This window comes from Eucalyptus grandis, chromosome 8, assembly GCF_016545825.1.
Source record: "Eucalyptus grandis isolate ANBG69807.140 chromosome 8, ASM1654582v1, whole genome shotgun sequence".
Taxonomy (NCBI): Eukaryota; Viridiplantae; Streptophyta; class Magnoliopsida; order Myrtales; family Myrtaceae; genus Eucalyptus; species Eucalyptus grandis.
Genome location: NC_052619.1, coordinates 21,384,960 through 21,456,890, shown reverse-complemented (window position 1 = coordinate 21,456,890; position 71,931 = coordinate 21,384,960). Strand labels below are relative to the sequence as shown.

At 38.3% G+C, this 71,931-nt stretch overlaps 4 protein-coding genes across 9 annotated transcripts; 2 read left to right on the top strand and 2 right to left on the bottom strand.

The window, feature by feature from the left end:
* Positions 1-46,866: 46,866 nt before the first annotated feature.
* LOC104456901 (hydrophobic protein LTI6A) lies at positions 46,867-48,190 on the bottom strand. The gene is made up of 3 exons (XM_039299040.1): positions 47,996-48,190; positions 47,624-47,724; positions 46,867-47,194 (listed from the first exon to the last, which is right to left on the bottom strand). Exons 1-2 carry the CDS (start codon positions 48,080-48,082, stop codon positions 47,638-47,640), a joined length of 174 nt encoding a protein of 57 aa, XP_039154974.1. The 5' UTR covers positions 48,083-48,190; the 3' UTR covers positions 46,867-47,194; positions 47,624-47,637.
* Positions 48,191-51,346: 3,156 nt separating this feature from the next.
* On the top strand, positions 51,347-56,332 carry LOC104456902 (transcription factor PIF3). Of its 6 annotated transcripts, none has more exons than XM_039300554.1 (9): positions 51,347-51,718; positions 52,113-52,354; positions 52,480-53,674; positions 53,773-53,871; positions 53,979-54,044; positions 54,333-54,392; positions 54,481-54,966; positions 55,704-55,803; positions 55,884-56,332. In XM_039300554.1, exons 2-9 carry the CDS (start codon positions 52,263-52,265, stop codon positions 55,895-55,897), a joined length of 2,112 nt encoding a protein of 703 aa, XP_039156488.1. In that variant the 5' UTR covers positions 51,347-51,718; positions 52,113-52,262; the 3' UTR covers positions 55,898-56,332. The 6 variants fall into 6 exon arrangements, with proteins under 6 accessions (XP_039156488.1, XP_018717208.2, XP_010070103.2 ...); XM_018861663.2 differs by having other exon boundaries at positions 54,333-54,398; positions 54,478-54,966; XM_010071801.3 differs by having other exon boundaries at positions 51,799-52,354; positions 54,333-54,398; positions 54,478-54,966.
* Positions 56,333-59,043: 2,711 nt separating this feature from the next.
* On the top strand, positions 59,044-61,132 carry LOC104456904 (transcription factor MYB61). The gene is made up of 3 exons (XM_010071804.3): positions 59,044-59,419; positions 59,556-59,685; positions 59,817-61,132. Exons 1-3 carry the CDS (start codon positions 59,287-59,289, stop codon positions 60,871-60,873), a joined length of 1,320 nt encoding a protein of 439 aa, XP_010070106.1. The 5' UTR covers positions 59,044-59,286; the 3' UTR covers positions 60,874-61,132.
* A 3,870-nt stretch (positions 61,133-65,002) lies between these two features.
* On the bottom strand, positions 65,003-69,148 carry LOC104456905 (pectin acetylesterase 12). The gene is given in 14 exon segments (XM_010071806.3): positions 65,003-65,333; positions 65,336-65,384; positions 65,538-65,683; positions 65,780-65,885; positions 66,009-66,086; positions 66,206-66,259; positions 66,356-66,416; positions 66,519-66,586; positions 66,588-66,644; positions 66,746-66,832; positions 67,299-67,372; positions 67,469-67,598; positions 67,868-67,950; positions 68,707-69,148. Coding segments are annotated over 14 exon segments (1,272 nt in total). The 5' UTR covers positions 68,927-69,148; the 3' UTR covers positions 65,003-65,274.
* Positions 69,149-71,931: the final 2,783 nt, after the last annotated feature.

Below are 71,931 nucleotides of genomic sequence, written 5' to 3'. Positions count from 1 at the left end.
CCCTCGTTTTACATCACTTCTCTTTCGTCTTGCGTGTTTTTTTTTTAGTCATATATGTCCACAGTCCACTGGTGCAATGAGTGAGAGAGTAATGCACGGACGCAAACACTCTGGGACAGATCTGGGCTCAAGGGTTGCTTGTGTGGTTGTGGTTTTCTTAAGAGTGCAGAAGAAAGTAAATTTGAAAACAAAATTCACCCTGTAAATATTGAGGAACGTTGTCTTTTGCGCACAAGAGGTGCACATTGTTGGCTGGGTCCACCTTCATGTGGGGCCCAGCCAGCATTAAATAAAAAAAAAACAAAAAGAAAAGAAAAGAACAAAAGAAGTGGAAGTTGGGGTCGTGCGCTGTGTGCGTCCAAAAGAGAGGAGAGAGAAAAACCAGAAAAAAAAACTGCAGCAAAGGAGAAAGAGAAGAGAGGAAGAGCGCTGAAACTTTGCGGCTTTGATTCGAAGGCCAAATATTGTCAGAATCGGCTCAAATTTCAGTATGTTGTTCGTGAGACCCGAGGGCTACGAGTTGATGGTTTTGTTCGTCGAACCGTCTCCAAACTCTCCAGTTGCGGTTAAGGTTTTCTTGCTCCAAACTTGTTTTGTCTACCTACGTGGTGAGAAGAAGATGATTGTAATGTTGATGTTGAGACTCTAGTGTGTGACTAGAGAAGAATACTTTGTGTATCCTGCTATTCTTGGTGATTAGTGGATGTTTTTGGGCGGTCCGTGGTTTTTCCCATCGGGTTTTACGTTAAATCTTAGTGTCGTTATTTCTTTGTCTACTTATCATTTCGGCGTTATATTTGCATTTTGTGAGGCTATATATTGCTGGTTGTTGCTGGGGGTTAAGAAAATTTTAGTTGATTTAGCTTCGGGGAGAAATTGATCCTGGATTGAGTTTGGCCGTGGTGAATTGTTGTACCGGGTTCTCCCAACAAGTGGTATCGAGCACGGTTGAATTTTAGTGTTAAATGGAAGAAACCAGCAGCACCATGTTTAAGTTAAATGCCTCGAATTATTCTATTTGGAAGCCTCGGATGGAAGATGTGTTATATTGCAAAGACTTATTTGATCCTATTGAGGGTGATGAAGCCAAAGGAGATAAGGAAGACAAAGAATGGGGAGAGAATGAATCGGAAAACAGTTGGGTTTATCCGACAATGGATTGATGATAGTGTTTTCATCATGTTGCTCAAGAAACGAGGGCGGACACTTTGTGGAAGAAATTACAAGATCTTTATGAGAAAAACTCCACAAATAAAGCTCTTCTAGTTAAGCGACTTGTGAATTTGAGATACAAGGAGGGGAGTAACATGGCGGAACACTTGAGTGAATTTCAAGATGTTGTAAATCAATTGACAAATCTTGAGATTGATCTTGGTGATGAATTGCAGTCATGCTTATTACTTGGTACTCTTCGATAGTTGGGACACCTTGGTTGTGGCATTAAATAACTCGGCTCCTTTTGGTGTGCTTTCTATGAGCATGGTTAAAGAAAGCTTGTTCAATGAAGAAACAAGAAGAAAAGGCTTGAATTATGCCTCTACATCAGATGCTCTTGTTATAGAAACAGGGGAGAAGTCAATCAAGAAGGTTTCAAAGAAATGATACCGAGGCAAGTCAAGAGGAAGGTCGAAATCAAGACCGAGGAGGAGTGTCAAGTGTTATAATTGCGGCAAAATGGGACATTATGCAAAAAGAGTGTTGGTTGCCAAAGAGATAGATTCCATGATAGAAATGGAGATCAAAAGAAAAAGAGAAACAAGCTACAACGGCGGTTGCATCCGATGGCGATATTGTGTTTGTATGTGATGACGGATATGTGAATTTTACATGCCAAGACTCTATGTGGGTTGTTGATTCCGCAGCTTCTTTTCATGTCACCTCACGGCGTGATTACTTTGCTTCTTATCGTAGCGGCGACTTTGGTTGCATAAGGATGGGAAATAGTGATGTTTCCAAGGTTATTGGCATGGGAGATGTTTATTTGAAAACCGATGTCGGATGTAATTTGCTTTTGAAAAATGTGAGACATGTTCCGGATATTCGACTTCATTTGATCTCTACAGGTGCCTTGGATGATGATGGTTATTGTAATTCATTCTTTGATGGCAAATGGAAGTTGACTAAAGGTTCCATGGTAGTGGCAAAAGGTAAGAAGACAGGCTCTCTCTACACCATGCAAGGCTGACTTGATTAAAGAAGAGGTAAATGCGAGTGGAGGATTCCTTGGTTGATTTATGGCATATGAGGTTGGGTCATCTTAGCAAGAAAGGACTTGAAACTCTTGCTAGAAAGAACCTTTTACCTTTGAAAAGAAAAATCTAAAGGAATGCACTCATTGTACATTGGTAAGCAACATAGATTCTCATTTGAGTTCTTCTCCACACAGGAAATTAAATGTACTTGATTTAGTTCACACTGATGTTTGTTGCATGGATGCTAGAACTCTTAGAGGTGCATTATACTTTGTGACATTTATTGATGATTGTTCTAGAAAAGTGTGGGCTATTGCTTTGAAATCTAAAGATCAGGTACTTGCGGCTTTCAAGCAATTCCCTATCAATGTGGAAAGAGAAACCGAGAAGAAGCTGAAATGTGTTCGAGCTGACAATGGTGGTGAATATAGAGGCCCATTTGAACACTATTGCAGGGATTATGGTATCAAGCTTGAGAAGACTGTTCCAAAAACACCACAGCATAATGGAGTGGCAAAGAGAATGAACCGGACAATTAATGATCGAATTCGGTGTATGCTTTCTCATGCGAAGTTGCCTAAGTCATTTTGGGGTGAAGCGATGAGAACAGCAGTAGACTTGATAAATCTTTCTCCATCGGTTCCTCTTAAGGGGATGTTCAAAAGAGTTTGGAGTGGCAAAGATGTTTCCTACAGCCATCTAAAAGTGTTCGGTTGTCGGGCATTTGTGCATGTTCCAAGAGATGAAAGATCCAAGCTTGATGACAAGTCTAAACAGTGTATCTTCTTAGGTTATGGACATGAAGAATTTGGCTACAGGTTATGGGATCCAGTTGCAAAGAAAGTCATTAGAAGTCGAGATGTGGTGTTTTGTGAGTATCAAACTATTGAAGACATTGACAAGGTGGAGAGACCAAAGAATACAGGTCAACGTTCAGTTAGTTTCAGCCCAAATCCTTCTAATGTTGATAGAAATTATGGGGGAGAAGTGCAAGGAAGTCATGAAGATGGTGAGTCCTCACATAATGTTGATTCTTCAGCTGATACAGGTGAAATAGTTGAGGAAGAGCAATCTATCCTATCTCAAGTTAGAAGATCTGAAAGAGAGCGTAGGCCTTCTCAAAAATATTTGCCACATGAGTATGTGTTACTCCGGCGATGCGGGGAGCCAGAAACTTATGAAGAGGCTATATCATGTGAAAGAAAGAATGAGTGGCATGAAGCCATGCAAGAGGAGCTTAAATCCTTGCATGAGAACCACACATTTGAATTGGTGAGGTTGCCTCGGGGTAGAGAACACTCACAAATAAGTGGGTGTACAAGTTGAAGACGGAAGAAAATAGTTTACAACCACGATACAAGGCTAGACTTGTTGTGAAAGGCTTTCGTCAAAAGAAGGGCATAGACTTTGAAGAGATTTTTCACGGTTGTAAAGATGTCTTCTATTCGAGTTGTTCTTGGGTTGGCCGCCGGTTTAAATTTAGAAATTGAACAACTTGATGTAAAGACGGCTTTTCTTCATGGAGACCTAGAAGAGGAGATATATATGGAGCAACCAGAGGGTTTTGAAGTTGAAGGCAAGGAGCACCTTGTATGTAGATTGAGGAAAAGCTTATATGGTCTCAAGCAAGCCCCTAGGCAATGGTATATGAAGTTTGAGTCATTCATGGAAGAACAAGGATACGGTAAAACAAATCCCGATTCTTGTGTTTTTATGAAAAGATTCTCAGATAATGATTTTCTTATTCTCCTACTTTATGTGGATGATATGTTGATTGTTGGGCATGATGCCAAGAAAATCAAGAGTTTGAAAATTGAGTTGAGTAAAGCTTTTGCAATGAAAGACCTAGGCCCGGCTAAGCAAATCTTAGGCATGAGAATTACTCGTGATAGGAAGAATAAGAAACTGTGGTTATCTCAAGAGAAGTATATTGAGAAGGTGCTTGAAAGATTCAACATGAGCACATGTAAACCGGTGAGTACTCCACTTGCAGGCCATTTCAAGTTGAGTAGTAATGAGTGTCCTTCAAGTGAGAAAAGAAGGTTGAGATGATGAAAATTCCTTATGCATCGGTCGTGGGTAGTTTGATGTACGCCATGGTTTGTACAAGACCGGATATTGCTCATGCGGTTGGTGTTGTGAGTAGATTTCTCTCTAATCAGGGTAAGGAACATTGGGCATTTGTTAAATGGATTTTGAGATATCTTAGAGGCACTTCTACACTTTGCTTGTGTTATGGAAATGCAAAGCCTGAGTTGAGTGGCTACTCGGATGCGGACTATGCCGGTGATGTTGATTCCCGAAAATCCACATCGGGTTTTATAATAATCTTTGCAGGGGGAGCTGTTTCATGGCAGTCGAAATTGCAAAAATGTACCGCTTTGTCTACAAGCGGGCGGAGTATATTGCTATTACCGAAGGAGGTAAAGAACTTTTGTGGATGCAAAAATTCCTACAAGAGTTGGGCTTGAAGCAAGAGAAGTTTGTTCTATATTGCGATAGCATGAGTGCCATCCATCTTAGTAAGAATCCGGTGTTTCATTCAAGATCGAAGCATGTTGATGTGAAGTATCATTGGATCCGAGAAAAGCTAGAAGAGAAGCTCTTCCTACTTGAGAAAGTTCATACCGACAACAATAAGTCCGACATGATGACCAAAGCCTTGCCCGTGATGAAGCTTGATGCTTGTAGAAGAAAAGCGAGCATGACGAATCTTCCCACATGAGGTGGAGGGGGAGATTTGTTGGCTGGGTCCACCTTCATGTGGGGCCCAGCCAGCATTAAATAAAAAAAAACAAAAAGAAAAGAAAAGAACAAAAGAAGTGGAAGTTGGGGTCGTGCGCTGTGTGCGTCCAAAAGAGAGAGAGAAAAACCAGAAAAAAACTGCAGCAAAGGAGAAAAGAAGAGAGGAAGAGCGCTGAAACTTTGCGGCTTTGATTCGAAGGCCAAATATTGTCGGAATCGGCTCAAATTTCAGTATGTTGTTCGTGAGACCGAGGGCTACAAGTTGATGGTTTTTGTTCGTCGAGAACCGTCTCCAAACTCTCCAGTTGCGGTTAAGGTTTTCTTGCTCCAAACTTGTTTGTCTACCTACGTGGTGAGAAGAAGATGATTGTAATGTTGATGTTGAGACTCTAGTGTGTGACTAGAGAAGAATACTTTGTGTATCCTGCTATTCTTGGTGATTAGTGGATGTTTTTGGGCGGTCCGTGGTTTTCCCGCATCGGGTTTTCACGTTAAATCTTGGTGTCGTTATTTGCTTTGTCTACTTATCATTTCGGCGTTATATTTGCATTTTGTGAGGCTATATATTGCTGGTTGTTGCTGGGGTTAAGAAAATTTTAGTTGATTTAGCTTGGGGGAGAAATTGATCCTGGATTGAGTTTGGCCGTGGTGAATTGTTGTACCCGGGTTCTCCCCAACACACATCACGTATCAGTTTGTCGCAATACACCACTTGTAAACTTATTCTGGAAATCAAAAGTAAGTGTCGTGGACACTATTTTGAACAAAACTGATGATAAAACGAATCCCTTTGAGCATCACCTAATCGTAAACAAAAGAGAAACAAAGGTGATGACATTAAAGCAAGGTGGCACATAAATCATGAGAATTCAACTCTTCTATTGAAGATATGTTGCTCAAGCGTTTCAAGAGCAATACTTAAGCACAATTGTCATTCAATATAGAGGACTGAATTAAGTGAACTGCATTCGCGATATAATGCCTGAGATGCAGTGGAAGCTAGTTCTTGGTGAACCTTGGCTTTTGGGAAAAGAGGAGGAGAGAGCTAATGAACTTGCCTGTCTGTCAAAATGATCTTTCACCTTGATATTATGCGAAATCTGTTAAACACAATAAATCAATTTGAGTGTAGAGAGAGAAAGTAAAACTTATTATGTAGATAAGTCTCAATATGGGTAGAATATTATTTCTATAACATGAATAATTTTGTCCATTGCTTTCTTTCCGAAAGAAATTCCATTTGGGAAAGATGAGTTTTCAAGTCAATTGGCAAGGATTGATTTAAAGGACGGCGAAATTCTAGGAGATCAAATGAAAGGACATGGTCTCATCGTTGTAACTCCTAGTCAAATCAAGTCACGAAAGAATCGTACCATATTCTTACTGTTTGGCTCTAAAGAATCATACCATGTGCTTCTCCTTTGAGGAGAAGAGATGAATTTGATTGAACCTTGACCCTTTATAATATGGGTCGTTGACGTGTCAATTATTTAGAGAAAGTAAATTTAAAAAGTAAAATTTGCATCATAAACATAGAGGACCTTAATCTTTAGCACTCCAAAAGAGTTTGTCTCATGTCATTTGATCACAATATATCACTCCTAAACTTACTCTGCAAATCATTTAGATATAAACTTGCAACTATTTTGAGTGAAACTAATGATAAACTCCTTTTAGCATCAGCTAATTGTAAACAATAGAGAAACAAAGTCATGACATTAAGCAAGGTAGCACATAAAACATGAAAATTTAACCCTTTAGAAAGAGATTTTGATAAGGTGTCTCAAGAGCGACACTTAATAGTGTCGGCTATTCAATGCACAATTGTGCAAAGTGCATTATATCTGGTGATCTACTGCCACACATATGCATATATGTAAAAAGTGAAGAAGTTTTGAAAAAAAAAAAAAATGTAATTTGATTTATATTTGGAAATAAATTTAAATTGTTGTAAAAAGCGGAGGATTTTTTTAGATTTTATGTCCATGAAAGATTCATGGAATGACACAAATGTGTTGTTCACCGATTTGAATTAATTACCATTTGTCCATTGATTAGGAATTCTCGTTTTGTAGGAAATACTGGTTTTTCATCAAATTTTTAAGTGAAATTTTGAGGATAAAATACACCCTTGAGTACGTTTTATAACAATTAAAAATTAAATGGTTCAGAGTAATGATGAGAGATATAATGATGGTGATTTGTAAAAGTAATGTTATAAATAATTCATACTTGTATTATTCTACTCTATCATATAGCATATTGATTATGTAAAAATGTAACCGTGCATGGATATGTATAGAAGTTAAACGAACGATGTGACTCAAGAAGGGAAAAGGGGCGCCCATGGACAAAACTCTTCCGCCATCAGTGCCTGTTTTGGTCAACTACAAAACGAGAGGAGGACATGTATTTGTTGAAAAGCATCCGATTTCTTCTTTTACCAGCACATACTTGGTTTTCTTTTTCTCTTTTGCTTGTTTTACACGTAGAATGACAGAATTAGTCACATTACATGCCCTATTTAAGTGGAAATAAAAAAATTTCCACTGTAATATGTGAAAAGTATGGGGAAAAAAGTTAACAAAATAACCATAATCTAATATCGCATTTGAAAAAGTCATAACTCAAATAAAAAGTTAAAGATCTTGACTAAAGTTTGAAGATGGCATTGAAAAACATAGGCACTCGAGAAGAAAAAAGTTACAAAGAATATATTGAATTTATGTGAGTTCAGTGCATCACAAGTGTCCAATTTGTGAAGGCATGCACTGTTCAGACAGGTAATCCTAAACTTGTTTTCCTTTTATTTTCTTTTTTCAAATTCTTTTCAGGTGATTAGGTCTGGACCATTCGTCTCATTCTCAAGTTGGACCTGATATTTGTCTAGAATCTCTTACCTTTGAGCCTATAAATTCACTGCCCCTCCTTCATTGGCACTTCAAAGTGCAAAAACCCAAAAAAAACATAGGGGAGAGAGATAGAGTTCATCGATACAGGCCTTCATCGATACTGCTCTTCAGTGCCTCCGCAGTAATTCAGGCACTAGGATGGGAGGCAACATAAGCATGTTCATGCCTCGGAAGGCGGGCCGGGACGATGCTCGGGATGGGGACTCCGTAAACTCGAAGAAAGTATACCCGAGCGACTATGACAAGCGCGGGTACGTTGGGGAGCACGATATCAACGAGAAATCCGCAGCCTTCATCACCAAATTCCACGAGACCCGAGTCATGGATCCGAACGTCAAGTGATTGCGATCTAGAATAGGCCGCCCCCCTGCCGAATTTGCTTCAATTTAGAGTTGAATATGTTTGTTCAGAGCCTTCTTTACTCTCTGACTATTTGTTGTATCTTGTATATATATGTAGCTTAATACAAGTGCTGTCCTTTAATTAGTAGATTTGTATAAAAATCAATCTCTCAAGTGGTACTTTGTTCATAGCTTTCTTCGAATTGCCTGCGTTGTTATTGCTGCTCTGTAATAGCTATCATTGAAACACCCTCGTTTTACATTACTTCTCTTTCGTCTTGCAGCAAAATATTCATCTTGTGTTTGTTTTTAGTCATATTTGTCCACCGGGGTAACGAGTGAGAGCGTAATGCACGGACGCAACGCACAGACAGGTCTGGGCTCAAGGGTTGCTTGCGCGAGTGTGGTATTCTTAAAAGTGCAGAAGAAAGTAAATTTGAAAAAAAAAAAAAATCACCCCTTAAAAAGGAACCTATTCTTTTGCACACAAGAGGAATACGTCACGTATTAGTTTGTCACAATATACCACTCGTAAACTTATTCTGCAAGTCAACCGTAAGTATTCTGGACAGTATTTTGAACAACTGAGGATAAAATGAATTACTTTGAGCATCACCTAACTGTAAACAAAAGAGAAACAAAGTTGATGACATTAAAGCAAGGTGGCACATAAAACATGAGAATTCAACTCTTCTACTGAAGAGACGTTGCTTAGGTGTTTCGAAAGCAATGTTTAACCACGTCCGCCATTTAATGAATAGGACCGAATTGAACGAAGGGCATTTGTGATCTAATGCCTGAGATGCAGTGGAAGCTAGATTTTGGTGAGCCTTGGCTTTTGGGAAAAGAGGAGGAGAGAGCAAATGAATTTATCTGTGTCTGGCACAATAATTTTTTATCCAGGTGTTATGCAAAACCTATTAAACATAATGGATCAATTTTGGTGTAGAGAGAGAAAGCAAAATTTATTATGCAGATGAGTCTCGATATAGGTAGATATTATCTCTACAACATGAACAATTTTGTCCATCGCTTTCTTCCCAAAATAAATTCTGTATGGAACAATACGAGTTTGCAAGGCGAGGGTTGATTTGAACACCGGCGAAATTCTAGGAGAATAAGTGCAAAAGCATGGCCTTATTGTTGTAACTCCTAGTCAAATCAAGTCACGAAAGGATCGTACTATAGTCTTACTGTTTGGCTCTAAAGAATCATACCATATGCTTCTTCCTCCTCTTTCCTTTTTTTTTTTTTTTTTTTACCTCTTTCCTTTACCCTCTCCGCTTTTTTCACGGGCAGCCAATTTTGACTTTGATGTCTGAATTTTACACAGGCTTCCAAGCTAGTCGCACTTCAGAAAAGCAGAAGGTATCGTAGGTCTTAATTAAAAGTACGAGTTTTCGTGAACTTCTGTCTACCCAATCATCCATGCAACTATTTTATGCAGGAGCAATTCGGGGCTTGATATTTGATTGCCTCGCTTCTCTCTTTCCACTACTCTAGCTTGATATTTCAAATGAGGAAAACCCCATTATTTTTCGCCACTCATCATCATTAGCCATTCTTTGCTTTTGCCTGTTGGTCGATTGGAAAAAGAAAAAATTGTGGAAGACAGCTGCAAATGTTTTGCTAAATCAAGCAAACATCTTGGAGATTCTTCCTAGTCCTTGGTCGTTCTAATTCACCCAAAGTTCCTCAAGTGGAATATAATTGTTCGCTCTGTGGGACGTTGTGTTGAGACACGGCAAGAATTATGCTAGGCTAAAGTGAGGAGAGAATAGACATGGGGTCTGTGTTTGTTTTGCCTTTCCGTAAAGGCGGATGCAAAAATATGCAATGCCCACCATTGGATTTGGGTTCTTGAGTTGTTCTCTATGTATTCACCTTCTTTCTCTTGGATACTTCTTTGAGATTCTCTTAGAGATTCAGTCATGTTCCATCTTTTCTAAAACCGATGGTTTTAAATCCTCTAATGACACATTCCACACTTTTTTTTTGTATTCATTTAATTCGCTTTCCCCACTTTGGAGTTGATTTTTTTTATAACGAAAAATTTAGTTTAAATAGGTAAATCTGAATTTTATGAAAGACTTTTACTATATGGTTCAGATCAATTACTCCATTTGAAATGTTTGCTCTTAGTATAGTGGAAAAGTGGCTCTATGCCACAAGTCCATTCCTAAATCACTAGACCAAACCAACCCTGTGATATTTGGGACGGGTTGTCCTTTTTCCCTCCTTTTCAATCATTATAAAAATAAAAATAAAAGAACATTTTCTGTTCTCCCACTTGAATATCTTAAAAAGGCAAGTTCTCTTAGAGATTCTTTGGGTCAAAATTGGTTCATTCTTTTAGCTTCCCCCTCCCCCTCTAGAACCCTTTCTTTAGTTGGAATACGGTTCAAATTCTCATATTTGAAGGACCAAAATATCTGGCATGATTAAAATAAAATTGATGTCCTTTCCTCACTCTTCTCCCCCATTAACAACGACTATAAAACCTCCTCTTTGATCAATCTTTTGTGTTTTAGTGTTGCTTCAAAGCTACAAAAAGACAGGGGTCAAATCGAACATATTTCTGTTAAATACATTAAACACCCTATCATTGCTTATATTCACACTATGCCTTTGACTTCCATCATTCGGAGATTGTACAACTAAATTCACACATATTTCGGTTAAAAAAGGTCCCAGATGCCCTAAAGAATAAAAGGGATTCAAAACCCAGTTGATTCTTGCAATAAAGTTGTAAAGCTACCTATAAGTGAATCTGAAGCAGTTAAAGTTCAATCATTGGAAGCTTTCCCAGCTTTTTAGTAAAGAGAGCATCGCGTTGAATGTGCTGTTTTGCTTTTTTTTGAATTCTAGCCCACCATTTATTCACGACAATGCAACTAGCATCAGAACGTGAATCATGGAATTTCAAGAACCCTCTCTCCACCTCACAATTCTTCTGAGAAGTATCCGCAGAATTAGTACCGCCCCATGTAGCAAAGTCAAGAAAATATTAGGTAGAGCTCTCACGCTAGCGTGTCAAAATCTCAGTCCATTCGCCTTGCGAGCCCACTCGTCAGTTATGGTCTCTCGCTCCCTCATTGTCTCACCTCTCTCTTCCCTCTCTTCACGGTCATCCTCTTTCTCACTCTCCTCCGTTTGCCTTGTTTTCCCTTCTCCAACCTCAACCTCAAGCCCGACCTCGGACTGCCGCCTGCCTCCATCTTCGCCTCCATCTTCACTCGCTCCTTCTCCGACCTCCAATGCCGCCGCCACTTGTCCAACTCCTCCCATGCCCTCTATGTCCACACCTATGTCAACCAGGAGGTCGAGGCCCTACACCACGTTGATGGACCACACTACCGCCTCCGCCTCGTCTGTTACCTAAGCTGATCTTGGTCGACCTCAAATCAAAATTGATTCGAGGTCAAGCTGAGTTCTAGATCATAAAAATAGGGCTCGCTCAACCTTAGATCCAAAATCTAAGGCCCAAGTTCATCGACGAAGCTCGAGCTCAATGACAAAGAATTAAAACGGTCGCGAGGTGGTGGACTAAAATAGCAGTGAGGTGGTGGTGGTAGTGAAAGGGGACGAACATCTATTGTTGTTCCTATCGAAATGAAAGGAGAGAAGAACAAAATAAAAAATAAAAAAATAAAATAAAAAAAGGAAAACATAAGAGAGGAGAGAGGTGAGACGGTGAGCGAGGAGAGAGGTTCTAACGTGGTGGGCCCGGCCAACACGTATCTCCTAGTGAATGGGCTAGGACTAAGCAAGATAGCACATAAAAGATGAGAATCCAACTCTTTTGTTGAAAAGATGCTGCTCAGGTGTTTCCAGACCAATGCTTTAAAATTGTTAGTTATTCATTGTATGCGACTAAGTTACGCAAAGTGCATTATATTCTGTGATGTAAGATGTCCAAGATGCAATAGCAGCATTGCTTTTGGGGAGCCTTGAACTTTCGGGAAAAGCCAAGGAGATTGCTAACGAACTTCCTAGTGTCTATCAAAATGATTTTTCTTTTATACGTAGATGTGATTGCGATGCATGTTGAACATAAAATACTAAGTGTAAAGAGATAAAGTAAATCTTGTTATGTGGATGAGTTTCAATATAGACTCAACCTAATTTTCTACGTAAATTATCCTAGTATTGTCCTCATAACCACCCTAGATTTTTTTATGCACAGGGACATGTTTATGTATAAAAAAATTTCTCCAACTAAAATAATGTAATATTTGTTGATTTTTAATAAAATTAGACATTTTGTGTCTTATTGCCTGCTCAAATTGATATCACACAATTATGTCTTTAACATATTGCACGGTGGCTTATTTGATCCTACACTTTTCATATTTGGTCAATTTAATCCTAATTTTTTATGCTTTTTTAATATAGTCATCTGACCAATTTAGGCTAAGAAATGCTGACATGGAGATCTATCATTGTCAGCTATCTTATGTAGCACAACTAATATCTCACATCGACACTTTTAAGTAAAACAAAACAATGTCTTTTGCTAATTTTCAAATATTTTTTTTCCTTTTGTTTTGCTTTCTCCACTATTCATCTTCCTCCAAAGCCATTCCTGTGTGATGTTGACCTCGCACTTGTTGGAGAAATCCTCGTGAAGAGTTTTGAAGTTGACAAAACGTTTCCATCGGTCCAGTCCCGCGAAGGTGCAGACTACGTTAGTTAAAGTCGAAGACTTAGGACAGCCAGACTCAAGACTCAAAGTCTATCCTCATTGTGCCTCTAATCCCAGTTGAAGAAAGGTTATCCGAGCTGGATGTTTTGTTCGAGGATTTAACCTTATCATACTGGAGAAGATCTCGTGGCTGAAGAAGACGTATCAGAATCCTTTGATTGATCAAGTTTGTTTCAATGACTGAAGATTCGATGATTGTCTAAATATTATTGGAAGGTTCTACTTATGGAAACCGAGATCCTAATTGTATGGGCGAACAGATTGATGGCTATCAACACGTTCCTTTAATAGCTCGAACAATCTTCCTAATTGATTCCGTCCAACGGGTAGATTGGAGGAATTCCTTTGGTAAGTGCCAACGGGTATGATGGCATAAATGAGTATATAAGGAAGACGTTCTTAGTTGTTCGAGGCGTGCGCGCGATAGAAGAATTATAATTTATTTAGATAAATTTTTATTTTCAAAATAGAGTCTATATTTGTGAGAGACCTTGAGGAGGTTGGTAGAACATCCTTGGAATCAAAGCTTTTGCTTTCTCCACGGTATCGGTCGGAAGATAGGCTTCGAACCACCCTGTGTTCAAATTTCTCTCTCTCTCCTCGTATTTCAATTTGTTGATTGCTTGTATTTGGGAAAAATTGTTTGTGCACCTATTCACCCCCCCCCTCTAGGTGTTTATACTAGCAATATCAGCACTCCCCTGAGCAAGCATCGATCTCCTCCTACCGTTGCCACGCTGGGTCGACGAGGCCGCAGTTGGTCATGGTCTTCAAGAGAGTCTGACCGAGGAGGCCGATGACCTCATGCTTGTAGCCATTGACATCGATAGCGAAGAGCTTGACGATGTGGTTGGACACTTCGACAGAGGAAGACGAGGAGGAGTGGACAATATGGCGGATGACTCAGCTAGGGTGGACCTGAAGGGGGGAGAGAGACAAAAGGCGGTGGATGGTGGTGAAGAGCTTTCGAAGAGCTGAAATCACCATTATTGCATGGCTTGAAAGGTTTAAATTGGCTAAATTAGAAAGTTAATAATTGAATTAATTCTCATATAACAAATTTATGACTGATTGTGTAATTTTATTAAAACATAGACATGGACACAATTTATCATGTTGATTAAGTGATGAGGGCTTGGTTTCAAATTTACTAGATTTGAACCATAAAATCTCTCACTTGGAGTACCTTTAAAGACCATGATTGCCAACTCATAGTCTCATCCAAACGTATTTGACAGGCAATTTGCATACATGCATTTGTAGTTAGAGATTAGTCGAGTCAAAAATTTGAGCAATCTTATGTTATTAAAAGAAGCATTATATACTTGACTTAGCTGCACATGCTTTCTAATGCTTATCATGGGTACAGCTGGCCGAATCCTCTCCGAAAACAAACTTGAAAAATTGGGTAGCAAGCCTCACATCAGCACTCATTTGTGTCCTCCCTAATCGAGTAATACTTAGCAGAGATTGTGGACGAATCTAGGCAATGATTGTGATTACAGCATTACAGCTGTATATTTTTAGTAAGTCTGTACAAAAAGAAGATAAGTGCCCATAGGAAATCATACATCTTTTTGTCATTATTTTTTTTTATGGTTGATACTCAAAAGATACCTTTTAGAAATGAGAGGGCCTCGAATAATACCTTCCGTGATTTGCAGTACAAGCTGGGCTTACCAAATTAAGAACTCCCCCCTCCTTCTGTTGTATAACGAAGGACCCCATAGTACATGGGTAAATACTAAAAATGGTGCCCGCATATTGCTGAAGATTTTTTAAACTTTTAATGAAGGTGTTATTGTAATTTTAAATCCAAGAGAAATATATACATGAGATCGATTGATTAACATTCACTCATGGGTTTACAATGGATCTGCCGGTGTAGACTACGTACACAATACAGGTTTGATTCTTTGTACTGTCGGATGCAAATAATTCAATAAAGATTCGGATGGAAAAATAATAAATCTAACGCGTCAAGAGAAAAAAAAAACAATTTAAGTAACTTTTCAAAAAAAAAAAAAAAAACAAGCAGTGAAAGGAGGGCTTGATGGAGCGACACGTGTCCTCCCCAAAACCTTTCTTTAGGATGTCTTTTAGGGTGGAGAACATCTGGACCGCAAAAGGGTTTAACAAAGGCTTACTGACTTTCGGAGGAATAATTAGAACTCACGTGGTTTTAAAAAAATAAAATACCAAATAATTAAAAGCCTCAATTAATTAATGAGTGCACTAGCTAATCCGTTCAAAGATGAGATTCCTAGCGCTTCTTTTTGACCACCTTCTCTACGGATCTTTTCTCTACCACTACCAATTATTCTAAACACTTAAGTTATTAGGTGCATTATTGATTTGTTATTGAAATATTATAACATTCTCCTTTACGCTTAGTTTGGTCTTTTTGCCCAATACTAGATGTGAAAACATTTAATTAGGGGAGGCAATTGAGGCCCAAAGATATTCGAATTTAGGATTTCTAATTCTGATGTCATATGAGATTTTGTAAAATCATTAGTAATTATTATAAAAAATTAAGTTATTAAATGAATGTGTCGTTTGTTATTTAAATATTATAACATAGAGAAAAAAAATACTCCGCCATAACTTTTATCAACGCTCACTTGAATGTTATAATATTTTTTTTCGATCACTTCAATGATATAACTTATGTGCGGAGCTCACTTGAGAGCCATATAATCTTCTAATCGATCTATTAAGTGCCATAACTTTTTAAAACGTTTACAACAAGTGCTATGCCACACTTAAGTGATTAATTGAAAGTTTTAACAGTCAAATGAATGTTTTTTTTACAAGTTATGACACTCAAGTAGTTGAAAAGAAAAGATTATGACACTAAGTGAGTGTTGTATGAAAATTATAACACTTATAGTGTTCTTTTCCCAAATGTTGATATAATATTCTGCAAATTATTATATCATGAAGCTGTTAGCTAGGTGGAAAATCTCTGTGAATGGTTTAATTCTCTCATATAGCTGAAACAAAAGAAAATCAGATTAATTTGTGGTAGACTACTCCAAAGGGTTAACGTAAAAGACAACAGTAGATATATGGAGAGCGATCTGCAAAGGCTAACGTATTAAATGATTAATACTTGTATTGTTCTATTCAGTCATTTTGTACACAGATTATGGACCTCCACACAGCCACAATAATGCATGGATAATAAATTAGAACTGAATTTGCGAAAAAAGAAATTAAAAATTTAGAGGTTTTAACAGATAATATGACTCGAGAATGGAAAAGGGGGGATTCCATGGATGAGAAGAAGGTCGCGGGACGCTTCCCCAGGATTAATTGGTCACTAAGTCTTCAACTACACAAAAGAGGGGAGAAGACATCTTTCTTGAAAAGCATCCTTTATCCGCGTTGTAGTGGAATATTAATCTTTTTGCTCGTTTCACATGTAATTTATAGAATTTCTCACACAGCATGCCTTACTTAGGCGGAGTGAAAAAAAAAAAAATGCCTCTGCAAAATGTGAAAAGTAAGGGGAAAAAAGGTTCACAAAATAATCATAATTGGAGCACTTACATCTTCTGAAAATCAAATTTGAGAAAGTCATAATTCGACCCAAAACTTAAAAATCGTGACTAAATTTCAGAAAAGTGATTACAGTAAAATTTAGGAAACTGAGAAGGAAAAAATTATAAAAGAATATATTGAATTTATGCAATTTCAGTGTATTATGACGGATTCTTGATTCCAATTTGTGGAGACAAGCATTGTTCCACGTATATAATTGCATATTATATTAGTAAGTTTGGATATGTAATTCTAATTTTTTTTCTGCCGTCTGTATCGAACCTTTTTCAGGTCATTAGCTCTGGACCGTGGCCTCATTTTGGACCTGATATTTGTCCAGATTCTCTACTCCTTGAACCTACTATAAATTGACTTGCCCTCCTTCATTGGTATTTCAAACTGCAAAAACCAAGAAAACATAGAGAGAGAGAGCCAGCAAGAGAGAGAGAGAGAGAGAGAGTTAATTTCTACTGCCGTTCAGTGCCTTGGCGATAATTTCCGCCAGCTTTGCCCAAACAACAGCAGTTTCAAAGAAGTCCTATGGGTAGCAACAACAGGCAGAAGAAATCTTCATCTTCCTTCTCTCTCAAGAGCTTGTTCAAGCCTCAGAGGGCACGACGGGACACCGCTTCGGAGGTGGACTCCAGTAGCTCCAAGAAAATATATCCAAGCGACTATGACAAGGGCCGATATATCGCGGAGCCCGGCATTGACAAGAAAGCCACGGTCTTCATCGCCAACTTCCACAAGACCCGAGTCTTGGAGCCCGAGCACCAAGTGATCGTGGTGACTCGGGGCCCGAGCACCAAGTGATCGTGGTCTAGCATAGGCCGCCCTATGCAGAATTGGCTTCTATTTAGAGTTTCATATGCTTGTTCAGTGTCTTCCTAACTCTTTGGACTATCTCTTCTCTATCTTGTACATATAAGTAGCTCTGCACAAGTGCTATCCTTAAATTCATAAATTTGTATAAAAGTCAATTTCTCAATAGTTTATCCGCTAAATTTGGCGGTTGCGTTTATGGGTACATTCTCCTAAATATGTATAAAAGATTTGGATGTGTTTGAGCATCATCTGTTATTACAAAAAGCATTATGTACTTGAGTAAGCTTCCCAAGCTTTCTCATGCTTCTCATTGGCACAGCAGCCCGAATTCTCTCCAAAAACAAACTCGGAAATTGAGAAGCAAAACTTACATCAGCACTCATCTGTCCGCCTCCTAATCGAGTAATACTTAGTAGAGTGTTGGCGAATCTAGCCAATGAATGTGATTACAGCAATATAACCACATATTTTCAGCAAGTTAATGCAAAAAGAAGAAAGAAAGGCAAAGTATTTCACCCCCTCCCCCCTTTCGGCTTATAATCGAAAGATAGAAAGGCGAGGACGTTGAATGAAACCTTCCTTGCTTTGCAGTACAAGTTGAAGTTGGGTTTACCAATTAGCAGGACGCAAATTCGTTGTTTTTAACCAATTTAAATGTAATTGCCATTTGTCCATTGCTTGGTAATTATTCATTGCATAGGAAGTATTGGCCTATCATGGAATTTTATCCGAAAATTTAAGGTGGAAGTATGCCTTTGAGTTCATTTTATAAAAGCCCATCACTTTTTTTTCTTTTTATAGCTGAAACAAAAGAAAATCAGATTCTTTTGGCAATGGACTATTACCGAATGGTTCACGTAAAAGACGACTGTAGATATAGTGAGAGCAAAATGCAAAACTCGATATGCTAAATGATTCTTACTTGTGTTATTCTACTCTATCATTTAGTACACTGATTACGTATTTTAATTTTATTATACTTGACATTATGTAAATTCAAACTGAATTTGTAATATAAATAGAAGTGAAAAACGAATAATGTGACTCAAGAGAGTCCATGGATATGAAGAAAGCGGATGGACACTTCCCCAGCTTTAATTAGTTGTTAAGTCTTCCACCACTGATGGCTGTCTTGGCAACTACACAAAAGAGAGGACGCATATTTGCCCAAAAGCATCCCTAGTGCCGCGTTTTAGTGGAATATTTTTACTTTTCTTTTGCTTGTTTTACACGAAATTGACAGAATTCTCAAAGAAGATGCTAGGGGTGATCGGTTCTAGGTCTAGTCTAATTCCACTTGGGAACTAGGAATCAATCTAGAAGGACTGGTTCCCATTTTTTGGGACCAAGGACCAAACCGGACGGTCCTAAGACTAGGAATTGGATCGAATTGACCAATCCAGTCCAATGGAACTGCCACTTAGAAAAAAAATAAAAATTAAAAAAAAAATACATAAGCTTTTACAATTTTAGGATTTATTGCTATTTTTAAGAAGTTAAAAAAAATATATATTTTTTTAAAAAGTGTTCGTTTAGTCTATCAATCCAGTCTAGTCCGGTTCCTCCTTGGAATGGGGAACGGAACTGAAAATCACCAATTCTATTTTTATGGAATAGGGAACCACACCAATGCCCTCACGAATCGAACCAAACCAACTGGTCCGATCCAATCCGGGTGGTTCCCAGTCCGAGCACTCCAATATTCTCACCCCTAGTAGATGCCCTATTAAGTGGAAGAGATGAAAAAAAAAATGCCTCTACAACATGTGAAAGGTAAGGGGGAAACTTGTTCAAAGAATAACCATTGCATTTTTTTTTTTTAAATGAGATTTGAAAAAGTCATAACTCAAACCAAAAATAAATGATCATAACTAAATTTTGGAAAAAAAAAATCCCATAAAATTTAGGCGTGCCAAGAAGGAAAAAGTTATCAATATAATACATTGAATTCATGCGAGTGCATCACGACTAATTCTTGAATTTCGATCTATGGATGCGTATACTATTCAGCATATATAATTGTATGGAATGCTGTTAAGTCTAGACTAGTAATTCTCAACTTTTTTTTCCTATTTATTTTTAACCCTTTCAGGTCATTAGGTATGGACTTTGGTCCCATTTTCATGTGGACCGAATATTGGTCGGGATCCTCTACCCTTGAATCTACTCGAAATTGGCTTGCCCTCCTTCATTGGCATTTCAAACAGCATAAACCAAGAAAACACGATGAGAGGGAAAGAGAGTTCATTTCTACTGCTTTTTAAGTGTCTTCACAGCAATTTAGCCACTAGCTTTGACTAAACAAAAGCACTTTAAAAGAAGTCCTACGGTGAGTTCCTTCTCAAGCCGCGCTAGGACGATGCTTGGGAGATAGACTTTGTAAGCTTGAGGAAAATTTATCCGAGCAACTACAAGAAGGGCCAATATTGACCTATTTGGTAACCGGATAATTCTTGGCTATTTCTGCTTTTCTACTCCCCCTAAAAAAAAAAATAAAAACAGAGAGAGAGAAATGAAATCCATTTGGTAATATCAACTTATTTTTCTACTCCTGATAACAATTATTCTCGGAAATAGATTTGAAATAGAATTAAAAAATGGAAAAAAGTTATTTCTGTGAGGGAAATCCCTTATGATATTTTGAAGATGACAAAATAAATCAAAAGCTACTAATATGTTTAATAATTAAGTAACTAGGTGAGAGACACATAAGCCGCTATGCAGATGATAGAACATGATATATCCATAATGTGACAAGTTCATAACGAAGTAAGTTCAGCACGAGATAACTTGACAAAATGTGACACAAGCCTAAAACGTATAATGGCTAGTGAATTGATTTGGATTCTACACCAAGATAGATTTGATTAACTCAATCTAATTGATTGGCAATTGAATTCCAAAGATAAGAACTTTCCAAATGAAGAATCTCTACTTACGGAAACCAAGATTTTGATTGTAAAAGAGACCATAATAAAGTGGAGATTCTATCTTTTTCACTCAACGATTATCAAATCTTCTTAATACAGATCTATTCAATGGGTAAATTGAAGACAATCCTCTAGATAATGTCCAATGGCTAGTTTGGAAGTAGAGAAGTATTTAAGGAGGCCAAGGAGCTAAGGAACATGTAAGAGATGAGGCCAAGAGTGACTTAGTGAGGTAATGTGATCTACCGCTAAGTGTTTTCACTCAAAATTGTAACCTCTTGTCGATCATATAGTGGAATCCAACTAGTAGGTTGTCAGCGTGGAAAAGTGGACATAGGCTTTGACTTAGGCCGAATCACTATGAAATCTTGTGTACAATTTCTCTAATCCTTACTCTCTGATTATTATTGTCAAGTCTATTGCAAACTTGTGGGTTGTTCTTAAAGTTTGTTCTATAGCATTACAGATTCTAAACCTTGTCCTAGAATCTAGACCTCGTGCAAACAATGATCTTGATTTATTCTATTCCATTTTAATTTGTCCTGATTTTATATTATCACCTATTCACATCCCTCAAATCTAAGCTAGCAACATTAATTGGTATTAGAGCAGGTTCTTGTTTGATTAAAGTGTTTTTACTTTTGAGTTGACAATTCTATATGGCTAACTAGGACTCGTAGAAGGACAAAGCAACACTAAACCACCATACTTTGCCGAAAAAGAGTACAATATCTGGAAAAATAGGATGAAAGCTTTTCTCATATCCAAAGATCATTTGGAATTGGATGGTGTTGAAAAGGGAATTAATCCAAGTGGCACATTTGCATCTAATGTGAAAAAGGATGACAAACAAGTTGATCCTTCTGACACCCTGCCTCAAAAGAAGATATCCGAAAGAAAAGGTTTAGACGCAAAAGCCATCTACTGTCTTTATTGTGCTTTATCACTTAATGAGTATAACATAATCTCTTCCTATGAAACAGCCAAAGAAGTATGGGATAAATTGCATGTCACCTATGAAAGGACAGATCATGTGAAGGAAACAAAAGTCAACATACTTCTTGGGCAATATGAATCTTTCAAAATGAAGCTCAGAAAATTATTGGCAATTCATTAGAGTGTAAGTTTTTTTTAAGCCAGTTCTTTGTACTTTTGATCTCCCCTTATAATACTTACCTTTTCACCAAAAAAAAAATTTATTGGCAATATATTTTTATTCACTAATATAGTGAATGGACTTGCATACAAAGGACAACCAATCTTAGGATCAATGAAAGTCAACAAACTTCTATGTGGACTCTCAAAAGATTGAAATTGCATCCAAACATCAATTTGAGAAACCAAGATAATTACACCATTATCCATTGATGAATTTATTGGAATTCTTCAGTCATACGAAGCAGAACGACTTCTTGAAGAATACAACTCAAAAGATAAAAAGTCCATTTCTTTAAAATGCAATGCTAATTTTTATGATACAAATTCAGAAGATAACATGGACGATGAAGAGTTGGCAAACCTGATAAAGAAATTTCAAAAGCTGAATAGAAATGGTAGAAGATTAAGTCGAAGAAGAAAACTCAAGCAAGCAGGACACAAAAATCTTATGGAAGAAGAACGAGAAAGGGACGTGATATGCTTCAAATGTAGGAAAAATGACATATAAAGCCAAACTGTCCATTATTGAAGAAAAAGAAAGGAAAATACGAGAAATAAAGAAGGCCTTGAAAGCTAACACTCGGAGTGATACAGAGTGCAAAAAAAGTGACGATGAAAGTGCAAATATATGCTTGATAGCACAATCAGATTTTGACTCAAATTCAGATTCAGAATCAAATTTTGAAAAGGAAACTGAGGTAGGATATCTTGAAAGGTATCTAAATATATTGATGAACTGTGCTTGAATCTCAAGTCTACTCTTAAGAAGATCTCCAAACTAAAAACAAAGAATTTGTTACTTAGGCAACAGGATTTGGCTCAAAAAGAAAAGCTTGAGATTTTACAAAAAGATTTTGTACAATCAAATGAAAGTCGAGATTTACTTGTTGAAGAAAATGATTCTTTGAAGAAAGAATTTTCAAATATTCCGACAAAATTTCCAAAAGGTTCAAAAACATTAGAGCATATCATTTCCATACAAGAACTCTACTATAATAAGTTGGGACTTGATTTCAATAAGGAAAGTGAACATCTAATAGATTTTCCTAAAATCAAGAACAGACTCAGATAAAGACTTCCTAGACTAGCTTATAAACAATATTTTTAAAAATTCTTTGTGAAACTTTTTGGCCAAAATGCTCTCAAGTGCTCCAAATGTGGAGATCCAAAACACTTTGAGAATTAATGTCCTAAAATCTAGAGACTATTTAAGAGAGACTGGATAAGAACAGCATATTCTACTAACTCTCATGGACCCGAGTTGGTCTAGGTACTAAAGAAAATATGAGATTGCTTTCTTGTGGGGAATAAAGGAAGAAGAAAGAGAATTTGGAAATAAGTTTATTGCGGGGAATTCTACAAAGGAAGAATGATTGCGAATCTACACAAATCATGGTGCAATTGGAAGAATATGTCAAGCGAAGATTGACATGGATCATCTTTAAATCAATGGTATATTTCAAACGTATACTTTGGGTAAGAGAATAGAAAAATTTCATATTTAGCATCTTGCCTTGCAAATTTCTATACAAATTTATCATGATTATGATGATTGCTTATGACTTATATATGATTTATATTGCAAGTATCTCCTGCATTGCGCATATTTAGTACACAACTTGGCCCGTGGTAGAAATATCTACTTTCCTTTTGTGAAATGTATCAATAATATGCTTTCGAGATTTATGCTTAAAGAAAACCCCTTTAATCTTGAAAGATGTTGTTGGGTATACTTGGATACTCTTGCTACATTCTTAGAAGATATCTTATAACTGTCAAGTTTGGTCTACAAATTGGAAGAAGGTATGTACATAATATTCTCCTTATTTTTGCAAAGATTGTTTTCTATTCTACAAGAATTTGCAGGTAACAAAAGAATATTTCCATATGAAGTTTGGAGATTCTATACTATTTTCGAAGACCGAAAATTCTCCTCTTTGTGCAAAATTCTTCCAAATCATTGAGTAAGCCCCTAACATGTTGTATGAAGGTTGAGTAGCTTTGAATTCAAATATTTGATATTCTTATTTGAAGAAATGGCATTATATATTGTGTGGATATTATAACGGCACATTTGTGCAAAATAAGTTTGTTGAGTTTATGCAAATTGAATTTGAGACGAGCTTGATTGAAGAAAACAAATTTCTACCTCAAATTTCAAAAAGCAAATGATCGTTGTAGATGTTGCTACTACAAAGTAAATAATGGAAAAACATTTTGTTCAACATGCACGAGCTACAATAAGTGTTGTTTGTAAAAATTGTTATGGCGACGGGGGAGAAATTGAATGCAAAAGAAAGGGGCATAATTGATTATTTCAAAAAAGCATCAAATTGAGGGGGAGTGTAAATCAAGTATGAGAAATTCTAATAATGTTGGCTTAATTTTTGCCCAATCTTGATTTACATGGAAGAAAAAGGTAAATGTGTTAGAACTTGCTAAATTCTACAAAATCCGATTAGTGCATCTTCTATTTCCCTTACTTTTTGTCATTAATAAATCTCATATTTATATTATCATATTGTGTTTCATGCCTCATAAATTTCCAAAGATATTCTTTGAATTTTACTTGAATTATACATTCTTTGCATGATACCATTTCCATTGTTATCACTTTTTTTATTATGACAAAAAAAGGAAAAAGAATATAAATATGTGTATGTGTTGACTGTTTGATTGGTTGATATTATTTATTGCATAATATTAATATATGATTATATTTCTATATATTATTATGATCAATCTATTTGCTATATTATGATTCGAATCATATTTTTGAATATCTAAAATTTGGAGATTGATTTATTAATATTTTTGAAAGTATGGTTGCACATCTACATATTCATAAATTGTTTTATCATCTTAAAAAGGGGGAGATTGCTAGGGAAATACCTTGTGATTATTTTGAAAATGACAAAATAAATCAAATGCTACTAACATATTTAATGATTTAGTAACTAGGTGAAAGATGCATAAGTTGCCATGCAGATGATAGAACGTGATAAGTCTAGAATGTGACAAGTTGCAAACGAAGCAAGTTCAGAATGAGACAACTTGACAAAACATGACACACGCCCAAAATGCATAAAGACTAGTAATCTAATTTGGATTCTACACCAAGATAGATTTGATTGACTCAATTTAATTGATTAGCAATTAGATTCTAAAAATAAGAACTTTCCAAATAAATAAACTCTATTTATGGAAACCAAAATTCTGATTGTATGGGTGACCAAAATCAAGTAGAGATTATATCTTTGTCATTTAATGACTACCAAATCTTTTTTATACAGTTCTGTCCAATAAATATATTGAAAGACGATCCTCTGTATACTATCTAATGGCTAATTTGGAAGTGGGAAAGTATTTAAGGAGATCAAGGAGCCAAGGAGCATGTAGGAGATGAGGCCAAGAATCTATAATTCCAAAGTTTAAGCGAAGTTCAAATTATACACTTGTCTTTCATGAGTTAAACATTTATAATCGTTAGAGAAATCCAAAATAGTGATTTAGTGAGATAGTGTGATTTACTACTAAGTATTTGCACTTAAATTTGTAATCTCTTATTTATCATATAATGGAATCCAACCAGTCGGCTGTCAATAGATGAAAGTGGACGTAGGCTTGACCTAAGCTGAACTACTATAAAATTCTGTATGCAATTTCTTTGATCCCTACTCTCTTATTATTATTGTTAAAGTCTACTACACACTATAGGATGTTCTTAAAATTCATTCTACAACATCACAGATTTTGAACCTTATTCCATAATTTGGACCTCATGCAGAAAATGATCTCGATTAATTTTGTTCCACTTTTAATTTGTTGAGATTTCATATTATCACTTATTCACCCCTTCTAGATGACTTGAGCTAGCAACATCAACTTCTTTGTTCCTGAGAACAATTCTAAAATTAAGCCAATTTCTTTTTCTTTTCCTCTTTTCTTTTCTTATTCTTCTTCATCTAGCCGATCATTGGCCTTGGTGATAGCTGGCGACTAGCCATATGAGGTTTGGCAACCTAGTCAAAGCATTGCCATGGCTAGACAAGCTCGGCTTCACCTCGCCTACCGCCGTGAGGTGGTCTTGCCGAGGGTTAGCAAGGCCGATGACTGGCTAAATGAGGAAGAAAAAGAAAAAAAAAAAAAAATATCATAAAATTATTAAAATCAAATGCAATTCTATGGCATAAAAAAATTTGAGGGTTTTATCAAACGCATTTTTGTCTTTTTCTATTTCAAAAATAAAAATTTTGTATAGTTACCAAATGCTTTCAAATGCATGGAAACTCGTCCGAGAAATAGAATTAGAAAAAAAATATTTTCAAGTAAAAATTGTTTCTGAAACCAGAATAATTACTCCCTATGCTGCGGAGCCCCACATCAACAAAAAAGTCGTGACTTTCATTGCCAAGTTTCATGAGACCCGAGTCCCATAATCCAATTGCCAAGAAATTGCATGTAGCATTAACTCTTTGGACTATTTATTGCATATGGTATATATACGTAGCTCAACACAAATACTATCCTTTTATTTCTAGATTTGTATATAGTCAATTTCTCAATTGGTTTACCCACTAAATTTTGCAGTTGCGTTTATGGGTATGTTCTCCTCAACATGTACCAAAGTCTTGTGTCTTGTATATGTTTGTAGCTCGCTTTTGTGGCGCTCCCTCTCTGTGTGTGAAAGTGCTACATTCACAATCATTGTGCAGCTAATTGCACCCCTCAAATGACCTCTAATTTGGACTCATGACCTCACTTGCACGGGCGCACACACTCCCATGCGCAAATATGCCCCACCATCATCCCTTATACTGCCATAGCTCATTTGCCGCTACCACATGCTCACCTTCGCCACACCACATGCTCGTCATTGTGGCATAACACTGATGAATGGTTTTGCATGTAGAATGACAGAATTGATCACATTACATGCCCTATTTAAGTGAAATAAAAATTTTGCCTCTGCAATATGCGAAAAGTAAGGGAAAAAGGATTAACAAAATAACTATAATATTAAATCACATTTGAAAAACTCATAACTCAAACCAAAAATTAAAGATGATGACTAAATTTCAGAAAAAAAGACGACATTGAAAAACATAGGCACTTGAGAAGGAAAAATTACAATATATATTCAATTTATGTGAATTCAGTGCATCACAAATGTCGAAGTTGCAAAGGTGTTAAATGTTCAACATATATTATGTACATAATGTTATTAATTCAGACCAGTAATTCTAAACTTGTTTTCCTTTTTTTCTTAATTCTTTTTAGGTGATTAGGTCTGAACCATTCGTCTCATTCTCAAGTTGGACCCAATGTTTGTCTAAAATCTCTTACCTTTGAACCTATAAATTCACTTGCCCTCCTTCATTGGCACTTCAAAGCGCAAAAACCCAAAAAACATAGGGGAGAGAGACATACAGTTTATGGATACTGCCCTTCATTGATAGTTGATGCTGCCCTTCGGTGCCTTCGCAGTAATTTAGCTACTAGTATGGGAGGCAACAACGGGCAGAAGAAATCTTCATCTTCCTTCTTGCTCATGAGCATGTTCAAGCCTCGGAGGGCTCGCCGGGACGATGCTTGGGAGGGGAACGTAAGCTCGAAGAAAATATGTCCGAGCGACTACGACAAGGGCAGGTACGTTGCGGAGCCCCGCATTGACAAGAAAGCCACGGCCTTCATCGCCAAATTCCATGAGACCCGAGTCATGGAATCCGAATGCCAAGTGATCACGATTTAGCATAGGCCGCCCCTCTTACCGAATTGGCTTCTATTTAGAGTTGTATGTGTTTGTTCAAAGTCTTCTTTACTCTCTGGACTATTTGTTGTACATGTGTGTAGCTTAATACAAGTGCTGTCCTTTAGAAGATTTGTATAAAAATCAATCTCTCGAGTGGTAGTTTGTTCATAGCTTTCTTCGACTTGCCTGCACTGTTATTGCTGCTACGTAATAGCTATCGTTGAAACATCCTCCTTTTACATTACTTCTCTTTTATCTTGCGGCAAATTATTGATCTTGTGTTTGTTTTTAGTCATATTTAGAATGCCAGACACTCCAAGTGCCAAAACTTGACACACGGGGACACTTAAATACCAAAATTTCGAAAGATACACTTAAGTGCCAAAATCGAAAAACAATGGATTACTAAAGTGTAACAACAAGGAATTATGGTCAAAATAATAATGTGGCATTTTTCAACGAGTCAAGCTCAAAACAACATTGTTTTTGGCGTGGTTAGATTAGCCCAAAATGATATCGTTTTGCATTGGATTAAATTTTTAATATTAATATTAGTATTTATAAATAAATAAAAAAAGAGATTGCGGAGCATTTGCCCTCGCCACCGCTACCTTACCGTTATCAAGGAGGGTCGGCGGTGGCTAAGCAAGGGTCAATTGGGGTTGCCAAGCCCTAGCCAGTAGCCAATGACCTTGGCCAACCATCAGCGAGGGCCTGCAGGCCTTTATTCAGTTGGGCTAAGGGCCATCGCTGGTTTGACGGTCGACCAAGGTCACTTGCCACTGGCTAGGGCCCTAGCAACCCTAGCAAACCTTCGCCTAGCCATCTTTGGCCCTTCTCGGCGACAGTGGGTAGCAACGGCAAGGTCACAACCCTCACCAAATGCTCTACAATCTTCTTCTTTTTTTCTAATATTAATATTAGAATTCAAATTTGAAGCAAAACAATGTTGTTTTTGGCTTTTCAAAGCTAACTCAACTTTCCAGCGAGCCATGTAGGCAATCATAATATCAAAAAAAAAAAAAAAAGTCAAATTTTCGGCTACTTTCGCTAAACTTGGCACTTATATGTCCAAAATTTATGAAAAAGTTGTACTTAAGAGTACCTTTTGGAACTTTTGGCACTTAAATATCCCTCGTGCCAAATTTAAGCACTTGCAATATACTTCTACCATCACATTTGTCCATTGGTTCAATGAGTGAGAGACTGATACACAAACGCAACGCACAAACGGATCTGGGCTCAAGGGTTGCTTGTGTGCGTGTGGTTTTCTTAGAAGTGCAGAAAAGGAAAATTTGAAAAGAAAATTCACCCCAAAAATATTGAGGTACGTAATCTTTTACGCACAAGAGGATAATGTCACATATCAATTTGTCACAATATATCATGCATAAACTCATTTTGCAAATCGACTATGGGTATTCCTGACACTATTTTGAACAAAACTAATGATAAAATGAATGCCTTCGAGCATCACCTAATTGTAAATAGAAGAGAAACAAAGGTGATGACATTAAAGTAAGGTGGCAAATAAAACATGAGAATTCAACTCTTCTATTGAAGAGACGTCGCTCGGGCGTATAGAGTGTTGGAGAAAACTTCCTTGAGTGTTTTGAAGTTGACAAAACGTTTCCGTCAGTCTAGTCTGAAGACTTGCAGACTCTTCTATCAAAGTCTGAAGACCTCCGAACTACCTAGACTCAAGACTCAAAGTCTATCCTCATTAATAGTTTCTAGACCATCGAAGAAGGCTTATCCACAACTGGATGTTTTGTTAAAGATTTGACTTTATCGACTGGAGAAGATCTCTTGGCTGGATATAGCATGCCAGAATCCATTATTCAAATCAAGATTGATTCAGGGATTATGGATCCGTTGATTGATGAAGTAAACTTGGAAGGTTCTACTTATGGAAACCGAGATCCTAACTGTATGGGCGAGCAGGATTGATGGGCTATCGTCATGTTACTCAAATAGCTCGAAAGATCTTCCTAATTGATTATGTCCAACGGGTAGATTGGAAGAATTCTTTTGGTAAGTGCCAACGGGTATGATGGCATAAAGGAGTATATAAGGAAGACGTTCCAGTTGTTTGAATGTGTGCACGATAGAAGAATTCCAAAGTCTGAAGCTCATTGTTCTTAGTCAATCAAACTGTTGAGCGAAATCTTATACGCAAAAGAGAGTCTATATCTTTGAAAGACCTTTAGGAAGTGTAGTAGAGTCTCTACACTGTGGAATCAAGTCAGAGCTTTTCTGTAACAACTCTTTTGGTCATAGTGAAATCCAGCCGGTGGGTTGTCAGTGCGGAAGAGTGGACGTAGGCTTGGATTAAGCCGAACCACTATAATCTCTATGTTCATTTTCTCTTCTCTACACTCTTTTACCTTGATCGTAACTTGTTTTGTCTAAAAGAGACAAATTTCATTTTCATAATTTATTGTTGATTAAGACTACACATATCTCACAAAATTGTTTATGCACCTATTCACCCCTCTCTAGGTGCTCATACTAGCTTTTACATAGAGAACAATACTTAACCGAGTCCACCATTCAATGTACAGAACTTAATTGAGCGAAGTACATTCGTGATTTAATGCCCGAGATGCAGTGGAGACATTGCTTTTGGTCAGCCTTGGCTTCTGGGAAAAGGGGAGGAGAGAACTAATGAGCTAATGAGCTAATGAGCCTTGTCGTATCCTAACATAGATGTTATGCGAAACCTGTTAAACACAGTAGTGTTAAAGATAGTGAATTGAAGACAGCATCTGTGGCAATGCATAAGGAAAAAGAAGCTGAAAAAGAAGTTCGTGACTGCTGATGCTGTGATCGTGATGACTGATGCTATGCTCGAGGCTATAAGGAAGAAGCATTAAAGATAGTGAATCCAAGACCGACATAAAGAGAGAGTCTGTTCTTTTTTCATCACACATGTTTGTAGAGCTTAAGACTTCAAAGTTAAACACATGTGTTCTAATACATTAGGGCGGTTATTCTATTAGATATAAAACCAAAGTTGTTAAGTCGGTGTTGAGGCGGTTCATTTTTGGATCGTCTTCTTCCTCAAGTCTCTTGTAAGGTACTCTGTTTTTTTTTTTTTTTCAGAGTGTGTAGATCGAACATAGAGTATAGCATAGAAATAGAGAGACGAAGAGAGTAATTGAAGAGTAGTAGTAAAAGCTCTCAGTTGAATGTATGCTTTGCTCTTTGATTCAAGAAATACATAAATCTTTCTTCTACATCTTGTGTTTTTTGTTCTTTGTTTCTTCACAAGTAGATCAATTTGAGTGTAGAGAGAGAAAGTAAAACTTATTATGCAGAGTAGTCTTGATATAGGTAGAATATTATTTTTGCAACATGAACAATTTTGTCCATCGCTTTCTTCCCTTAAGAAATTCCATATGGAAAAAGATGGGTTGACAAATCGATTGGCAAGGGTTGATTTGAAGACAAGCGAAATTTTAGGAGAATTAGGGCGCGTTTAGTAATGATTCTGTTCCCGGGAGTAGATTCTGATCAGAACTGATTCTTTTTTATTCTGTTCTCGGGAATTGATTCTAAGCATTTTAAGCCGTTTGGTAACTGTCCAAAATTTCTTATTCTGGAATAGAATTACGTTTGGTACCGTGCTCATTAATTCTGTTCCAAATCAATTTCTTTAATTTTTAAATATTTTTTACTTTTTTCCTTTTTTTCTTTTCTTTTTCCTTCTTTTCTTTTTTTTTTTTCTTTTCTTTTTTCCTTTTTTTCTTTTTTTTTTTCATTTTTTTTTTTTATTTTTTTTTTTCCTTTTTTTTTCCTTTTTTTTTTTTTTTTCTTTTTCTTTTCTTTTTTCCTTTTTCTCATCTTCTTCTTCTTTCTTGTGGCCGGTCGGGACCGGCAACCGGCCAGATGAGGGCCGGCGACCTCATCGGAGCATCGCCGGCCCTCGGTGAGGCCAAGCCTCGCCGACAACTGGGCAAGGCTCGCCTAGCCCCGCCGAGGCTCGACCTCGCTAGATCTGGTAGGGCCGAGCCCCACCGATGACCGGCCGGCCACGCCGAGGCCGGGCGAGGCCTACTGTGCCACCGGCGGGCCGGGCGAGCCTCGCCTAGCCACTAGTGGGGCGGGCGTCGCGAGGGCTTGCCCGCCCGCCTCGCTAGTGGCCAGCCGGCCTCGCCGGGGATGGGCGAGGCCCGCCTGGCCATCGGCGAGATCTGGAGGCCGAGCCTCATCGATGGCTAGGCAAGCCTCGGCGAGCTCGCCGGTGGCTCGGGCTTGCCTCCGCTGCCGGACCTCGCCTTGGTCCGGCGAGCTCGCCGGACCGGCGGCGGCGGCGGCGCCGGTAGGTGGTGGACGGCGACGGCGGACGGTGGACGGTGGTGAGCAGTGGCGAACGGCGATCGCGAGATGGCCAAAGGAAGAAGAAGAGTTCTTGATTTTGATTCTCAAATTCGTTCCCGGAACAAGAATCAACTTTTTTTTTTTGTTCTTGATTCTATTCCCAATCTGTTCCTTGGAACAAAAATTTTACCAAACGCGATTCTAGGTCCAAACTGATTCTGAAAACAAAGAATCAAAATTTAGCCATGTTTGGATGGTTACCAAACAAGCCCTTAATGAAAAAGCATGGCCTTATTGTTGTAACTCCTGGTCAAATCAAGTCACGAAAGAATCGTACTATATTCTTACTGTTTGGCTCTAAAGAATCACACCGTATGCTTCTTCCTACCCTTTCCTTTACGCTCTCCTCTTTTTTCGCTGGCAACCAATTTTGACTTTGAGGTCTGAATTTTACACAAGCTACCAAGCTAATCGCACCTCAGAAAAGTGGAAGCTACCCTTGGTCTTAAATAAAAGTACGAATTTTGGTGAACTTTTGTCTGCCCCATCATCCATGCAACGAATTTATGCAGTAGCAATTTGAGGCTTGATATTTGATTCCCTCGCTTCTCTCTTTCCACTACTCTAGCTTGATATTTCAAATGAGGAAACTCCCAATATTTTCCACCACTCATCATCATTAGCCATCCTTGCCTTTTGGCACGTTTGGTCGATTGGGAAAGGAAAAAATGGTGGAAGGCAGCTGCAAATGTTTTATTAAATCAAGCAAACATCTTGGAGATTCTTCCTAGTCCTTGGTCGTTCTAATTCACCCAGATTCCTCAAGTGCAATAGAATTGTTCGCTCTTTGGGACATTGTGCTGAAACAGGGCAAGAATATTGCCAGGCTAAAAGTGAGGAGAATAAAGATGGGGTCTGTGACTGTTTTGCCTTTCCGGAAAGGTGGGCGCAAAAAATGCAACGCCCACCATTGGATTTGGGCTCGAGTTGTTCTCCACGTATTCGCCTCCTTTTTCTTGGATACTTCTTGAGAATCTTTTAGGGATTCAGTCATGTTCCATCTTTTCTAAAACCGATGGTTTTAAACACTCCAATGCCACATTCCACAATTTTTTGTATTCATTTAATTTACTTCCCCACTTTGGAATGTTTTCCTTTCATGGCGAAAGTTTAGTTTAGACAAGTAAATTCAGATTTTATGAAAGACTTTTACAATATGGTTAGATCAATTACTCCACTCATATGTTTACTCTTAGTATCATGGAGAAGTGACTCTATGTCACAAGTCCGCTCCTTATCCACTAGACTAAGGCAACCCTGTGGTATTTGGGTTAAGTTTTCCTATTCTCCCACTTGAATATCTTTAAAAAGGTAAGTTTCCTATGAGATTCTTAGGGTTAAAATTGGTTCATTCCTTTAGCTCCCAGCCTTGGAACGCTTACTTTAGTTGGAATATGGTTCAAATTCTCATATTTGAACGACCAAAATACCTCACATAATTTTATTTTATTTAAATTGCTTTCCATCTCTCTCTCTTTTCCACCATTATCGACGGTTATGAAACCTCCTCTTTGATTGATCTTTTGCATTTTATTGTTGCTTCAAAGCTACAAAGACAAGGGGTCAAATCTAACCTAATTCTGTTAAATACATTAAACGCCCTATTATTGCTTATTCACACTATGCCTTTGATTAAATCATTTGGAGATTCTACAAGTAAATTCACACATATTTCGGTCAAAAAAGGTTCCAGATTCCCTGATGAGTAGAATACTATGGATTCAAACCCTAGTTGATTCTTGTATTAAAGTTGTGCAGTCACCTATAAGTGAATTTGAACCAGTGAAAGTTCAATCATTGGAAGCTTTCCCTGCTTTGTGGTAAAGAAGGTATCGCATTGAATGTGCTGTTATATTTAAATTCAAGCCCACCATTTATTCACGACAATGCAACTAGCATCAGAACCTAAATCATGGGATTTCAAAAACCCTCTCTCCACCGTACAATTCTTTTGAGAAGTCTCCGAAGAATTAATACCATCCCATATAGCAAAATCAAGAAAATATTAGGTAGAGCTTTGAGGTCAATGTGTCAAAATTCCAGTCCATTTACCTCGCGACATGTGCTGTACGCAGGCCCACCTGTTGGTTATGCTCTCTCCCTCCTTCACTGTATTGCCGCTTTCTTCCCTCTCTTTACGGTCTTCCTCATTCTCTCTCTCCCCCGGCTGCCCCTTTTTCCCTTCTACAACCTCAACCTTTAGCCCGACCTCAGACCCGTCGCTGCATCCGACACATCACCTCCATCTCTACCTTTATCTTAGCCCACTACTTTTTCGATCTCTAGCACTGCCGCCACCTGTCCAACTCTTCCTGCGCCCTCTGCATTCATGCCCACATTGGCCAAGAGGTCGAGGCCCTACGCTGCATCAACGAACCACGCCTCCACCTCGTTTGTTGCCTAAGCTAACCTTGGCCGACCAAAAATCAACTCAGATTCGAGGTTGAGCTAAGCTTGACCACAAATCTAGGGCTCGCTCAACCTTAGATCCAAAATCTAAGGCCCAAGTTCATCAGTAGAGCTCGAGCTCGATGAAGGAGCACTAAAACAACAACGAGGTGATGGATTGAGATAGTGGTGAGATGGTGGTGGTGGAAGGGGACGAACATCTATTGTCATCCCATCAGAAAGAAAGGGAAGAAGGAGGAAAAAAAAAAGAAAAAAAAGAGGGAAGACAGGCAAGACGATTAGGGAAAAGGATGAAGAAGGAAAAAAAAAATTCTTAAAGAACACAGTTAATTAGATTCAAGAATGAAACTTTGAATAGTAACATAATAAAACAAGAAAAAGAAAAACCTAGTCCACTGTGCAAGAAGCAACCTAGGACAATATTGCAAAACAAATAGGAAAGTTAACAAATCTTGTAATTAAAGCCCAACGTGTGCAAATAAAATTACCATAGAAGCCACCAAGAAACAATAAAGAGCACAAAAGATTTACGTGAATCCATTTGAGTATTGCTACCTACTCTACAATTAAGTCATTTCATTAAATCCGTTACTTAGGCCAACAAAAGATAGTAACATGAGTCTTTCATTATTTTTTCTTTTCTACATGGTATTCTTAATTATTTTCATCCTCAAATCTTACATGAATTAGAAAAAAAAAAAACCAAGCTAAAAGAACTCGCTGGTGGGCCGCGGCATGAAAAGCGCCGTGGATGTGGCCAGGGCCTCACTGATGGCCGGCGGGCTGCTCCCCTTTGTTTTTCTGTTTGTGTTTTTTAAAAACTTGCAACATTTTTTTTTGTAATCCAATCTAATTTTTAATCTAATTTACGTTGTGTTTCTTTCTAATTGTTGGTTTTTTTTCCTAACGTAGAACTTGGTGGGTGCCACATCTTCGCTGCATATATCGAGAAAATAATAAAAACAACCACATTTTTAGAATTTGATTACACTTTTTGAGGATTTTAGGACTCGGTGGCATTATAACAAGTTTTTAAAATTCTATTGCATATGTCCTATAAAAAATTATGGAGAATTAATCCGTTTCTGGAAATACTCATGTCCTCTCGAGGAAAATGCCTCAATTGGATGCATCTTGTTTTGGATAGGAGGGCAGACGTGTTTAGAGGATAAGTCAAGTTTTACATGTTGGGAAGCACTAGAAGACATAACTTGGGCCTTCAGCAAAACATCATTTCAAGAATGGGAAGGAGCACGTGTGGTCTTAAAAGAGGAACATACAATATTTCTCAGAAAGTTGGTCAAAAGAATTCTGACCAACTTAAACGACTTGAAAGTGTCCCACTTTCAAAGTCGGTCATACATTACAAATAGATTTACATCCTCCAATTTCAATCGGGTTTTACATATAAGTTCAAACTCAAGACATAATTTAATAACGATAATAACTTCCATCGTGGTGGTTTGTGCTTGACATTGTGGCATCGAGAGAGAGAAAGATAGGGGTAACTCTTGTGAAGTGATCATAGGGTGCAACACCCTGGGGTAGCTGCCTAAGCACACCAACCACACATGAGAGAGACCTAAAATCTCGGGCATCCACCACGACAAGTGATCGCTTGAGATCTTTGACCACCCCCACAATGATAGAGAGCAGCCCCATGACTCCCCCATGGTGGCGCCACTATTCAGAGAAAATGATATAGATAATCCCTAAATTTTCGTCTAACTGAACATTTAATTTGTTTAATATAATTCATGAACTTTTAATACATGTTTAATACAATCCCTATCGAACAAATTAAAAATTTAGAGACTAAATAATACATTGAATCAAAATTCAGGAATTATTGTGTCATTATCCCCACTATTTGTCCTCTAGCCTCAACGCAAATTGTCCCCCTCTCTTTTGCCTTTTATAGTGTTTTCGTTATAAAATATTCTCTTGGCCAATATAGGCGGGATAAGATCTTCCACCCCTAGGCCCAAGATAGATTATCTAGAATTTTATCCGGCCTAATACAAATATATCCAATGCCAGAATCCAAGCTCTTATATGGGCCACATCACTGGGCCTTGATCCTCTTATTTCTTTTTGCCGATTGATTAACCCACCACACGGTGAGAGGGAGATAGTTTGAGGACCGCAATTGCAATCCTATCACAGTTCTTGATTTTAAGATACTACTTAGGCTCGTGCCTGCGAAATTTGTAATAATTTGAGGATTGTGATAGCAAAATAGACGACTAATTTATATTTCAGAGAGCTCTAACTAATCTTATAAAGGGCGTAGGTGCTATAACTAAAATTTGCAATTTTTTTTTTTTTTGGGTAATATGTATATTAATTGGTTTGTAATTGGCCCATTATCATCTATTGGCCCATTTAAGGTAAAACCTCGAACTTTCGGCGACTGATGGGAACGGGCCCTCTTTAACTCTTTTTTCAATAACCCATCACCTCCTTTTTCTTACACAATAATATGCTGGGCTTGATTGACAGAATCATACCTGAACTCCCTCCAAAGCAAAAACCTCCTAAACACTAAAACCTATTGTCTCTCTAGCATGTAAAGCATCATATAATTATATAGATAATAGTAAAATTGAGGTTTCAAGAAAGAGTTTTTTCGAGGTGCCAACACGTGGTGCCTCACCTGCGCATCGCTGTCCTTTTTTTTTGTCATTCCTACCATGTGCCTACTCTACACTCACTCTCAAACTTTTGCCCTACCTCTTGCAGGGCATGGGAGTCGAAACCCACTCCTGAAACTTACTCGTCCCCACCCCATCCTCCCTAAGAATGTAGGGATTTGAACCCCTCACCTCCCCCTTCCATGTTGAAAGGGTGGCCACTGGGGCGAATCCCAGTGGTTCATCGCTATCCTTGACAATCCTTTAATGTTTTTACACATTTTCTTCTTCATTTAGATAAATATGCCATTTGGACCGACATTATTTATGCATGGCATTTGTATTTGTTTGACTTCCAAAAAAAAAGGGTTAATACTTGGAGAAAAATGGTAATACACTTGCCCTCTTCAAGTCTATGTAGCACTGACACGGACACGTGACACGTGACACGATACGACACGACACGTCGACATGTCATTTCTTAAAAATATAGAATTTCGACACGTTCCGACACGTTATATATTAAAAATACATAAATAAATAATAATAAAAATAGCCTAGAATTAATTTACACAAAAAATATAAAATAATATTAATCATTATTTTAATTTGTTACAATAATACACAAAACTTAGAGGGAAAAAACATTGTTTAAAGAAAAATGCTGAAATGATATTTTTAAATTTATTTATTTATCATATATAGCATTTTTATTACTTCTTTCAAAAAAAAAGACTTTAAAAAAAATAAAACTGAAAAAAAAAAAATTGACCCCGTGTGTGTATATTTATAACAATTTTATTACTTCTTTTATTACTTCTTTTGTGTATATTTATATTTTGACCCCTTAAGTATTATAAATTTTTAAAATTGACCCCGTGCATGTCGAATCGCGTGTCGGAATTCTGGACTCGCATGTCGGAAAGAGTTGACCACGTGTTGGATTTTTCGACACTCGTTGACCGCGTGTCGGAGCGTATCGGGACATGTCGGAGCGTGTCGGACACGTGTCGGAGTGTTGGACACGACACGAAGGCTTCCGGAGATGTCTGTCTGCTACATAGCTTCAAATTAGTCTATAAATCTTGAATCTAAAATGAACTATTTTTAACTAATCTAGAAAGTTAAATCTTTATCCATATTTATATGTGCTTCAAGTCAAAATAACCCTTCCAAATTCATTTTGATAGTGAAACTACAGATGAAAATAAAACAAAAGCAAAAAATCAGCATAGGAGGTAAAGACAATTTTTGAATTTTGAAGTACTCATTGTAATAGACATATGCTGAATTTAATTAAATATTCATGTACATGTGAAAACTCTCTAACGTTACCCAACCTTCAATGCAATAAACCATAATTTGCCTGACGCAAAACCTATCCCATTGGCCTTTTGCAGGTGGATTTTTCTGAGTACGGGAGCGGAACCATACGATCATCAAGCGTTAATGCTAAATCTTGATGTAAGATTTTGGGGAACTATTATCAATTGTTCTAAAAGTTTAAGTTATTAGATGAAAGCATAATTTATTATTTAAATATTCTCATGCTTAGTCTAATTTTTTACCTAATACTAAGTGTGAAAATTTAATTGGAGAGGTAAAAGGGGTTTGGAAAAATTCAAACTCAAAATTTCCAGTCTTAACACCATATAAGATTTTGGTGAGACAATTACCAACTGTTCTAAAAACTTAATTTTTAGATGAATGTATGTTTTATTATTTAAATATTCGAACAATTGCAAAGATACACACAGAAGTATCGAGGTTATCAAGGGACTCGTATTTGTCGCCATAACCACGACCATCGTCTTCCATTCTCTGCCTCTCTATCGCACATTAAGGAATGACGAAATCCTTTCCTGATCCACGCTAGTGGTGTTCGGCCTTTCCCGTTGTGCCTTGATGAGTAAGTTGACTGTGGAACTGAGTGCTGGATTCATGTGTGTGATGTCAAAAGAAGTACTACTTTTATGTTCCAGTGCCCTTAATGGAGAGAAGCTAGTGGTGGTCCATGTCTGGTATTTTGCTCATGCACTCGACCTTGTTCCCATGCAAAATCCTCCTAAATTACTCCACAACTTTTGAAACCTCGGTGAGAAGTTTAGCTATGATTTATGATCCTCCACCTATGTAGCACCGATACGGACACGTGACACGTGACACGTGACACGACACGTCGACACGTCATTTCTTAAAAATAGAGAATTTCGACATGTTCCGACACGTTATATATTAATCATATTTTTATATATAAATACATAAATAAATAATAATAAAAATAGCCTAGAATTAATTTACACAAAAATATTAAATAATATAATTCATTATTTTAATTTGTTACAATAATACACAAAACTTAGAGGAAAAAAACATTGTTTAAATAAAAATGCTGAAATGATATTTTTTTAATTTATTTATTTATCATATATAGCATTTTTTATTACTTCTTTCAGAGTAAAAGACTTTTAAAAAAAAAACTGAAAAAAAAAAAACTGAAAAAAAATTGACCCCGTGTGTGTATATTTATAACAATTTTATTACTTCTTTTATTACTTCTTTTGTGTATATTTATATTTTGACCTCTCAAGTATTAGAAATTTTAAAATTGACCCCGTGCGTGTCGGAATCGCGTGTCGGAGCATGTCGAAAAGAGTTGACCACGTGTCGGATTTTTCGACACTCATTGACCGCGTGTCGGGACGTGTCGGAGCGTGTCGAACACGTGTCGGAGTGTCGGACACGACACGAAGGCTTCCGGAGAGTGTCCGTGCTACATAGTCCTCCACTAGCCTTCCATACCACGGAAGCGCTGCCTATTCTTCAACATTTTTTGGGCACGAGGCCGGAATATTTCAAATATGTCGTAAGGAATGACAAGATGGGTTTGTGTGTGCTTTGTTCTTAGAAGAAATTATCAAAAAAGTCCTAAACATATTACACATATACCAATTCAGTCATAAACCTTTGAATTTGGCTAATTTAATCCTAAACATTTTAAACTACATTTGGTCGTTTAGATTTTGAATTAGGATAAAATTAGATAAGATAAGATATGAAATCCCAATATTTCGCTATATTATATCTATTATTTGATTAATTGTAGTAATAAAGTCTGATATATTAACATCATATCATTTATATTATTTAATATTAAAAAAAACATATTAGTGTAAACGTCACGCCCCGATCTTTGAGTGCGTGTCCATCCCCCGATGGTCAATAAATTTGCGACGTCCCATGACGCGTCGCCAACCCATTAATTTTAATGCGCATGCGGAAGCGGATTACTAATCCCCTGACCACAACAAACATGGGATAAAAAGTAGGATAACAAATTTCAAATCAATCAACACGGTTTTTATAAACAATCTGGTTCACAAACAAAGGCCAACTCTAGGATCTAAGTACAGGAGATCTATCTCCAAAAAGAACTTCCGAGCCACCCATGCTCCTAACCCTTCCGCCTCAAGCTCCAGGTTCTTCACACTAGGGCCCTAAAAAGTTAAGCTCACGACGGGGTGAGACAATGTCTCAACAAGTTAACTCTCTAAACCGCAACTAAAAAGGAAATATGCCTAAAGGCAGTCTATGCACACAATACAAAAAACTTACCTCACCTCAGTTACCTCCTACATGTTAGCATAATTTATATCTCACATAAGTGCAGTAACAATACTCGAGCATTTGGAATGTGTCATTCAACTTTAGTCAATCAATCAATTAAATCAACACAATTGATCCATCATTCAATCAAGCAATTCACAAGAGTCCTAATTATAAAGCCAAATTGTTACGACACGTCTCATTCCGTGTTATACAATTTCGTCCTATAATCAGGCGCAGTTAAATCATATCGGTGGTTCAATCCATACCTGATGTTCACTCTCAATATTCCAGTTCAACATCCCTATTCAATATTCCAACTCAATACTCAATACCAGACTCAAGATTAGACTCAAGGCTCTAGAGGTAGTTCCTATGCGACTCAAGTCGCCATATAACACTTAACCCTTGATTACAACAAGGGATAGTATAAGGCCCAAGAGGTGACTTACACGAAGTCTTGCTATCGTATAATATTTAGTCATTTATTACACTAGGCAATAGTATAAGGCACTAGTGGTGACTTACACGAGTTTCAATATCGTGTAATACTTAATCTTTTACTATGCATGACAATACTGCAAGGCTCTAGAGGTAGTTCCCATGCGACTCAAGTCGTCACGTAACACTTAGTCCTTCATCACAATAAGCAATAGTATAAGGCACTAGAGGTGACTCACACGAAAATTCATCCTCGCGCAGTACTTAGTCCTTTACCTACTCACAATCCATTGGGTTTCATCAACACGACCCATGTCACCTTAACTTTCAATAGGCAACTTGCCCTAACTATAAACCAACACTTGGTCATTCAAACATAGCCAAGAGCATTGTGCTTTGCACTAAAATGCCTTAATTAGGATAACGAACTTGGAATATTTTCTTCATACTAAAAACACTCGATAAAATAATCATGTGTGGGTACACAATCAGTTTAAACCAAAAAAACTATATCTCCCTTTCAAAATCCCACTATTTATATAGTGTGTAAGTATATTTTTGGCGTTGGAAACTGACGCCTGATATTTTCTAATTAAAATACCGAAATTCCACAATTTTGGAATAAATATCCAAAATTACAATTACCACTAAATTAAATAAACCAAGCACACCATTGCAATCAGCATGAAATTTCAGTCACTCGCTATCCTGGTATAATTTCTAGAAAATAATAAATAATTAAATAAATACCAAACATAATTAAATAAATGTAATTAATTATAAAAAATAGAAAATTAGGCCGAAATGCTTAATTAAACACCGAAACGTGCCCGAAAAATTTCCAAACTAATCTAGATAAATAACACGATTTAACTAGTTCCTAATTAAACTATTCTATCCACTTAACATGCAAAATCGAATAATTAAATCACTAATCCATTCTAACTAACCTCCTAGTCCCTAATTAGCATAATCTAAACACCCTTTAAGCATAATTAATTTCCTAAGCAGAGTTTAGTAAGTAAACTCATTGGTTTAGCGCAAAAGTCGGTTTATGGCGATAGGAGCCGAAACTTGGACAACGGGAGCTCGAGAGGGCTGAAAACAGTCCAAGACTGCTCAACAAGGCTGAGCTTCGGCCTTGGTTCTGTAGTTGGGTTGCTAGCTGGTCGTGGTTGGGCCAACTTCGGTGGCGTGGCAACGGCGGTCACGATTGTTGGCTGCTGGAATGCACGAGTAGAGGAGGCGATCTATTAGTGAAGATGTTGGGTGGCTTCGCTGGACTAGGCTGGGCCGCTGAATGGGCGTGAGACTGAATTGAAATCGTTTCGATGGAGGTGGACTAATGTTGTAGGGGTGAGGAATGGAGCAGGGGCTGGCTTTGTGACTGCTGGTAGCAAGCTGGGGAATCTGCTGGTGGTTGACTGAGCGGGATGAAGACACGGACGTGTGGCAGCGTGAAGGGAGGGTCGATGGAGAAGGGTGTTGGTCGTGAGCTAGCGCGGTAGCGAGAGAGAGAGAGAGAGAGAGAGAGAAAAGGAGTTGGTCGTTGTGGGGAGATGTCATTGCAACGAGATGGATGAGTGGCAGCAAATGGGGGCAAAGCGGTTGAGTCGGTAGAGCTAGATCGAGGCTTTGACTTCATGGTAGCTACAGGGAAAGTCGAGCTGCAAGGGAACAAAATAAAAGTAAAGAACAGGAACAGTTCGTCCAAGGAAGTGGCGCTTGAGCAGAATAGAAATGAGAAGAATGCAAAGATAGCAAATGAGCAACTAGCATCCGAGAGAAGCTACAGATGAGGGGGGAAGTCAATTAAAATATCCCAATTAATCAATGCTTGGTCCTCCAAAAATCCACATGTTCATCCCATTTGTCCCCCATAATACTTTCTTGCATAAATTTCCACAAATAACAATTTTGATGCCCAATTGTTGCGGTCCCCACCCAAGCGTACGAATTTCACAATTGTGGACTTCAATTTCTTCACAAAATCTTCAATTTGGTGACCAAATTTGCTGCAGAGGAAACCTACACAATTTCTGCAATTTCCTTCACTAAGTAGCTCACTATGGAGGCCAAAAATCCCCTCAATTTGGCCTCTCCGAATTTCATTTCCTTTCCGAATCGTCCAAATTGATTTTCCGTAAAAATCTCAGGCTCGTCAAAAATTCTTGGAAAATGAGTTGATGTTCCTAAAATAAATCGTAATATGACAGCATTTTCAATTTTTGAAATCAGGTTCAATTTCACGGTTATTTCAATCGGACGCCATTTTAGCGTAATATATCCTACCAAGTAGCTTTTAGGAATTTTTAGCGCATTTGACCTGTGGTCGATTATTTTCGAGCCACATTATACATCTCCGACACATTGGCGACTTTCGGTTGTCATGAAAATCTCAATATTTCACATCCGAGCACAAGATATCCAAATGACAGAAAAATCAATCTAGTGCTGATCGACGATAATTTTGCAATCATGTGGAATCACCCACACTTTGATCACATATTTCAGTCAAAGCGACTTATCTCTAATCTCTAATCTATAATCGATTTTGACATTGCCATAATGACCATTACAGACTAGCACAGTCGAGCAGTTGATTCTTGATCAAATTCTCAAGTCTATTACGTTAAAATACCTTAATGGCTTCATCATATAGACTAGTTATATCGTGAGTGATCAACTCAGAGAAAAGAACTATAGGCGCTTCGATGAAAAGCCCGACTTATTCAATTGAAAACAGAATATGAAAATCGGGATGTCATAATAAATAAACATAAAAGTTCACAAACGAATATGGTAAAAGTCTATCACAAAATCCATGTTTACTTTATTTTTATTGACTTTTTTTATATTTAATTATTTCGTTTTTAATTTCTTTCTTCCCTTCTATCATTCTCGATAAAATTTGATTAGATAGTTAATTGTATTAATATACCTAAAATACTAAAGTACATAAAATATGTAATACATTTTTTTATTTATCTTTATATATTGAATTTGTATTAGAATTAAATTCTAATATATAAATAAAAATAAGATTAAATTTAAATTAAAAAAATTGATATTTTTTTTGTTATATTATATTTCTTATAATAGAATTCATATATTACTTATATTCATATATAATTTTAATTTTATTAATTTAACAAGTTTTTATTCGAAAAAAATACTTTTCTATTATGGATATTATAAATCTTATATACCTTTATCCTACCTCCTCATTGGGATAATTTTATTCGAGCTATATCATTCTTATATTTGACTTTATCCTATCTTGAGTAGACATCAAATGTAGGATAAAATAAATTTTAGGTTATCGTGAATTTTATCTAATTTGCCAAACACAGTTAGGATAAAATTTAATCTTAAAAATTTTGATATTTTGCTAATTCAGTTAAAAACATTTCATTTTTGTCAATTTAGTCCAAAAATTCTTGATGATTCATTAATTTAGTCCTTTTAGCCTTTTTTTTTTTAGAAAAATTTAATTATTTTTCAATTTTTCTAATTTTGTATTATTATCATTTCTATTTCTTTTTTTTTTTGTTTTTTCTAATCCTGAGCTGGCAAGGGCATCACAACCCTCACCTAGATCTGAGCAATGGCCGATGCCCTCACTAACTTAGGGTTGGAGAAAGAATGAAAAGAAAAAAAGAAATTCAGGAAAATTTTTAGAAAATTTTTAAAAGACTATTCACTTCGGCACCAACAATGCCACTTAAGATGGTCAAAGCTTACTAGACCACTAAGTCAATGATTTTTGGCCAAAATTTGCCAGAATGACTAAATTGGCAAATCATGAAAAAGATTTAGAACTAAATTGTCAATATCGTCAAAATTTTAAAACTAAATTGATACAATTAAAATATATGATTGAATTAGCAAATTGTTGAAAGTTTGAGAACTAAATTAGCCAAATTGAAAGATCTTTGAGTGATTTGACACAAATGCAATTTGTTTATGACTTATTTGATAACTTTCCTCCCTATAAATACTATTATTCTTTTCTAAGCTAAAATTAATAAATGAGAAAATGTTTTATTTCGAGTCTTTCTCGTTATAAAAGAAAGTTTCTCAAAGTTGATTTTCTATGATTGTAAACCTTTTTTAATGTAGTTCGTAAGTTTATTATTAGATGGTGTATGCCAAAACTGTTGGTAGTTTGACTCAACATATGTTGTACGGGCACACTATCCCAAGATTGCATTTGTCTTAGGTATATCAAGTAGATTAAGCAATTCCTAATTTCCAAAATCAGAAAGAGATCTGAGATGCTTGCATTTGTCTTAGGTATATCAAGTAGATTAAGCAATTCCCAATTTCCAAAATAGAAAGAGATCTAAGATGCTTGCATTAATCTACACTATAGTACGTGTACAATTTATGCGTTGGAATGTTTTCGACGGGACAAGATTTTAAGTCAAATAGTGATTGGTTAACGATGAATTGATGTACCCTCTGTTGGGGCCGACGCCTAATATGAGAAAGAAAGAAGAGTCCTAATTGAAGTTTGGCCTTTAACTGACTTGATAAAGGAAAATAAATTACTGACTCCAAATATTAATGGCAAAGAGGACTTCTTGCAAATTGAAGTCGGCGAACAAGGCGGGAAGTTGCTGGAGAAGAAAAGTCCAAGATGGTCTTCAAGTGACAGCTGGATATGAAAGTGAGAGTGATAAAAATAAAGACAAGGAGCATGTGATGTCGACTCCTTAGCAAAGAAGAAATTGGAAGCCCATCATCATGCATGAAGTCGGCTGCTGGACGCGTGGCGGTGAAAGCTTGAGCCTATAAATAAGGCTTCGAGTAAAAGTTTTAAAAGATAAAGCCACCATAAATTTACCGTGTTGCGTAGAAGGGTGAAAAGAACAAAATATTAATAGGAAATTCGATGAATTTTTTAAAAGTTATTAACATTAGCGTTGGCCACATAGGATGGTCGACTTGAATAAACCGCCATAATTAGCAATTTACACCCAAAAGTAATTGTAATAACATTTTAAGATTAAATTAGCATAATTGAAAAGTATTGAATTGAAAAAAAAAATAGGATTAAATTGGCCAAATTAAAAATTTCATGGTTGATTTGGTACAAATAAAATAGATTTAAAATTTCGTGATAACTTTTCCTTTATAAATATTATTATTTTTGTGCTAAAATTAATAAATGAGAAAATGAGTTTATTTTGAATCGTTCTTATAATAAAAGAAACTTTTTTAAAACTTCAATTTATTTGATTGTGAACTTTTTCATGTAGTTCGTAAGTTTATTAATTAAATGACGTGGGCCAAACCAAAACTTTGGGTAGTTTTTCTATTTTTTGGTCGAGAGGGCAGTTTGATTTGATGCATGCCGTACAAGGACACTGCCCCATTATTGCATTTGTCATAGTCATTTTAAGGGCCTGTTTAGTCCGATTTTGGGGAAATGCTCTTGGAAGAATGCAAATACCTTTGAGGTAAATGGGTTTTTCGAAATGTTACACCGATTAGTAAATTGTAATATCAAATAGCATTGAAAGGTAACTTTAGTTATTCTTATTTGGAATATTAGAAAGAGCTAGAGATGCTTGCATTAAATTTGTATTATAATAAGTGCACAACTTTTGTATTGGAATATGATCGACATGATGAAATTTAAGCCAAGTAATGATTGGCTAATGATAAATTGGTGTATTCTCTTACGATCACTCCTAGGGGCACGGATGTATGTGTCTTTAATAGTTGCTTGATTTGTGTGGGACATGGAGACTGTCATACTGATGAAATTTAATTAATTACTCAAAGGGTCCTAGATATCATCATTACAAAGAAAAAGATTAATTAATATACAAATGGACTTATCTTCTTAGATTATATTTGTTTAAGTGCAAAAATATCAACCTACTATCTTTGACAATCGCCGGATTAGTATTGAATAGATCAGATCAGATTGGATTAGAGGGTTACAGCCTGCACTCTCATGTCGATAGAGGAGAGACTATCCATCGCATAGCCCATGGTTTTTCCCATGGTTTTTCTTAGAAATCCTGATTAGATGAGCCTAACCACGGTCGCAATCATCTGTATTTTCCCCATTTTGACAATGGTCTCTTACTTTGTTATCCGATTGTTCAGAAAGGAACCATCTTTTCAACCCCACTTTGAAGAATATATGCCATGAGCAACATGAAGCTGCAGCTTTGCATACAAGAGAAATCCTTACCGAGAATCCAGTCCGAAAGCAGCTCATTAAGTTTTGAGATTATTCTCACCACCCACCACGTTGGGGCTAATTGAAAATTTTCGATAAGCAGTCCACCGAGATTTACGACACGAACTAGTTACAGATAACAATTCTTGCGTAACAATAGTTTTACAACAATCAACAACAGAACAATTCCAACTTACTTACATTACCCAACCATTCCAACCACTCTATTTGAACTGACAGATGGGAACCCAAATTGCAAATTTAAACCGGGTTAAAAGAAACGAAACACCGACACACCAATATAGAGTGGAATTATACACACACAATCAAGTCCAGGGTCACCATCAACTGGGGCATAAAAGGTCCCATCTTCTTGATAGAACAAGCACACTTCATTCCTTTTTCGAATCGAGCCACCTGTCCAAAGCCATGATCATCGAATAAATTAAAGTAAGTCCAAAGTATCATCGAGATTAAATCAGCACATTAGTAGACTAAAAGATTCGGTCGAATTAGTGATAAGGTGTGTTCATGTCTAGTCATGCTGGGCCCATCCACATAACCATCTTTTGCGTTGCCCCGAATCCGTCCCTTCTTTAGTTTTCTTAGCAACGGCCACTCAGTGACATTAGCCAACGTGATCATAGTCGAACCCTTTTCTCTTTCATGAAAAATGCAGTGATTTGCGTAAACAAATATTTATATATTGCCAGGAGTTATCTGGAAAGGAATGGTTTAACACAATTCAGAGTATTCGATGATTACTGGAGATAGAAAACCACAATTCGACTGCGAAGAAGCTTGTGAGAATTGAAACCCTTAGATTGAGATTGATGGGGTGCTTACACAAGGGTGTGCGTTCAATGCTTGGTGATGATCCAGATAGCATAAATGATCCCGGGAAGATAGCCTAATATAGTCAGCAGAAGGCAGATCCAGAACTCAATCTGTCGACAATCACATCCACTAACCAGTTAATATTTCACCACACCAAAAGAAAAAGGAGAAAGAAGACCAACACGGGCATGAAACATCCGATTTCCTAAACATGGAAACTCCCTCACGCCCATCAAGGTTTGCTCAAAAAAGACAAGGGAATACGTGCTCACTCTCTAGTCCGCTAATTCCGAAGAATTGACCAACCCAAGTTTGCATGGAAGCTAAAGCGAAAGAATCAAAAGAAGAAAGAGAAGGAGGTGTAGGGTGTTGTGTTTTGACCTTGCAGCCATACTTGAGGAAGACACCAAGAGGTGGCAGGAGGATGGCCACGAGGATGTCGATGCATGTGAAGGTGCTGTCCGACATCGTCGTTCTTCCTCTGTCCTTCGATTCAAGCTTTTAGTTAAGCTGAGCTTTCGTGTAGGAGGGTGGTGACGACAAGGTCTCTAGTGCGAACAAACTGAAACGGCGATGCTTCGGTCTTTATAGAGACCCAATCGGGACCAACCCCACCCCCCACGTGTGCCTCCCTCACTGGGGGCGATTCATGTGTTGTTGTTCTGCATTTTCTTTGTGCGGACTTCTAGACCGTGGAATCCATTTTACAGCTGCCTCGAATAAGCTTTTGGAACGTGGCACCACGCCCCCCAAATATTCCTTAGGGGGTTAATTCCATCGTGATTGGGAAATTCAACAGGGCTATGCAACCTCGCGTCCCGCTCACGGATGCGTGTCTGCTCTTTTCTTCGTACTAATCTCACGGATGCGTGTCTGCTCTTTTCTTCGTACTAATCAGGTCGACCCATTGAATGTCTTTCCTACCCAAATAAGGGTGAGTCCATTTCAGACACGACTCCTCGCTCACGTTGATTCATATCCACAACCACAGTTAATAACAAAATATATTCTTTTTTTTTGGTCGGCCAGTTAATAACAAGATGAAGATGATCTTTTTTTTTTTTGCTAGGAAGATAAAGAAGAGCTTAGTTTGCCATGATGTCCCTCTTATCCTTCCTCTCTCTCTCTCTCTCTCTCTCTCTCTCTCTCAGAGTAAATCCAACGTGGTAGACCTAGGAGGGGCCGAAATTTGGCCTCTCAGCGAGCTCAATGGACCAAAAGCCACCATTCCTAAGCATGGAAGTTGACCCATCATGGTCAGATCTGATAATTTAGGGATAGACAACAGCGTATGTGTTCCCCCCCTCCTATACTACTTAGATGTTTTGATTAACTGTTAAAGACTTGGCACCTAACACTGTGACCCATCAAGCTCATCAAACTTTCTCCTTATGCATGCACAAGAATATCACGTGGTTTATTCGAATAGCTGGCGCCGACTTCTTAGTGTATAATATTCGCTTATATAAGGAAACTACCACGTATCATCCATTATATCTGTCTCAGGTTTCAAATGATATTAAGAATATCACGTGCTATATCATTATAAACCTACCATATCTATGCATTATCAATCATATTATCTCCGGTTTAAGTTGTTAGAGAAGTGTCGCGTCACTATTTGACATGAGAATTCACACCGAAAATATCACAAAAATCATTAAGGGTTGAAAGGGCTTCTCGAGGAGATTGACATATAACTATTTATCTACTAATAATTGAGGAATAATAATGTTGATCTCAAGATCACCTCTATATATATCGAATATTCAGAGAGATGGCACGTGATGCTCATGCGACCGGTATGAAGATTGGCTATTCAACATTTGCTCAACTCCCAAGTTATGAAAGCTAGAGTTATATAAATTTATCAATATCTATGTCGATATCGATTTACACAGTAAAAGTTTAGTCAAATGCCTAATTATGGCTTAACCTATTTGTTTAGTATTTACTAATTACCGTAGATCGCGCCCGTTTGATTATTCTTTTTCCATTAAAAACTTCGGGAAGAGAAGTTATTTTCTTTAATCAACCCTCGATTCAATTATATTCTGTATTCTTGCTAAATTCGAGTTCTTGAAGACGCCACAAATTCCCCTCCCCCTCCACGTTCGATTATATAATGTCCCAATTTCCAATGCTTTGCTTCTCAGACAGCAGCTCAGTTAGCACGAATTCAAAAGCTTTTCTCTTTAACTAATATCGCCTAAGCAGCCAGCCCTCTCGCCCATCATTCTTCAGGATCTAAAGCACTGACCCGCGTGCACTGACTGGCTTGCAAGAAGCAGAGCACATGCCGCCGGTTCCCCGTTCCGACGGGCGGCGACTCTGCACGAAGATTGCTCCGAACAGGAACTTTGCGACCACGCATTTCCCCTGAAGTTAAAAAAGAGAGAGAGAGAACAGAAGAGAATGAAAGGGAACCAGAACAGGAGGATATGCAGGGGACTCGACCTCTCGTGTCATCGCCAGCGCTCTCCGTATGGCCTCGTGCGGTGGATGTCCGGTAGCGCTGGTCTCTAGGTGGCCGCCTCCCCGTCCACGTGCCACTTCAGTTTGGCGTCTCCATTTCTGATTCCTTAAAAGATTTAGAATCTTGTCGTTTGGACAGAGGAAAACGTCAGAGAGAATTCTCCTCTTTCCCAAGAGGATGGACAGCAACTTTCGCACCGCCTTGCGGATGCTAATCAGTTAATCCGGCTTTATCACAATCCAAGGGAACTGAACGAGACACAAACGTAGGGAGCGAAACTCCGCTAGTCGACTTACTGATCAAGGAAACGGTTTCTCTAAGCCACTCGGCCAATTTCATCGTCAATTCGTGTCTTATCTGATTCATGGAGTCGATGGCGTATGTCACGAGTCGCGAATGAACCCACTTGTTTTGGAACTAATCCCATGGAGTAGGCTGCGAGGAAGATTTTATCAAGAAAGAGACCGGACTATCGACCGAAGTTGATATGTCTATCCAGCACCGGTAGTATAACAGGGTCGGTCACTCTGTGTGTACAGAGGGCGGTGATGCCACCTGCCAATTTAAGAGAGGACCCCTTCCCTTCTGAGTTCTGGTTTTTGTTTGATCCCAAAGAGATTGGATCAACTGTGCCAAACAAAAAAACCAAGAACAAAGAATCAAAAAGAAGCGGCTCCTACCATTACGGAGATGTTACCATCATCACCGCCCACCACCCCCTAATTAGACTTCAAGAAACAGGTCTCTCCAATGGGAAGATCGGAAATTGTTTAAACCCTTAAATCCCCATCGTGATGCATTAAGCTGAAGCACTAGTCCTGCCTCTTTCAATCCCAACATCCCCTTATAATTTCTCTCAAGCTTTCAACATCATTATTAGTCTTCTTTATTATTGCAAACTACATGTTATTTTATGATCTGTCATGGGAGATGGGAGGAGATGTTCAGTGACGTAAATCCCCAGAAGCAGAGGATAACATAAACTATCTGGAGAAGCATATGTTGTGTTTCTGCTGCACTGTACAGGCCAAAATGGCTTCCCCTCCACTCTCAAATATATAAAGATCAAATGGTCATATTCAGCAGCAGGAACAATAATAGTAATCGCATTCTTGTGTTTCTTCATGGCCCCACTTCGTTTTCTCAAATGAAATCAAGAATCTGTGATGGAACTGGAAGTTACCTGCTTTGAGGCATTCGACTGTACTTGCTTTTTTCTTCGTTTAGTAATTCACCGTTTTGACTGCCATTAGTGGGAAGTCAGAGAGGCCCCCAAAAGCAGGGAGCAACGAGGGCGGTTAAAGCTTTGGGATTTGGAGCTCCATTTTGCATTTTAAAGACTTCTCGTACTCTTCTCTGACTCGCCCTCTGCCTCACGTGTTCCCCACCATCCAACCTTTCACTTTCTTCAACACAGTCCAGCTGGGTTTTTTCGCCCTTCTTGCTCTGCGTGAATTTTTCCAGAGCGTCTCTCTTTCTCCGAGCTAAAAGATTGCCCTTTCGAGGATTTTCCAAACCGTGATATCCGAGCAAGAGCAATCATTCGCGCTTTCAATGCATTTGGATTAGTGTTGCTCGAGTCATTCGAGGTGTCATGATTCAATGACCAAGAGTTATGTGCTTGTTGGGTAAGAAATTTTTGGGCCTTTTCTTTACAAGATGAGCCATCTGTCAAATGAAAGATCTGAATGTTTTCCTTTTTATGAAGTTTCTGATGAAGGGTTCTTGGGAAACAAGATAAAGTTTGGTATTGGATGATTGGAAGGTGTCAAGGGAGAATTTTTATGTAAGAACGAATAGAAGGGTTTCTGAATCTCATCAAGAACTGAGGACTTTAGCACTTTACTCTTTTCAAACATGGGTTAATAGTATTTTATGTTGCTCGCTGATAGTGACCATCATATTAAAAAAAAGAGGATTCTTTTCTTAATCTTGACAGTGAAAAGGAGTGATCTTTTTCTCTTCTCTACCTCCCCTATAAATTTGGACTGATTTTGTCTTTCCGTGGGGTTTTTGGCAAAGAATGTGACGCCTTAAAACTCTAGGGTGAAGGTTTATCGACAACTTAGGTTCTTTGAATTCTATTGGAGAGTGGTGAAGCTGCATACGGAAGCTAAGTGCTCGAGGTTGGGACATTTCTTGGAAGCTAAAAGGTGTGTCCTGCTCTTAACCATGCCGCTGTTTGAGCTCTTCAAGATGGCCAAAGCTAAGCTTGACTCAAGCCTAGAGAAACCCACATCTTCTTCAACTGATCTTTCTTCTGTGTAAGTTGAATTTTTTTTTTTTTTTTTTTTTAATTCTTCCCAAATCTTTCACATTTTGAGCTCTTTTATGAGTTTCTTCTTTTCTCTAATGTTTTGTCGGTTATGGCCTTCAATTTTGTGCGCAGACCTGCAAATGAGCTTGTTGAGTTAACATGGGAACATGGCCAGGTTGTGCTACAAGGTCAATCTAGTCGAGCTAAAAGGGGCCCCTTCAGTAATAATACACCTTCTAATGGATCAAAACCTAGAGAAGGAGCTTCAGATGATGATACCAGACCGAGGCCCGGGAAGTTTAGGAATCTCGAATGTGTATTAAGTGAATTTCCGGTGACTGAACAGTCTAGTGAAATTGGTTTGGGACAGGAGGATGACATGGTGCCTTGGTTGAGTTTCCCTGTTACTGGATCTTTACAGAATGATTACTGTTCTGATTTATTGACTGAGTTGACTGCAGTCGCAGCAAATGGGACTTCCCCTGGAAATGATGACAAAAGTTCTAGTCAGATATATAGGGAGTCCCATGGCATTGATAATGGCGTTCGTAGTCTGGGACAAACGGATGCATCAAAGTTTTCTTCTTCTGCGGCTGGCGAAACTACAATCAATAGAACTGGCTCTAATCAACTATATTCCTTGCCGAACCAGCAGTTCTTATCGCCATTACCATGTTTTAGATCAAGAGCCTTGGATGATGTGAGCACAAGTACAAGCAGTAGTGTGTCCCTAGCTGTTTGCGGGGATAAAGCTGGGTTGCCAACCTCTGTGGTAGCATGTTCTACTGTAAAGGTGCAGAGGCAGCAGGATTTAGGGCATTCAGATAAGAGTTCCTGTTTTACGAATTTCTCCTGTTTTTCACGACCTCCTTCTATTTCTAGAGTTAATAATGCTGAGAGCAGTGGTCAAACGGCTGGTTTTGGTTTGTCGGGTGTGGATAGATTAGTCAGTAAGGAAAAGGCTTCATTTAACGATAATAGCACCCTTAGTGGATCAAATTTTGCTGTCTCAAGTGATGGTGTGCAGAAACAGAGAAAGATTGATTCCTCAAAACCATTTGATGGAAAGCAATATGAGCATAAGTTTTCTGGTGGGCAATCAGAGGCTATCTGCCAGGAGAACACTTGTAAGAATGCTAAGCATTCTTGTCAAAATTATCAAGCAAGTGTTTGTAAAGGATCAACTGAGCGTGAAAAGACCACAGAGCATGTGGGTGGTTCTTCTTCAGTTTGCTCAGGCAACAGCGTGGAAAGAGTTTTAGATGACCCCAAAAGCAATTTGAAGAGGAAATCTCTTGAGACTGATGAGTCTGACGGTCCCAGTGAGGTATATTAGGATTTTTTTCCAGTCACTCTTCTTTTCCAGGACTTGTTTTGATGGCATACGCTTTTGGTTCATATCATGAAAACGGATGTTAAATGCAGGATGTTGAAGAAGATCCGACGCATGAAAAGAAGCAAAACTCTGCTCAAGGTACTTCAAAAAGGAGCCGAGCAGCAGAAGTGCATAATTTATCTGAAAGGGTGAGTAAAATGATTGAGAATCTATTCGAAAAGACTGCGTTGACAATTATAGGGTTATGTATAGGGTGTGCAAGTCTCAATGTCTTTTTTGTATTTCCTTGAAACAGAGGCGAAGGGACAGGATAAATGAGAAAATGCGCGCACTACAGGAGCTAATCCCAAATTGCAACAAGGTAATCTTTTCTACTTAAGACCTCTTCCTAAATCTACTTGCTACTTTATCAATTTTTTTCTAGATCTGGATCTAGGCTGTGAGACCGCATCAATTTGCTCAAGTATCTGCGTCGTCTGTGTTCATGGGATGTGAAAAATTGACTGGCAGTTCAAATGTCTATTGGATACCATTAGCATAAACTCACCATTGTCATGAGACACAAGAAGTCGATGAGCCAATTAATGATTGATACTCTTGGTCCTTGTCTGATTGGCTTCACTGATTTTGGCCTTTTGCCATTGTAAAGGTGGACAAAGCTTCGATGCTTGATGAGGCGATCGAGTATCTCAAGACGCTTCAGCTTCAAGTGCAGGCAGATAATCTCTGCAAAATTGTCAGTTCGATTCTTTTGGTTTCTTTGACAAGTTCTGAGGCACATTAAACTTTTCCAGCAGATGATCTCGATGGGAGCTGGTCTGTACATACCACCTATGATGGTACCCACTGGAATGCATCCAGCACAGATGCCGCATTTCCCACCCTTTGGCATTGGAATGGGTTCAGCAATTGGATTTGGGATGGGTATGGTTGACATGAGCGGCCGTTCTTCTGGTCGACCAGTGGTTCCAGTTCCTCCAATGCAAGGTCCACATTTTCCTAGCCCACTGATCTCAGCAGGGATGGCAGGAGTAAACCTCCAGATGTTTAATTTTCCTGGTCAAGGAACTCCTCTACCGAGGCCATGCGCACCACTAGTTCCTTTTCCTGGGGGTCCAGTGATGAAACCAGCAGTGGGACTCGGTGTCTATGGAATGCCAACTTCTACGGAAAATTCAGATTCAGCTGTTGCCTCGAGATCAAAGGAAGCAATGCAGAGCATTGACCAGGAACCTCTGCAAAATACTGCTTCCATTTGCTTGAAGAATCAGTCATCCAATCAGGTTTGTCAGCGACTTTGAAGTCCCATAATTTCAGAGAGAATAAACATTAACATTGAATATTTAGGTTTACACGCATGAGCAAGTGGGGTTGGGATATCAGCGTCGATCCCCTTCTCCAATCTTGAAGATAGTGAAAAGTAAATCAATGTTACACTTGAATAATTTGTTAAATCAATGTTACACTTGAATAATTTGTTTAGAAATTTCTTGATGTTGTAAGTCTTTCGATTGAATATAATGGGCAAATAGAATGCTAACACATTTCTCCATAAATGTACTGTTGAATGACATTAGATGCTGCATAAAATTTTATTCGCTCTTAGTCAAATAATTCTCCATGATCTTCTGATGCATCATTTGCTTTTAGTTTGTTTAAAAGGCTACACAATTCCCAAACAAATTTTGTTTACTTGGTTTGACAGCATTCAAAGTAATTTTGAGTTGGGCAGGTGGTGGAGTCTGTTAAAAATGCTAGTTTGCTCTCTTGTCTGGGGAGTTTTGTATATTGGGACAGTTTCTACAGGAGTGGTACTGTCAGAGTGAGGGATGCGCTTGATAGAAGAAATTTTGGTCATGAACTTTCCACAAGGATTTGATGGTAGAAAGTAAACACTGTTGATATTTTGTGTGGAAGGGAGCATTAAATCTATTCTCTCCAGCAAATGCATTGGCCATATATTTTGCAATTGTATGGTACTAAATTAGTCCAGTCCTAAGAAATATGTGGTTGTTTCCAGCAGTCTGCTGTGGGACAAAGTAGTTGTCAAACCTCGGATCTTAATGGAAGCATGGCTATCGAGTCCACTGGAAATGATGGATCCAGCAAACAAATTGCGGGTAGGTGTCTGTGAGCAACATCTTTCTTGGGTATAGAGATAAGATAAGTTTTGATGCTCATTTGGTTTTTCTTTTTGCAGATCCTGATTTGTGATTAGCATAAATTTGGCTAGAGTGGAATCTGACAGGCCACAGATGCTGCTGCTTCCCTGCCTTCTCTGCGAATATAGTTTGAGGCACCGAGTTCTTTGAATGGAGGAGGTTGAAGGTTATAAGAAGATTTTGAACAAGATTACCTTTTCCACAGTTTTGGCATCCTTGGAATGGTCTCTTCCACGGTATGTACTATGTATACTCAATAAACCTCGGTACTTGAAAGAAATAGTAACAGAGGTGAATCGGTGATCCCGTGTATAGTTTGTTTTTGGTGAATAGGCCCTGGAATGTGTTCGTGTTTCTTTTCTAGATTTTATCATCCAGAAAAGCATCACCATAAGGGTGTTCCATTTCAGAAATCTTGTTGAGCATTTGATAACTGAATTCTGCATGCCTAAGCTCTGGTCTAATTATACTCCAATGCAAAGTTCTACATGAGGATTGAAAAAAGGGGCTTTCTGAGGATTATCTAATAGGTTTAGAAATGTTATAGACATGGGAATAATCCCCAACCAGACTGAGTAGCCTAAGTGTACGCTGGTGATGGGAAAGTTTATCATGATTTCTCAGTGCAAAGAACAGTGGGAATGTAATCATTCAGATCTGGGGGACAAGGAGGCATTTCAACCAAGCCAAAGCTTCTGAATGATTGGTGGGCTTGAAGTTTATAGAGCTTTTTATCATTGATGTGATTAAAGGATAAAGGACCTCTTATCTTGTCTCCTCCCTAATAAAGTATGATTTTGGTGAAGACTTAAGGGCTTTTTTTTTCCCTGTTACACATCTCTCTTTCTCACGGTTGTTATGTTGAGTTGGGCAATTACGATATGGATCATATATGATATTCCGAGATTAAGAACAACTGTCTATATCCGTCAGTAGCTGCCGAGATCTTCGAATTTCTTGCTGATAGCGACACATGTGTTTCCAATCAGAATCTGCCTTTCTGTTGAGAGGACACACAATTATCAAGCCTATGCTAAAAAATAAGTAGAACTCATGAAGTTTGCATGTGCTTATGTTTCCAACCACTGCTAATGAAGCCACAACCAAAAGAGATAGACTCATAGTCATCTTGAATAGACATGATTTAAAGCTACACCAACCCTTTTGGGAGGTGAAAAATAAGAACAGAAGTCAAATTGCAGAAACGATCTGTTGTTTATTTGGAATGAAGCAACACAAAAAATAATTTCTAGCAAGATCATTAGCAAGAGATCATGTTCAAGGCTAGGCTGATTAGCTGGATCTGTAAAAGGCCTTGCACAGAGTCTCATCAGGTAAATGAAGAGAGAGATGACCATGCTTCATCTGAGGAAGTCATCTTACGCGTTCAAAGGAACACTAACAAAATGTGAGAATATAGAACATGTTATGAAATTCTAAACAAGTCAGTGAAAACAGATGTCATATTCCCCATTTGGTCAATGTAAAGGTGAAAGTAAAAGCATGTTTAGAATACTAACAAAACCATTAGATTAAGATCGATCCTAAAGGACAAAGGGAATAAACATGTAGCAACAGTTGACTTGGTAGGGACAGCTCATATGGTTCTTTTAAATTCGAGCTCATAATCTTTCAAATGATAAGATGACAAGAATCTTGTCCTGACGTTTCATTTACAAAATTTCAGAAAGCCAGTAAGGATGTCTGAATTAGGACATCACTAAGGTCGACGAAGCTTCATAATGGTTGAACAAGATTACAAAAAGCAGACAGCTTAAATGGCCATCTCATTATTGATTGCCTCGCGATATTGTAATGGAGTTGATGTTCTCTCCCTTGCACATAATATATTGATTTTCTTCTTTCTTCTGACCTGGCAGCAAGTTCAATTTCACCAAGAAAATTGAGGAGTTTGGACTTTTCCTAAGGCATATATGTTGTCAGCCTCTACCATTTAAAGTATAACTATAGTTTGGCAAACAAACTGCCCAGAAAAATAATCTGAATGACACCATTGAAAGAAGACTGACCGAATCAGTTTCGGACAGCAAAGGAAACAACCCTTGTGCTATGGATAATTTCTCTTGCTACAGCGACGACGTGGGGGATTTTGTACGACATTTGACATGCCTTTTCTTCATCTTGACATTTTTCTGCACGAACCAAGAATAACAATGACGGTTTAATCAGAACATTTCCTTTCAATAAATTTTCTCCGTGCGGGAGATTCTTCAGTCCAGAAGCAACTCTCCGAAATTAAGAGAGCATATCAGAGATGGTGAGGAAAAATAACTACCATCACCCAATTTATTGCTGATATTGTCTTGTTGGGTATGTCTTGTAGTTCTTGAGTTCGGCCAATTTTTTTTTATTCATTCTACTTGTGGCCTTCTGCAACTTGTAAGTGCAGGGCATGTTTGGTGGTTTTCTTGCTCCTCGTCAGAAAGTTAAAAAGGCAAAAGAAGAAATGATTATTCTATGCGCTGTTTGGTCTCTTGCAAAGAACAGAAAAGTCAACCGACAGACAAGGACTTGTTTTTTTCTTTTTCTTTATATTTTTGGGTGATCTTCTAAAATATTTTGATGGAACGGGAACAATTTTTTTGATTATAAATATAAATAGGCTCGTCTTACTATTTATAAAGAGACAAGTGTCAGTCTCAATATGCACAAGCTTAAATGTTCACTACTTCTTAGACTATAATTAAGTGAGTTTATAATATAAATCTAAATAATATTTTCATAACTTTTCATACGATAATCGACTTGTTTGATTCTCGTACAAGTAGTCATCAATGACACTTGCAGTGAAAGGGCCCATTCTTTTGAGGTCGGATTATGACGTGGATCAATTATAAGCATGTAATTTTGGTTTTCGCAAACTCGTCATCATTTACCTAGAAAAAAAAATCAAAGAAAGGAAAATTAAACCAAAAACACAGTATGAAAAGTTAAATTATTTGTTAAACTTTGACTTAAATAATACCATGCCCATATCTTGTTCTCAAGGGGTTATTTTGTTTTTTTTTTTAAATTACAACAAGCATAACCTCTCATAATTTAGGAAAAAAAGTTGATTAAGTTAATCTTAGGATAGAGATATTTTGAATTAGTTCATCCTTATAGTCTCCACTCTCCCATCACATCTTATATAGGCTCCTCCCCCTCCTATCCTATTCATTTGATTCCTTCCCCAACCTCCCACTGCTTCACCCTCACCTCTCTCTCTCTCTCTCTCTCTCTCTCACTTTGTCTCTGTGCGAGGCTCCTCTCTCTCTCTCTCACTTTGTCTCTGTGAGAGGCTCCATTACAATTTGCAGGTAGTTGGCCTTGGATTGAGTTCAGGAAAACCTTGTCACTATCAAGAAAACGTTATCTGACAGCATTTGCACGTGGAGGTGGGGCTAAGTTCAGGACTGGGAGCAGTGGGGACTTTATCACATGGGAAGACACTCTTGCTGTTACAAGCAGAAGCTTAGGAAAGGCCTGTGGTCACCTGAGGAAGATGAGAAGCTCCTCAACTACATCACCACGTATGGCCATGGTTGTTGGAGCGCAGTCCCCAAACTAGCAGGTGAGGCATCACTTAGCAGTCAGCTTCACGGTCAAAAAGCTTCCTTCTTTAAATTATGTGTCTAAGCCCAACCCTATGTAAATTAGAGGGCAACCAAAACTAAAACTTTTTGGGTTATGTCTGCATGTGATGATAGGTTTGCAAAGATGTGGGAAGAGCTGCAGGCTGAGATGGATCAATTACTTAAGGCCTGACTTGAAGAGAGGTGCATTTTCTCACCAAGAAGAGAACCTCATCATTGAGCTTCACGCTGTTCTTGGTAACAGGTACCTATTATCATTCCATGGCTAATTTCCGTTTCTCTTTTTTGGGGGGGCTTTCTGAGAATTCCAATTTGGGGACAAACTAAATCCAACTCATGCATGTACAATTCATTGTGTGTTGCAATGTTATCTAGATGGTCTCAGATTGCGGCTCGATTACCAGGAAGGACTGACAATGAGATAAAGAATTTTTGGAACTCTTCCCTCAAGAAGAAGCTGAGACAAGGAGGGATTGACCCCACCACTCACAAGCCCCTCTCCGAGGTTGCTGATGAGAACGATCATAAAGACAAAGACAAGCCCATCATTCCCAGTATCACCCAACACAACAACAATGATCATCATCACCAGAAATCGTCTAGCACCGCTGCATCATGCAAGAAAGCAACCCTCTTTGAACCAGCATTGAACACTGATAATCTCAAAGTTCATCATCAGCAGCATTCCCTTGAAGTTCCTGCTAGCTCAGAGATGAGGCCTTATTCTGAGATGTTCATGAAAGATTTCACTTTCCAGCAGCTGAGCATGAACTATGGGACAAGCCTTGGGCTTCCGGCTAGTCTGCATCTAAGCAGCAACACTCTTTGCTTCGATCCACGGTCATCATCTGAGAATATAATGTCTCAGTTCAGTTCGGACATGAGCACACCGAACATCATCTCACCTACCATGTCGAGCTCAAGCACCGCTGTCCCAGTAACTTCAGCTCGTGTAAAGCCTTCCATTAGCCTTCCCGCAGAAGCTGCTTTCATGGTCAACAACGGAGTCCCAAGTTGGGAAGCATCACCCGGTAACAATAATTGTAGCAGTGGAAGTACTAATGGCAATGGATTGGTAAGCAATAATAGCAGCATCAACAACACCGCGTTCTTTGAGAGCAACAATTGTTTCTCGTGGGGGCTTGGTGAAGGTACTAATGCCAGCAAGTTTGAAAAGCATGTCCCCTTTCACCACCCCATAGGAAGCAATACAACGGAAGAAAACAGCAGCAAATGGTCTGAATATCTCCAGCTGCCAATCTTGTTCGGAAGCTTGACACAGAATAACGATGAAGCCTCTCATCATCATCAACCGGTCTCACACTTCCATTTGATGGATGGGCTGAACAACATTCCTAGTTGGCAACAGAAGCATCACCAACAAGCCAATCCAGACACTTTTGCTGCTCCTGTTCTTGGTCAAACTCTTTAGCTTCTTCCTGATAAACACAAAAACCCCCCATGAAATTATGAAATATGGTTAGAGAGGTGTGTGAATGCATAGTTCTTCTTTTGTTTCTGTAAATGAGCCTCAGACACAAATTTTTCTTTTTTCCCTTGCATTCCTTTTCCCCCTTTTGTTACAGAAGATAGGAGATTAAACTGAGCCGTACCCTATTTGCTGATATGTATCCATTCTGCATGAAATTATATTCAGATAATAAGGCTTCTGTTCTTGGTGTTTCTTTGCACGTCTGTTACAGTGTCTTATATTTTTCTGGTCTTCCCCCCAATTGTAATCTTCTTGCTTGGGTGTCAAATAGTGAATTTCTAATTCTTTATTGTAGCGTTGGTGAGGATAATTAAGAGAGAGAGGGAGAGAGAGAAGACCTTGCCCCTTGGCTTTGCTGTTCCACATCATTTAATTAGTCCATGGTGACAGCAACCCAATTCGTACAACATCCCTTTCATCTTTTGGCTTCCTGGGACGCCTCTGCCACTCTCTTATTATCCATCTCTTTCTCTAGTTTATCCCTTTCACATGGAAAAATCCCATCTCAATTCGATTACTTTTCTCTTTTTTCTTTTCTTGTCCTTTGGAAAAGAAAAGAAGGATAGAAAAAAGGAAGTGCAATATGTGCAACCAAGCAATTGAAATGTCTCATAAAGATTAAAAAAAAGCTTAAAAAAATGATCGGATAGGTGTCGCGTCGTTGTCTTCCCAAAGATGGTGATGGTTTTCACTTTTTTCCACTCCTTTAAGTCACTTCGCCTCCCCTTCAGGGCCTAACGGTCGAGTGCTTGGGGTGCGATCCAATTGAGTCGAGCCAACTTGTGCCAACTTTGAGCTCGACTCAACTTGTAAATTCAAGACTTGAAATTCAACTCAAAGTTAATTGGTTACTTTTTTCCCTTCTCTAACTTGATTCACACAAAACTTGACATATTCAAACTCAATTCCTCTCGATTTGATTTTAAATACATAAAAGTCAACATGCCTAAACTTTTTCTCACCCAATCGAGCTCAACTCGGCTTAAGTTACCGACACTCAACCTTTTCTCTTTGTGTTTGACGATACATTAAAGAGTGAAGGTGAAATGATATAGTAGAAAACAATACCCTTAATGTTATTTTAACATTATCTGTCACCAAAATATAAAAAAAGAAAAGCTATATGACACAATGAAATACTTGATTAGATTTGTAAGCGATTGAGTTAAGCATACTTAAGCTCGAACTTGCCTCAACAAGCTACTCGAGGTACTTGAACTCGACTCTAGCTTGAAAAGAATCGAGCTGCTCTCGAGTTAGGCAACGAGTCGAGCATGAGTAGCTCATGAGTGCCTTGACTCGTTGGCAACCTTTTTTAACGCCATTGATTTTGTATGTCTTTTCTTATCTTTAGCTTCACATTTTTGTAAATTTATTTCGTATTAACAGTGATGCCATTGCTTCTTTGTATGATGAAAACAGAGGGGGGTAGTTGATGAAAAATAACAACTTATATCTGATATAATTATTTCTTGTTTATTTGTTTCTATAAGCTATACGAGCGATGATTTTGGAAGGAATATGTGCAAATATATTTGGAGAACAGTGAAAGGGTATGCATGTTGACCCGCCAGTCCTTACCACGTTTCTCAGTTGGACAGATGGGAAAGGAGAGAAAAAACAGACGTTGACCCGCCAGCTTCACGGGGCATCCACTGATGTAGAGAGATAGGGAAAACTCTCCCAAGGCAAAAGAGCAAAAGAAAAAGGAGAGAAAAAGAAATAAATCTGCTTTTGGGATGAAATTATTTGACTTGTTTTCAGGGAAATTACGATAAATAGAGTTCCTTCAATATTGGCCTAAAATTAAGGGGGCGAAGTAGAGTTCCTCCTATATTTATGCTAGAAAAATAGCACATGCGCCACTTTGGCGAAAAGAAATAGCGAAAAAAGGTAAAGTAATAAAGAGAAACGATATGTAAAGAAAAGAAAATACGAAAGATCTATTATTTAATTAATAATTATTTAAAATTCAAACATGATTTATTGAGTACCGTCAATCATCTTGATCATCATAAACTACAATTTTGTCCTATAGTTGCGTGCAGTTATAAAATGTCATTCTTTTCGACTTATTCCGGCCCCGGATTAGAATAATTTTGTTGGGTTTGGTCGTTATCTGGTTTTCTCTTTTCCAGCTTGATTATTTTTTTGCAATTTGGACCAAGCAATGGTGGGTCACCATTCATTCTCTATCAGGCATGCCCCAGCGAAACCTTCGTATCTCTGCATGTGCGCACATACAATAAAAAGGAAGAACATGAAGGAATTTCTGGCGTCGGTCCGTCACGATACAACATCGACAGCATCAGCAAATAAATAAATGGCTGATGATGTTGTGCAGGAAAACACGTACACATTTCGAGGTCTCGAGAGCATGTGAACCAAATTATTGAGTGAGGGCGGCTGCGGCCCTACAGGCTACAAATAATACACCAAGAAACAAAAAAAGGAGGAAGGAAAGAAAAAGAAAAGCAGGAAATGAATGCATGTAGAAACGCTATGAATGGATTGATTGAATAATTATAAGCTCGAATTAAATGCTTTGTGTCCTTAGAAATTGATCGAGCCGAGAGGTCCGTTGCCCTGTATTATTAAAGAGAGATAAATAGAATAAGGTTCCGCGAAACTTCATTAACTTGTCATGCATCATGCTGTTCCCTTTTCATGTACTCTGAAAGAAATTATAAGAAAATAGCTCATATGTAAAGATCATGTCATTGAAGAGTTAAACAATGAAAATAGATGAGGAATGCTTGATTAGGTTAGTTGGGTCATGTTGGAACAAAGTTCGAGTCTTCCGGTCTATTAAAATGCATTAATTACGTACTTCCGCTAGACACCGATCGTAAAGATGAATGGCTCATGCGTGTTTGCTAGTCTTGTAGGACTAGGAGCTTCATCAGGTTTGACCGTGGAAAATTTGACTTGCTAAACAAAGAATGATATTGGTAGACCAATTAGAAGTAGTAAACAAACGTAATTAATGAAGAAGCATAGGATGCCCCGAAAATCGTTGTCAAAGAAGACTTTAAACAAACGTTACATTTTTTTTCATAGTAATGTATCGCTCTCGGACAGGATTTTTACTTATCTTTGTAAGCTAGCGTCAATTATGAGGAATCTTCTAATAAGTCTCCAATAATTCAAGACAAATGTCAACTCTGCCACAATCATTGCAGCTGCAGCTTTTGTTCCGCAGAACTGCAGCTGCAACTCTGACCTTTTTCTTTTCTTTTTAAAAGATCTGCTCAAATTGGGAAGGTGTACAGCCAGACAACAGCATGGTTCCTTTAGAAATTTCACCACGTTATTGTTCATCAACTTGTAACAAATTTCTAAGATTGACAGACCGTTTTATCATAGGCCTTAACTTTATTTTCCATTGCCTCTGTGAATTTGGATTCTAACCCCTTTTCACACATAGCAGTTATAGCGGTTAGGGGACCTTCAAAATTAACTTTTGCATGCTAGATTAGTCTATTTTCAAAAAATCTAATTAAAACATCGGTCAATTACTGCCGCTACAAGAGATTTGAGAGAAATCACTTCCTTGATCCCGACAAGTTATGTCGATCCACCAACATCAGATTTGAGCCATTATTATTTGGTGATGGGCAAAACATGTGTTTAGTTGCTTGCTGACTTGACTAAACATCTAAATTATTTAGATTTTTGAACTTTAAAGATTGAGTGAATTTGAATAAGCCCATTGTAGCTTGTTGGCAATATTTTTATCATATGCCAATATGCCACTCCATTCCACATGTATGTAGCCCAAGAAAGATAATTTTTCTCGTTTTTTTTTTTTAAACGGAATTCAGAGTACTATTTTATGATGTATTGCTCAGATTATGGAAGAGCTTGATTTAAGCACTAGCATGCTTTCAAGCTCTTTTACTTTCTCTGATCATCAGAAGATAATTGCAGGCAAGTCAAAAGCCTGTTGGTGCAAAAGCCTTTTGGTGGAGATTGCTTGGTTAACGTGACAACACAAAAAAGATGTGAATCTTTTTTGCTTCACAAAATGGGCCATGATCTGAGCAAAGGTCTTTATAGAACAGTAAACTCACACAAGAACAGGTGGTTTGCCTGTCCCAATCTTTCTTCTCATAAAGGATGCGAACAAAGCATAAGCATTTGCCGATGTCGACATCCAAAGCAGATGTGCCGCACCAAGCAGCTAATGCGCAGAATGATGCTATTACGACAAGAAGAGCCTGATGATGAGTATCTTATTCTTCTTGTATGTATTTCATAAATAAATTGTAGATCTATCCAGAACCAATACATGAATTGCTTCATGGGGTTTACTGAATGAATGGCAGCAAAAATGATAACCTACTCGTGAAAAACCAGATTGTGGCAGGTTTTGTCACAAGGGTAGGGGCAATCGATGCCTTGACGGCTGCTCGATCGAAATACCAATCACCAACAGCTAGAGCTACTGCCTGCAGATCAAACAATCTCTTCAGATGCTAATCGGCAAGACTGAAATCTTGCAATTTTTTTGCACGACTAACGTAATACAAGAATCTAACGCTCTGAGTTCCATAATAAGCTGCCCAATAGGTGGATTAGCTAGAACTTAAGCTGCGGCGCACCTTGTTTCCTATTGTAGGTGAATTATCGGCGAACCATGTGTCCTGCCTCTCGGACTGGCAGTGAGCGAAACATGAATTTAGGAAAAGGCCGTTTTGTCTGGAGCTAGAAAATCCTCTTATTGCATTCAGCATCTGATTCCTAAAGCCTGCGCACCAATCAAAGAAAAAGTTCTGTAACAAATTATCAAGTTGATCGATTAGAAATAGAACTTTACAGAAGATAGTTGGACAATGGAAGTCACCTTGCAGGAACTGAATCTGCGACGCGGAGCACCTTGCATGGTTTAATGTGCATTGACGCCAATGTCCATGAGGATCAGCTGATGAGGGAGCTAAACTTGCCTGCAGCTGATCCATGATACAAAGAGTCACATAGTTATTCAGTCCATTAATGCCTTTTTGAGGAAACTCACGGGCAGATTAGAATTGCACATTCTACAGGTTGAATTGTATGCCGCAACAAGCTATTACCTGCCAAGCATCATAGGCGGCATTGAGGAGAAACAGTGGTGTTTTGATGCTGGCGATCAGGTTTTGCGGGAAGAAGCACTGAAAAGGATTCACACAAGAATAACAAAGTTGGTGCGTTCGAGATCAATTATGCTGAGCTTTCAATGTGAGTCTTATGTAGGCAAAGCAGCAAAAGAGAATAACGGAAGAAGTCATACTGATGTTGGATCGAGATGGTTAGTGCACATGCGCGGAAGATTTGGTTTCACTCCCTAATTTCCACAGTAACAAAATCAGATAATGTGGATGAAAAGGAGTAATAAGGCAAGTAGAGGCACACGTATCATCAGGAAAACATGGAAGCATACCTGCAAATTAACCACACCACTATAAACGTTTCTGAGTGTGCGGCCACCAGAAACGTCTGCCCTGCAGTTCCAGAGGTGTAGCACAGAGGTGAGTTTCAAAGATTCTATTCAAGCAATTTATCATAAGTGGAGTAGAACGGCTAGGAGCATTGAAGTTGCTTACGCATCAAGGAACAGTCCAGCATCACTCAGGCACTTCACTTTTGTTGTTCTAGGAAATAATCCCCCGAAACTCATCACAGTGCAATATAGATGCCAGGCCTCCGGCAGAGCACCCGGAAAGAAGGGCCTGAAGATGGTAGATCATCACAACAGAATCGAGCCATGTTTCTCGTAAAGCGGATGAAGACATAAAAAGAGGGACAAGGTAAATATGTCAAATGCCCAAACCTGCTTGGCATAGCGCATGCCCTTCGACATCAGATCTTCCATAGCAGCTAACCATATACGTTGTCCTCTAAACTGCAGCTGGGCAGCCTAAACAGAATCATCAAAAGACTGGTGATCATAATGACCTAATAAATCTAGCTGAGGAAAAAGTTATCACCCTAAGAACTGACTTTGCAAATACCAAATGCGTTCCATAGACATTTGGCAAGAGAAAAACGGTGATCTATGTTAGAGTTGCCTCTCCTATGGACTCTTCCAGCCTTTACAGATCAAATTAGCATGTCAACTTTCAGGCAACAAGTGTTGGACAAATTTTACATAGAGGAGTGGATGAACACATGTGCATTAGAGATCTGATGACAAAGAATGCAGATGCCCACCACATTGAGAGAAACTGTATACTTAGAACCATTATTTAACCCCAATTATGAAGGCCATGGATCCTATCATGGAACCAAATTATCTCGATATGTTAGTCTTTTATCGGTAGCTTTACGCTCAAACAACATGGGAAGTGCATTTTTCTTTTAAGAATGTCCAGAGCACCACTAACCTTATCCTCACTGTCCCCAGCAAATGAGGCGCCATCACAATAACGGACCTTCACTCTGTTCCAGTTGAAAAAATCTGTGACCAGTATTACAGAATGTTGAGAGACTGCTTAGGAAGATCAATAATGGGTAAAAAAGCTAGCAATGCACAGAAGAAAAGTTCGAACAGTGCCAGGATTCTCCTCAGCTTTATTGCTGAGTATTCCTGTAAAAGGAAGCTGCTTTTCCATGTACTTGGATGATCCCCGTCTGGTTGTCTTTCGGTAAACGCAAGATCGAACATTATTACACCATCCTCCACCCTGCCACAATATGCATGACATTGTCAAGTTGCTGCAACTTCGAGTCTGTGAAAAACTGGAGATGACAACAATAAAGTTTTAAGATTTTCACTATTCTGATTTCACTAAAACTTTATCAGCTGTGACCCAAATTCAAACGTCTGTGGTTTTTTTTAAATAAAAAATGATAATGCAGAGACAACCATATTCAACTTTAGCAAAAGTGAGCAAACCCAGGAACATTTTTTTAAAGCCATTAAGAGTATAAAAAATAAAGATAGGTGGCAGACCTCCAATTGGATGAGCCAACTGTTGGCTCCTGAGCCGTATCCTCGGTGCAAATGATACCCCGGTAAAGTTCCATCCAGACAGACTAGAAGATACAAAGGACAGAGGTTAGGCCAAAGATGGAATGAGTCTCATCACTTCAGAGTCTAGACCAAGAGCTTTTTAGATTAAATAGTGTCCCCACACACGAAGTGCATCACCAAATTTGCGAGAAGTAGTGAGTTCAATAACATTTGGCCAGTGAATGAACAAGCCCAACAATCTTTGGAGGTGAACACAACCAAGTTGGTGTAGGCTCGAGCCAAGTACTAGTAGGGGTTGCCAAAGAAAAGGCAAAAACACATCATAAATGCTGAGGGAGAAATAAAAGTAGAAATAGAAAAACAGAACCAAAGTAAAGAAACGGTTGAGAAGTACTATGACGAAGGAGACTAGACCTAAGCAACCATTGAAGTAGTATGTTAGGTTTGGCTGCTTTTTTTAGTCATATCTAGTAAAATGCAACGGAGAACTACAACCCATAAAGAGAGTGAACTAAAAGGAAATCAAGATTCCTAGGCGTAAAAACCACCCACATGGCCACAATAACTCAGTTGGCAGTTAACCATTGACTGAAATCTACAGAATCTGATACACAATTTTATTTAGTTTTACCATAACATGAGAAATAGAACCGAAAAGGAATGCAAATTTATCAAATGCAAGGACAGGAAAAGAACTACCAGCCACAGTTCAATCCAGCATGAGCACAAAAAACGAACTGAAAGTGAAGGTAACAGAAGACAGAAGGAAAAATCAGGTGCAGAAATGACTGAAAGAAGAACAGGCTAACAACAATTACCTGCTCCTTTAGCTCCGGCACTCGTAATGAGAGTGAGTCCAACCATGACTGGATTACTCACATGAGAAACTCCATAGTATTCCAAATATGGAAACTCTGTTCCATTGACATGAAGAAGCTCGGACCCATCAACGACGTCCCAAGAAACCACTCCTATGACCACCCAGATCCAGAAAAGCTTCACTCTCATGCTGTCTCGGCTTCTGTTCCTAGAACCCATCTCTAAAGAAGGATAGACAAGATCAGCAAAAAGCTCGAAACTTTGCTGGTGTAAGTGCAGAAAACTTAGTGCATTTTAGCAATCTCCCAAAAGGGAATCAATGTTGTTTACGGGAAGAAAAAAACTTATTGGGTCTTAAAGTAGCTGCTAAGTATGTCTGTGTGAGAGAGAGAGAGATTGAGGGAATTTTGTGGGAAGAAGAGAACAACGTAGTATTGCCGGGCTTTTTAATATTAAGAAAGAAAACCATAAAATTATGTCTGGTTGTACTTTTGGAATCTTGTGTTGGATTCAGCAGAGTTAAAGTTTAAAAAAAAAAGGCTAATCTGACAGCCACGGTTGTTTTTGGCACTTGACGGATGCTTTGTGACCTTAGGATGCGGATCTGCTCAGGCCAAGAGGAGTTCAACATTTCTGTTTCACTTTTGGTAATGAATCCATCTAACCTTGCTGTGATACATCAAAATTTAATAGGGCTGAACCCACATTATGATCTTCTCTCCTTTTCTTAGGCTTTTGAAGATCATGATCCTTTTTGAGAACCCTATATCATTAATTGTGAAAAAATAATTCTATGTAATGCTGAGGAAACTTTACGTATCGAAACCCGTACTTTTACTAATAAAAACAATCAAAAGTTCTTTTTCATGCAATACGACCAAATATATCTATAGACACAGACATTTAATGTACTTCTCTTCGATAGATATACAAAACTATTGGTATCATATGCAACGCATGATTGGATTCTTGCATCGTGTTCTTTCCCAATCTATTTTTGAGGCAAGGGATAGAAAAGTTGGGTGTTGCAGTACATGACAAGCCCGGGAAAGTGGCTGCTAATTTCGTGCCATTTTATTCAAAGTGGCTAAGCTGGCTCTGCCGACAAAAGCAAGAGAAGGTGAGAGAAGCTTCAGTTTCAGACCTTTTGATTTAGTAGTGGGCAAAGATTGAAGAAAGGCAAGTCCACAAAGACAGAGAGCTTTCGCTTTCGCCATCACTGAGGGCCGAAGGATACCAACTTTTGAGCTGGTCCTTGTGTATAGATCTCAATCCCCAGTTGCTAATTGACGGTGCACATGAATTGTGTTGCACCAATTTGAATTCTTTATTCAATTCCAAACTTCAACCCCACAATCTCTTCCTTTGCGTCCACACAATTTAGTTCACCCTCACTGCTTTGTGGTAAGATGCCCGAGAGTCAACGTGTCGATACACCTGAACACGCCATCCATTATCTCTTAGGCCATGAATTAGCATGATCAGAAGGCCCCCATGCCCTAATAGACTGTCAAGCATGACCATTGATGTTTGCGGCCAATCGCGGTGGTCAAATTGTAGGATCCACGACGGGGCCATCGTTGACATGTTGTAATCCCTACTGTAGATTACTTTTTTCTCGTGTCCTCATACCCCCATCAATTCCATTTTTCCCTTTAAGAATATCATTTAAAATGGAATACATGACAGATACCTAATTTCCTTTTTGTGAGCTTTGCTATGATCACAAAGCATAGCTTTCAAGAAGTGCTACCCCAGCTATATAACGGGCCTTCATATTGAAGAACCCTACAACATCTAGAGAAGTTCATAAACCCAATTGGCATGCCATATACATTATAAGAGAAAAAAAAAAAGGTTAAAAAGGCATTAACTGTGTCAGCAAATATATAAATCGAACTTTGACCTCAGTAAAACTATAGTAGTTCAATATTCAGCGCATGGAATCGTTCATATCAATCTGTCAATCAAAATCACATCATATCTCTCGTAAGAAAGAGGGCACATTCTATATAGATCATCACTATGGAAGAGGAAGGGTGGGGACTTTGCCAAGATCAAAAGAACATTTCTTTGGACGTTTGATCATCATTAACGTCGAACATTGTAAACATAACGCCAGAGTAGATATCATTAGACATAAATCCATCCGGCCTTGGAGTGAAACTCAGGAGCTAAAATACATGTAAATATAAGGTAATTGATTTGGTGGGAGAGAGAATGGCGCGCGCGGGAAAATGCGAAAGTCCACGTGTTCACATGCTTATGCAGTAAAGATGCAGTGCTGTGAATCATATCAAGGGATGACATGAAGTTAGGCATGCACGTGAGCGCTTGGTCCCCATAATCACATGCGAAACTCTCTCTCTCTCTCTTTCTCTCTCTATCTCACTATTGGGTTTATAGCTGGATCGCAACGCAGTGACACTGAATGACGCTGGAACTTACGTCCTTGTCAGTCGGACAGGCCTCCCGTGGTCGACAATCATCCCTCGCGCGACGTGGGGTTGCGTCGTTGTCGGCGTCGTTTGCTCTCCGTTTCCATGTCTATTTCCCTCCAATCGCGTGCGGGACAACTCGGTGGACGTCCACCCGTTCATCACGTCACGTCAGGCCGGTCCTCGTGCCTGTCGGTTAACTGCTTGATCGGCCCAACAAGGCTGGTGGATTGCTTCGAGCGCGTTTGGCAACACTTTTGCCAAAAGCCATTCGGGGCCTTGAAGGCCTTGTGCAAATGTAAATGGATTTTATCACCGTCGCATCAGAGACCGCTCGTCGTGTTGGGTAACTCATGATCAGCCCAAGAAGGCAGATGGGCTGCTCCGGGTGACACTTTTGCCAAAACCCTTTGGGGTTTTAAAATTTATTATAATGAGAACTTTGGGCAGATGCAACGTTTGGGTCAATGAAAGGTTTGAGGTACTTTGAAAAGTAATATTTTCGGAATGCTTGACCATAATTTTAATGAAAAAATTGTCATTTTGCCATATTAACCTCATTTATAACCATAATTCCATTGTTTGCCCCCTTTTAAATAAAACCATATCTATGATCCTTTTTTGGCTATCAACAACCTTCTCTCGCCTTTTCGCTCTCAACAAACTTCTCATTTAAGAGATCTTTGCCTTTTCTTCTTCTTTTTTTCGCACAAGACGCCGCTCGCCCTTTTTCCCTCACACTAACTATCGTTCCAAGTAAAAAAAAAAAAAAAAAACCCTCCTTCA

Bases quoted from the DNA above. Each gene is read 5' to 3' on its own strand.
- LOC104456901 (XM_039299040.1), bottom strand. From the start codon at position 48,082: ATGTCGGACAGCACCTTCACATGCATCGACATCCTCGTGGCCATCCTC. The intron at 47,725-47,995 runs GTCAAAACACAA...GATTGTCGACAG, and splicing joins TCCTCAAGTATGGCTGCAAG to ATTGAGTTCTGGATCTGCCT.
- LOC104456902 (XM_018861663.2), top strand. From the start codon at position 52,263: ATGCCGCTGTTTGAGCTCTTCAAGATGGCCAAAGCTAAGCTTGACTCA. The intron at 53,675-53,772 runs GTATATTAGGAT...TGTTAAATGCAG, and splicing joins AGTCTGACGGTCCCAGTGAG to GATGTTGAAGAAGATCCGAC. The intron at 54,967-55,703 runs GTTTGTCAGCGA...GGTTGTTTCCAG, and splicing joins AGAATCAGTCATCCAATCAG to CAGTCTGCTGTGGGACAAAG.
- LOC104456904 (XM_010071804.3), top strand. From the start codon at position 59,287: ATGGGAAGACACTCTTGCTGTTACAAGCAGAAGCTTAGGAAAGGCCTG. The intron at 59,420-59,555 runs GTGAGGCATCAC...ATGTGATGATAG, and splicing joins CGCAGTCCCCAAACTAGCAG to GTTTGCAAAGATGTGGGAAG. The intron at 59,686-59,816 runs GTACCTATTATC...AATGTTATCTAG, and splicing joins CACGCTGTTCTTGGTAACAG to ATGGTCTCAGATTGCGGCTC.